This window comes from Pinus tabuliformis, chromosome 2_2 (assembly GCF_031772625.1).
Source record: "Pinus tabuliformis cultivar Carrire ecotype Pingquan chromosome 2_2, CPIR1, whole genome shotgun sequence".
Lineage (NCBI taxonomy): Eukaryota > Viridiplantae > Streptophyta > Pinopsida > Pinales > Pinaceae > Pinus > Pinus tabuliformis.
In genome coordinates this window covers 1078218446-1078290534 of record NC_142300.1, presented here as the reverse complement: position 1 = coordinate 1078290534, position 72089 = coordinate 1078218446, and the positions used below count along the sequence as shown (strand labels likewise).

Genomic DNA, 72089 nt, shown 5'->3' with positions numbered 1-72089 from the left:
CGTTAGAATCAAATCATCAACATACAGTACAATGATAAGCAACTTACCCTCCACCACAATCTGGTATAGGTTCGGATCCGCCTCGCTCTTGGAGAATCCAAGTCCTGTGAAATAGCTGTCTATCCATGTGTACCAAGCACGTGGTGCTTGCTTCAACCCATACAACGCTCTCTTGAGCCTGCACACATGCGACTCGCTGCTGAAGACTTCAAAGCCTTCGGGTTGCTCAATGTACACCTCCTCCTCAATGACTCCATTGAGGAACGCAGTCTTCACATCCATCTGATGAATGTGCCATCCCATCTGCGCTGAGAGAGCAAGAATCGTCCGTATGGAAGAATACCTTGCGACAGGTGCAAAGGTCTCCTCATAATCGATCGCCTCAATCTGTGAAAAGCCTCGAGCAACAAATCTTGCCTTGTACTTCTCCACACTCCCGTCAGCTGCCTGCTTAACTTTGTAGATCCATCTCGAACCCACCACTGATTTCCCTTCCGGTCTAGGAACAATCTCCCATGCACTGTTTCTGACAATAGAATCATACTCTTCCACCATGGCGTCTACCCATGCGGGATCCTCCACAGCTTCCTCGAAAGAGGATGGCTCAGTCACAACACACTTTCTCATAAGAGCCATGTATCCAGTGTACCGATCAGGTGACTGTCTCTACCTGCGTTGGACTATAGGTGGTCCTACAACTTTCTCTGCATCTTGAGCCAGTCGCTCAGCTTCTGTCAAGCGCTTTCGCCCTCTGATGGTTGGCGCTGCATGAGTGGTCTCTTCCACTCCATGAACCTCGTCCTGTGGCTGATCCACGTCCTGAAGCTCATCCTTAGGAACTAATAGCTCCTCATCTGCATGCACGTGTAGCTCCCTCTCAAGCGAACACTTCATGGCTTTCTCCTCCTGAAATTTTATATCCCATCGCACAACAGTCTTACCACTGTTTGGCAAATACACACGATACTTGTGGGGCGTATCAGTGTACCCCACAAATATCCCAACCTCTGCGGTCGGCTGCAACTTCTTCCTGGCATCCTTCATCACATGCATGTAAACGTTAGCACCAAAAATCCTCAAATGAGAAAGATCAGGCTTCTTACCAGAATAAGCCTCCTCGGGTGTACTCATGCCAAGTATCCTATGAGGACAACGGTTCTGCACATAAACTGCTGTATTGCATGCTTCCGCCCACAAGTGAAGGGGTAGGCCCTGATCATGCAACATTGCCCGTGCAGCACCCACAATCGTTCTGTTCTTTCGCTCAGCTACCCCGTTCTGCTGTGGGTTATGGGGAGATATGAGCTCTCTACGAATCCCTTTTGTCTTGCAGAAATCCTTGAACTCGTCCGAGATGTATTCACCACCATTATCACTCCTAAGAGCCTTCACCTTCTTCCCCGACTCCTTCTCGACCAGTGCTTTGAATTCACAGTACTTTGAATATGTCTCACTCTTCTTCTGCATGAATAAGATCCAGCACTTACGAGAGAAATCATCAACAAAAATCACATAATACCTGTGTTTTGCTGTCGAAGCAACTGAGAAAGGTCCACACACGTCTGTGTGAATTCTCTCAAGGATTGTCGTGGCACGACTATCCTTCTCGTGAAAGGTGGCTTTCACAAACTTCCCGAAAGTACACCCCTTGCACTGATCTGACTATGCAAGTGTGCCTTTAGGAAGCCCTGTAGTGATCTGCTGCAGTATCTTCAAGGCTCCATGGTGAAGGTGACCCAATCTCCTGTGCCACAACTCACCATCATCCCGGCTCACCAATCCTTCTGCCTTGCCTGCCATTGCTGCGCATCCATCTACATGCAACTGATAAAGGTTCCTCACTCGAATCCCTATCTTCCGGGTCTCACCAGTTGTCTTGCTGCGCAGGAAGGCCTTTCCCTCGCTGAAAACAACATCATACCCCTTGTCTTCTAACATCGCCACTGAGATGAGATTCTTCTTCAATCCTGGAACATGCATGACTTCCTTCAATACAGAGGGTTTACCAGACTCCCTCTCAAAGGAAATGGTACCGATACCGGTCGCACTGTATCTACCATCATCGCCCATCTCGATGTGCACTCCAAGATCCTTGTCCTCCAGATCAGAGAACAAATCTCTATCTCCCATCATGTGAAAAGACGCACCACTGTCCAAGAACCACACTGATCCCATCACACTTGAAACCAAGCATGCGATCAATGAAAAATCAAGCTCAAACTGAGAAGCTAAGGCCTCTCCCCCTGCAGATCCAGCAGCTTGCTTGTTCTTCTTCTTCTGCGGACAATTTGTGGCATAGTGTCCGTGCTGGTGACAGTGAAAACACTTCACCTTAGACATATCCTGCTTCTTGCCTTTCGCACCAGACTGAGAAGCTTTCTTGTTCTTCCCCTTCTTTGCTTTGGCAGCCAAAGCGCAATTCTCTTCATCAGATACCTTTGATGAAGATCCATTCTCACCTTTATTGTTTTTAAGTTTATCCTTGAGTGCCAGGTCACTCTTGCTTTGGAATAACATTTGCAATCCGTTGAAAGACATTTCAACAACACTGCTGCAAATTCGATTTCCACCAGCTCAAACTCAACTGCTTCCGATCTAAGATTCGTGAGAACACAATATTTCTCGTACAAAGATTGGCTGTATGGGCATTCACCGGATATCTCACCTTCCAAAGGAAGGATGAATCCAGAGGTTACCTGGCCTGATTACAGACTCTGCCTGAAGAAATAGAATGTAAACACTTCCTGAATAGTAGATCTGATGATCAATCCTCGCTTGATATCCTGTAAAAATCTCTTCTACAAATCAAGCTGCTCCGATACCATGTAGAAATTTTGAATAATTTAACACATATTCAATGGATATTATCCTCATCATGTACTATTGTGGAAAACATACACAATACATAAGCTCCTCTACGTTGATCAACAATATAGCAGCATCAATAACAATAAAACATCAAGAGCATTCACACATTAACACAGTATGTATCCCGGGGAAAGCATCTCGCTAAAAACCCCACACTATCTGTATATTAATGATTGAGTCATGTAACATTACACAACATAATACTTCTCACAAGTATCTCCACCTCTGTTACACACAATACAGCTCAGATCTGATCTCCAAATCTCTTCCACTGCTTGCCTGCCTCCACTGCTCAATACCTGCTCAAGAACTGATGAGAATGGCTTACCAAACTCGTTTTTTCACCTGCAAAATAGTCACTCACTCTTTGTTGGACGTGAGCACAAGCTATAATGTGGGCAAATACATGGGCAAACTCATTGGCATACTCAATCCCTTGATTGTGCAAGATCTGGTGCACAACTATAGTCACAACTGATAGCAATCTGATTCTCTACCACCTGTCCCTGTTGAACTGAACATGCACTGACATGCAACTGAGTTAACTGATGTATTCATTAGTTGTATTATGAGTTAATAACTTGTGAATTAATTAATAACTAATTCACCCAACTCATCTCTAGTCTATTTTCCAGTTAGACTAAATACAACTAGTTTAACAAAGCTAAACTGAACATAACTCCATCAACTCCACAATCAACTCCACCAAACTCAACTGATTGAGTTCTAACTGAAGTCATGCATGCAACAACTCAAATGACTCACAAGAAAAGCATATTTCCTTCTGACAGCTGCATGGGCCACCTCTGTAGCTCAAACTGAAGTGCTCCAAGAGAATAAGATTAAGTTTATAGTCCAAATATTATTGTGAGATAATAATATTTGACTTTTCTATTTTTGACTTTGATCACTCACACTGTGATCACTCACACTTTCATCAAAAATAGAAGTCCATCTATTTTTTCCCAACTTGATTAATCATCCATAAACAGCAACCTGCAATCCATAGACATGATCCATATGTCTAAAAATAGACATAGTCTAAAAATAGACTTGCGCCAAAAATAGCCTGCGGGCCCACTTAGTGAAGGCGACTCTTTTCACTAAGCTCCATCATCTTGTTGCAATCTCAACATTGGGGGCATGCAAACCTTCTGGCATGCAAGCGAAGGGCGACTATTTATTTTTTAAATTGTAGGTCCTCTAACCCTTTAAACTCGTAGGATTGGTCGTTTCCTAACTTGTATAAAGAAAGGATGTGGGGCGAAACTCTAAAAATTGTCGTTTTCATATATGAGACATTCTTATTATACGACTGGATTAATCGAGCAGTTTTAGCGCATAGTTCAAGCTCGTTAAAAAATAAACATAAGCCATGAGCAAATGTTTCCCCCTGCGTTTAAGCTCATTAAAAAATGAACTATTTCCCGGTAAATAACCATTGTGAATGTAGTGCTTCAGCCTTTAAAAGCGTTGGTCGTGTTCTCATCATCACCTCCACTCTGTATTGGCCGATCATTCACCTCCATTTGATTGTTTACCCCTTTTGAGGAACAACTGCGAAGAGTGATCTCACTAGCCATCCTTGTAACACTGCCGTGATTGGAAAATTCCAAACCTTACCTGGAATCAGCTGCTACCCAATTTTATCACTCGTTCCTCAAAAGACGAGTCTCCTTTAAGCTCTTTTCAACTGACTCGTAAAATATGAAAAGATTGCCGAGCCATTGGCCTCTCCAACTCGTTAAAGGGACCGGAAGTGCTATCCCTCCTCTAAATTTTAATCTTTTTGGACCGGAGGGATTATTACACAAAAAGATCGAGCGCTTGTTTTGTTCGGCTCATTAAAAGTATCGAAAATTCATCCCTTCTGTATTGTTTTACACTTTTTCGGACTTAAGGGATTAGATGACAAAAAAGGAATTTTGGAGTTTCCTTTACGTTCCTTTTCAGACTCTCTAAAATTGAAAAGGACCGAGTTATATTTGTCGTTAAACTCGTTAAAACTTAATAGCGACAAACTTGTCCATAGCAGACAAGAACGAGTTTCACTATCGCTAGGCTTGTTAAAACATAGCGATGGGTTTGCCCGAAGGGCAAATTATAGAGAAAGCATATGTTATCCTCCTCAAGCTTGACAAAAATAAAAAGGTACTGGTCAGCAATGACTGGGGAAAATTGGGAAGAAAACTTGAAGAAACTTTGTTGGTAGCAAGTCGCTCTTGAACATGACACTTTCACTCCGCATCCAAGTCGGGTTGGATTGTTTCATTCACCGGTCACATCCCCATGGTCCCATCACACCATCCACATTTGGGGTTAATGCTACCAATCCATCACGTCAGTGTCACCGATATGTTCAAGAGAAGTCATTTAGAGAATTCACTTGTGTCTTACCCACTACAATACATTTACACTCCATTCTTTCATGACCGCCACCCTGAACCTTATGTCATCAGATATTTTTCACCTCCATTAAAATCATTTGCTCCGTTCCGTGTCATTGATGTGGGATTCATTAAGGCCCTCCTGTGACAGATCTCTTCTTGTCGACATCAGCTCATTATCCAAGAAGTTGATCTAGGAACACCCCCTTCAGTATTTTGAAGCTTGCATGCCTCAATGGCAAGTTTCTCACTTCCGGTGACAGGTTTACATCAATGACCTTCGACCGAGAGATTTTGCGTGGTGTTCGACACCAAGTCCTTTATTCACACCACGTGAATTGTACTGCAGTACCTTGAGGGTCATTATCATTATCGGTGATTCCTCTCGCGCCTGTTAACAACTTACATCATTGGCTGGTAATCAGGCGATATCTTTCCATGTTCGACTCCAGAACATTTCTCACATGGATAGACTTGTACTTCGAGTGAAGATCGAACGAGATTGAAGACCCTGGATCTAGTTTCATCCATCCCGGCTGCGATATATGTTCAGGGAAATAAAGACATCAAATGTACATCATTGCTGCACAGATAATCATCCAATCAAAGTGATGATGGCTCTACCAGAATCATCAGTCTACACTCAGACGATTGTCTGTCCTATGTACATGAAAATGAATTTATAAAGCTGAGCATGGGAATGCCCGCCTCAGCTAGATCATGAAAATATTATGAAGATAATGTATTGTATTGTATCTTATTACATGTCTCCTACCAGCTTGAAAGAACTTCAGATCCTCATAATAAAGCATTTCACCCGACATCAAAAGATTAACGACCTCATGCTTTAGGGGGCAACTGTTATAGACATTTTTGGTAACTTCAACCCCAAGCATGAAATTTCCATAAACCAAGGGCTCCTAAGTCCCTAAAAGTGTTGTTCTAACCCCTAAAGGAACAAGGTCAACTGATTACAGCTTCTCCCAGAAGTTCTCCATGAAAAACTGCTCAGAACTGGTCAAAACTGGATCATTTTAGCTGCTCCATAGGCAAAGTGCATTGCATCTCACCTAAATACATTGTGTGGGGGCGTTGCATTTCGAAAAGCCCTTCTATGGGGTGCGATGGGCGAGAAGTGACAAATGGCAGTGTCATTCCGCGAGGTGGAGAAGCATGGAATCTTCCAGAAACTTCTCCTGTGACACTTGCCTCTCTGAATTCAACCAAGGATGAGTAAGAGATCATCAATCTCCAAGTGGAAGCAAGAACTATCAGAGGGAAGACACTAATCAAATCACAAGCTGACTCATCTCCCTTACAGATATCTATATATGGATCCCTCATCCCAGAGATCCAAAGGCTGGAATTTTGCATATCGTAAGGAATTGCTGTTGGTTTCGTGAGACAACATCAGATTGTTGGGTGATCTAAGCTTTGTATGAGGTGAAGAGGGGCTTCCTTGCTGAGAGGATGATGTTGGGTCAGAACAACTGGTTGTAACTCCCTTGGCTCTTTCTTGTTTATCAATAAAAGCTATTCAAGTTTTCCTCCATACTCTTGTGTCATTTATGTTTTCTGCATTTGTATGGTCAATTTACATCTGATCCTAGATTGTTTATGATTATAGATCCATGTTCTTGTATAGTGCTATGGTACTGTGATCTTACAGGTACTCTGTGAAGCTGGGTGTGCAAGGGAACAAGTAGCGAAAGACTATCAAGAGAGAGAGGAATCGAACTAGGAGATTAGCGCAAGATAGAGGTTGGTCTTCTTTGTTCTTCTCTCATCTATATTTCACAAAGGAAAAACGAAAGTAGCTTTAATTTGTTTGTTTCTAAGGTAGCTATCACACCTTAGTGGGATAAGCAGTTCTATGTAGACACTTTTCCATGTAACAGGGGCATGCAAACCTTTTTGCATACAAGTAAAAAACGACCTTTTATTTTCTTAATTTGTAGGCTTTCAACCCTTTAACTTCGTAGGTTGGTCGTTCCTAGCTTGCATACGAAAGGCTCCGGAGCAAAGTTTCAAATGGGGCAAGCTCTCTAAAAAATGAACCTATCGATGAAAGACATCCTTATTATACGAATGGCACGAGCAGTTTTACACAAAGTTAAAGCTCATTAAAAAATAAACCTAGCAATGAGCACAAGTTCCCCCAGAGTTCAAGCTCATTAAAAAATGAACCCACCTTCGGTAAATAACCATTGCGATCACATAATTATCAACTTTTGAACCTTGGTTATGTTCTTACCATCACCTCCACATTTTTTAGCTGATCATACGCCTCCATTTGATTGTTTACCCCTTCTGAGGAACAACTACATCGAGTGATTCTATTAGCCACCTTCTTTACACTGTCATGATTGAAAAAATTCCAAACCTTACCTAGAACCAGCTGCTACCTGAAAACATCACTTGTTCCTCAAAAAATGAGTCTCCTTTAAACTCTTTTCATCTGACTCATAAAATATGAAAAGGTTACCGAGCAATTTGCCTCTCCAGCTCATTAAAGCGATCAGAAGTGCCATCCTCCTCTAGATTTTAATGTTTTTGGACCCGAGGGATCATTACACAAAAAGATCAAGCACTTGTCTTGCTCAGCTCCTTAAAACTATTGAAAAGTCATCCCTTTCATATTATTTTATACTTTTTCAGACTTAAGGGATTATATTATGAAAAAGGACTACTGGAGTTGAATTTCCATCTCTTTTTAGACTCTCTAAAATTGAAAAGGACCGAGTTATCTTTGTCGTTAAACTCATTAAAACAATAGCGACAAACTTGTCCATGCAGACAAGAGCCAATTTCACTGTCGATGGGCTCATTAAAAGATAGCAAAAAGCTTGCCCGAAGGACAAATTATACAAAAAGCATATTTTATCCTCCTCAAGCTTGAGAAAAATAAAGAGGTACTGGTCAACAATGACTGGGGAAAAAGGGAAAAAAACTTGAATAACTTCATTGGTAGTAGGTCGCTCTTGAACATGACGTTTTCACTCCATCACCATGATTGAGTTGGGTTGGGTATTTCGTTCACCGGTCATATCACCATTGGTCCTCCGCACCATCCATCTTGGGGTTAACGCTACCAATCCATTTCAGTGTCGCCGATATGTTCAAGAGAAGTCGCTCAGAGAACTCACCAACCTAGCTAACGCCTCATCTGCTGCAATACCTTAACGCTCCATTCTTTCATGACTGCCACCCTGAACCTTGTATCATCAGATCGTTTTCACCTCGACAAAATCATTTGCTCCGTTCCGTGTCATAGATGTGGGAATCATTAAGGCCCTCCTACGACAGGTCAATTCTTGTCGACATTAGCTCATTATCCAAGAAGTTGACTTAGGAACAAACCTTTCAGTACTTTGAAGCTTGCATGCCTCAATGGCAAGTTTCTCTCTTCTGGCGATAGGTTTACATCAATGGCCTTCGACCGAAGGATTTTGTGTGGTGTTTGACATCAACTCATGTATTCGCACCACGTGAATTGTACTGTAGTACCTTGAGGGTCATTATCATTATCGGTGATTCCTCTCATGCCAGTTGACAACTTACATTATTGGCTAGTAATCAGGCGATGTCTTTCCATGTTTGACATGAGAACATATTTTCACATGGATCGACTTGTACTTCGGGCGAAGATTGAACGAGTTTGAAGACCCCGAATCTAGTTTCATCAATCCGGGCTGTGATATATTTAGGGAAATAAAGACATCAAATGTACATCATTGTTTCACAGATAATCATCCAAGCTAAAAGATGATGGCTCTACCAGAATCATCAGTTTTCCACACAGACGATTGTCTGTCCTATGTACATGAAAATGAATTTATAAAGCTGAGCATGGGAATGCCCGCCTTAGCTAGATCATGAAAATATTATGAAGATAATGTATTGTATTTTATCTTATTACAGGTCACCTTCCAGTTAGAAAAACCTCAGATCCTCATGATAAAGCATTTCACTTGACATTAGAAGATTTACGACCTCATGCTTTAGGGGGCAACTGTTATAGACATATTTGGGCATTGCAACCCCAATCACATATGTCCATAAACCAAGGGATTTTAAACCCCTAAAAGTGTTGTTTCATACCCTAAAGGAACAAGGTCAGTTGATTACATCATTTCCCAGCAGTTCTCCCTAAAAAACTGCTCAGAACTGGTCAAAACTGGACCATACAGACTGCTCCATGCTAAGGGTGTGATGCATCTCACTTGTTACACACGGGGGTGCAATGCATACTGAAAATACCCTCTGTAGGGTGCGATGAGTGAGAACTGACAAATGACAGAAGCAGTTTGCTAGGTGGAAACTCAAAGAATCTTCTAGAAACTACTCATATGACACTTGCCTCTCTGAATTCGCCCAGGGATGAGTAAGAGATCATGAAATCTCCAAGTAGAACTAAGAACTATCAGTGAAATGACACTAATCAAAATCCCAGAAGCTGACTCACTCTCCTGCAAACATCTATATATGGATCCCTCATCCTAGAGATGCAGAGGCTAGAATTTTGTAATTTGTAAGGAAGTGTTGTTGGTTTCTCTTTGAGACATTGTATTGTTGGGTGATCTTGGTTTTTATGAGGTGAAGAGCGCTTTCATGCTGTGAGGATGATGCTGGATCAGACAGCTTGGTTGTAATCCTCTCTTGGGTGATCTAAGCTTTTCATGAGGTGAAGAGGGTTTTCATGCTGGGAGGATGGCATTGCTTCAGACCAATGGGTTGTAATCCTCTCTTCTACTACTTCTATCAATAAATCTATTTGATTTTTCCTCCATATGTTATATCTCTGAATATTGTATTTGTATATGCATTGATATGGTTAATATACATCTAATCCTATATTGTTTATGGTTATAGATCTCTATGCTTTGGTGGTATTTTGCTGCTTTGACTCTACAGGTGTTCTTTGAAGTAGGACAAGTGAGAAACCAGTGGCGAAAGCTCTATCAAAGGAGAGAGGAAACAAGCAAGGAGACTAATGAAAGACTGAGTTTGGTACTCTTTTCTTCTCTCTCATCTATCTCTCATAAAGGAAAACACAAGTAACTTTGGTGTGTTTGTTTCTAAGATAGCTACCCATCTTAGTGGGACTAGCAGCTCTGAATGGACACTAGTTTTCTGGATAACAGTCATGCCAAGCGAGGAGATTTCTAGGAAATCCATCTCATCCTACATGTAATTCTGTAGGTAGCCGCGGTATTTGAGTACCAAATTCAGATCAGAATCCTTGATACCCAACTTTGAGTGAAGGGTATGACAAATATTGGTAAACTCTGGGACGTCTTGGTCCCTTCCCTGTCGCGGCGTGGTCCACTTTATGAATTTATCATAGCTTCTGACAAGGTAGTACTACTCCTTGATGGCATTCTAGAATGAATTCCAAGTGGATGCAGCTGAAAAGAGTGAGACTGTACTTTCATCCTTCTGCTCGCAGTAGGTTTCCCACTAGTCCTTGATGTGTGGGGTGGATTTGAGAAGAGTGAAAGTAATCTTTTCCCGACTGGAAAAATCATGAACATAAAAATACCCTTCTAGAAAATTTAACCATTTATCTATAGTGTCTGCATCTATCTAACCCTAAAATATGGGAATGTCAAAGTTAACTCATACCTTAAAGGGTGTGGCGCTTCCAGAGTAGCTTCTATAGGTAGATGTGTTGCCGCTAGGTAGCTGCTGAACGACCTGGGCCAAATTGTCCATCATCGCGTTCCTTTTGCTCGAGGGATTCTTCGAGCAATATTTTGATAGGATCTCCTACCCCCTCATATTTTTTTTCATCCGCCATGGGAGGTCGTCGAGATTTGCGAGGCTGGTCTTGCAAAGGTTCGACCAATTCAAGCCCTAACTCCTTATGTCTCGACCACGTTGGGGACATGCAAAGAAAAACAGAGAAAGAGAAGATCGCTCTGATACCACTGATCTAGATTTAAACAAGAATGCAACGAATTATAGAGATAACCATAAATACAGAGATGCAACAGAAATAATACTTCATTTCATTAATGTAAAATATTGCAATATGCTTACAAACAGAAATGGAAATAAACTAGCTCGGGTGATGGTACATTATCTTTGAGGAGATATGTGGTGGCTACATGCTTATGAACTATCTTACAATGAGGCTCGAAGGCTTATTTATTATTGAGAAACAATGGAAAACCTTAAACATGCAAAAACCTAACCCTAGGAGATGAAATGCCAAACTATGGGCCCCGTTTTGGGTAAATTGGTACAACTCCCCAGGGTCATAACTTTCACATATGATCTCCATTTGATGCACACAATACATTTTTAGAAATATATATCTGAGGAATACAACTTTGCGATGAGAAACATCAAACTATGGACCCATGTTGCTCCTAGCTTTCCCAAAAAATGTCGTTTAGGGCCTCAAAACGACTCCGGAAGTTCAGGACCCAAAAAACTACTAAAAATAGTAAACTGTGCTATAATTAAGGAAACTGAAAAGCTGAAAGAAACAATGGTGGGGTTTCAAGTGGAATTGGTGGGTGGTCACCAATATCCACCTGGATCAAGGATTGATGCAACTGAGAAAGGGCTCAGTCACTCTGTATGACACTAGAGCTAGTTTTAATCTCTGCAAATCGGCACGAGGAGGAAATTGGCCAGTAGCACCAGTCTTGTAAACTAGGGTAAAAGGAAGATTCTTTGGAAATGATGCAAAGGGGAATTATTATGCTCATGAAGAGGGACATACTGGGAGTTTCTTCATGATGGGAAAGCATGTAGGGTTCACTGTAGTGGTCCTCCAGGATCATGGAATAGAGAGTACAGGGACAGTGATAAAATGTTGTGTAACAATCATACAATATGCTTTTAGGCAAGGATTGGTTCTACATTCAGAATACTAAAGTGGATTGTTATGATAAGACTATTTAGTATCTAGATGATGATGGAGAAATAAGAGTCTTGTAAGGAAAGAAGAAACCTACATCAGTGAGAATTGTTACAACGATGCAGGAAATGCACAGTTGTCGGAAGTGATGTGTATTGTTTGCAGTCCATATTTCGAGTGAAAAAGGGAAGGATGTTGAGGATAATGAAGCCCTAAAGAAGTATCTTGTTTTGGAACAATTTCAAAATGTGTTTCATGTAGATATTTTAGAGTTTCTTCATCATAGAGAGGTGGAATTTCTTATTGATTTGATTTCGGGAGAAGCACCAACATCTAAGGCACCTTACAAGATGAGCACTCCAAAGTTGGGTGCACCAGTATTGTTTGTAATGAAGAATGATGGTATTCTCAAGTTGTGTATTGATTACAAATAGTTGAATAAAGTGACTATCAAGAACATGTATCCTTTGTTATGGATTGATGACTTATTTTATTAGTTGAAGGGTGCAACATTATTTTCAAAGATTGATTTGAAATATCATGATATCATCAGGTGAGGATCAAAGAAGAAGATATCTAGAAGATTGCATTTCGTATGAGGTATGGAAATTAGGAGTTTTTTGTGGTTCCTTTTGTTCCTACCAACACTCCAACCAATTTCATGTGTTTCATGAACAATGTTGTGACCTTACCTAGACAAGTTTAGGATAATGTTTATTGATAATATACTCCAAAAATGAGAAAGAGCATGTAGAGCAACTGGAAGCAGTATTGAGATTGCTGAGAGAGCATCATTTGTATTCCAAGCTTAGCAAGTGAATTTTATTTCAGTTTCAAATTCAGTACTTGGGACATGTTTTTTCAAAGGAAGGGATATCAGTGGACCCAAAAAATATTAAAGCTATCATGGAGAGGCCAACTCCTAGGAATTTGGATGAGGTCAAATCATTCATGGGACTAGCATGTTATTACAAGTGGTTCATCAACAAATTCTCACGAATTGGCTATCCTATAACATCTTTGCAAAGGAAAGGGAAGAATTTTGAATGAATTGATGAGTGTGAAGCTAGTTTTGAGTAGTTGAAGCATTTGCTTACAAATCCTCTCATTTTGAAGATTACAATTCTTGATAAGGATTTTGTGGTTTTGATAGATGCTTGAAAGGAAGGACTTGGTGGAGTCCTGACGCGGGAAGGAAAAGTTGTTTTCTATCATTCAAGGAATATGAATGAGCATGAGTAGAACTATGTGACTCATTATCTTCGGTTGGTAGCTAGTCATGCATTTAATATGTGGAGACATTATCTTCTTGGCAGGAGGTTCCTCTTGATGAGTGATCAAAGTGGGCTAAGGTATTTGTTTGATCAATCCAATATGAATGTTAGGAAATCTAGAAGGTTAGATACCCTTAGTGAGTTTGAATTTTAGATCAGACACATCAATAAAAAGGAGAACAGGGTTTCAAATACTCTGAGTAGGACAGTGTAGGTGAATGACATTTAAGATGTGAGCTCTTATAGGACATATTTACAAGAGAGTATCTTGTAGGGAGGGCAACATGATGACATGTATCAACAATTGAAGTAGAGATTGCAATAAAAAAAAAAGGTGATAGGGATGAGGAGTACCACCTCATGACAGATGACTTGGTCATATTCAAGAACATGATTTATGTGCTAGATAGTAGTGAGCTCAAGAAGCTTATCTTGAGGGTGTTTCATTTCAAGCCATATTCAGGCCACCTAGGACACCAAAAGGCTTTGAAAAATGTTAAAAATTTCTATGATTGGCCAAGTTTTAAGAAAGAGGTGGTTTTGTTTGTTGCTAGATGCTTGGACTGTCAGTAGGTGAAATTAGAATGTATGTATCTAGCTGGTTTGTTGTAGCCTATTATGATTCTAGAATGGAAATAGGAGGTCATTTCCATGGAATTCATTACAGGTTTGCAAAGGACATGGAGAAAACATGATTCCATCATGGTTGTGTTTAATAGGTTGAGAAAGGTATATCACTTCATTGTAGTGAATTCTACAAATTTAGCCAATGAGGTAGCTCAAATATTCATCAGGGAGGTGGTGAGGTTGCATGGATTTCCTAAGAATAATATATTATATAGAGATGCCAAGTTCACTTCCATGTTTTGGAAGGAGTTTTTTGCAAACTTGGGGATAGAGTTAGCCTTTATTACAAATTATCAGCCTCAGATAGATGGATAGATAGAGAGGGTTAATAGGATTCTTGAGGAAATGTTGAGGATGTATGTCATGCATCAACAATAGAAATGGGAGGAGTAGCTTCTAATGGTAGAGTTTGCATATAACAATGGGTATCAGGAGTCCTTGAGTATGATTCCATTTGAGGCTACTTACGAGCAAAGTTGTAATAGTCCTATCAGCTAGAGTGATCCATTGAATAGGGTGTTGATTGGACGAGATATTTTGGCTGAGATGAAGCAACAAATGTAAGTTATCAAAAAGAATTTGAAGGAAACATGGGACATGAATAAGAGCTATACAGGTCAACATAGAGCACTCAAAGAGTTTCAAGTTGGAGAGCATGTGTACCTGTGCATCAAGCCCAAGAGGAGCTCCTTGAGGATTGGGTCATCTGCCAAGCTGGTACCTTGGTATTGCGGGCATTTTGAGATCCTTGAGAGGATTGGACTAATGGACTACATACTCGCACTACTTCAAATAGTGAAATTCCATGATTTTTTCCATGTTTCATTGCTTAATAGATATGTAAAGGATGTTGATCATGTGATTTATTGTTATGTATTGCAGGTAGAACCAGAGGGAGAGTTCCAGCAAGAAACTTAGTTCATTTTGCAGTGAAAATAGCTCATGCTACGGATGTAAGAAATTGAGCAAGTTAATGTGCAGTGGAAGCACTTTGGGCTTGATGAAGCTACATGGGATATGGTTGATAAAATGCAGGATTTGTATTCTTATTTGTTGGTTGAGCAGATGTGCTTGGTTTATGTGTTTTGGGTTACATTTATATATGCATATGTGTATTGTAAATGCTATAATGAGTTGTGTTATAAAGATTCAATGAAAAGTATGTTGTAAATACTGCACTGAGTTTCGTTATAAAGCTTCAATAAGAAATATTTGTGTTCATGGTTTGAGTAGGTTAGTATGATGTAAATGTTGCATTGAGAAGTGTTATAAAGCTCCATGGGAAGCATGTTTTGTTGGTTATAAGCATCATAGAACACCAAGGATAGTGTTCCCCTAAGGGGGGGAGGGGTTTGTAACAACCCCTAGTTTATTTTCCATCTAAATAAAATAAAATGAAGTTCATGTGACACGTATTCCAAGCTGAAGCGTGGGAAAAACACTATAGTGGGCATCACTTATAGTTAATAATGGCTAGGGAAATTGGAAAAGGCATTGGAAAAGGAAAGGAGGCAATAATTTACATTTAATTAAAGAAAAAGAGAAAAATAGGAGAAAAGGAAGGTTAAGAGACACAAATTTGAATGTAAGGGAAATTAGAGGAAAAATAAAGGAAAATGAAAGAAAAAGAGACCTCAATAATAAAAAGGCATCAGAGAATCAGTTCCTAAATTTTGGTTGTTACAACTTTTGTAAGTTTAATTTTGGCTCTGTCATTTCATTCTCTCATTATCTCATACTCTTGCACACTTATATAATTCTTGGAGCATCCTTGGAGCACTCTAGAATTCACTTGGATTAGAGAAAGAAAGCAAAGGAAATCAAGGAAGCGCAATGAGATAGTTGGATCAGCAGCTACAAAAGAATTACTTTGCAGGTAATAGGTTTCATGTGTGCTCCTTGCTATGTTTTGGATGTATAGTATTTGAATGTGGTCCCTTGGTTACGTTTTGTCATCGGCATGGATATTTTCTTGACCGTTTCCTAGATAACAATGGTGTAGTGGGTTCCCCATTTGGTATTCTGATTGGTTCTCTAGTTTCCTATGGATGTGGGTTGGAAAAAAATTCTCTAGAGCCCTAAAATAGCTTGGGTTCTATAGAGGATGTGGGTTGAGTTACTAGTCCCTCGAGCCTATGGGTTGCAAAAAACAATATGAAGCCCTGGAACAACTCAGATTCCCTGGAGCTTGCAGGTTGATTTACTAGTTCTTGGAGCCCTTTGACAGCTTGGTTAAAGACCTATTGGGTTAATGTTAGTGATTTATGCATCATATAGGTGAGATCACTGTGGTTGAGGGTTGAGGTGGTTTGACCTCTCGAAACCTTTCTTGGTTTATTTTGGTTTAACACTTATGATCGCATTCATCCTTGGAATATGGAATAAGGGTGATTGTTTGAAATAGAGATTTTGTTAAGCTTAATCTATGGTTGGGTTGTACGTGGAAGTCCCTTACTTGGTTGGATTTTTCATATGTTAATATGAGTTATTTTCCTATTGTGATCTACGAGCACTTGTATTTACTATTATGTTGATCTTATGGCTAATTCGTCATAGTTTCTATTTTGGTTATATGTTGGTTATATGCATGGTTTTATGATGTGCTCTAGAAATGGCTCTCATTCATTGTTTGATAAGTTAGTGAATAGTTGATGAATACATCGGCTAAAATGTATTATTTTAGCTAGCTTGAGAGGCCATCGAGCCTTCTTAGTGATTTTTAGATGAATTTCAGAAGTTTATGATCATATATGCATTCATGGCCTATAGGTTATATGTTTGCCATGTGTTTGACAAAATGCCTATCTTGCATTAGGCCTGTATTGGTAAAGATATGGCTTGTTCTACTTTTTCAGCATTGTTATCATTATTGTCATGATTCCAGAAAGTTATAGGTAGTTCTTGACAATGGTATGGAGGTCTTCCTAAAAAGATGGCATAGATCTCATGACTACATGCACTGAACTGAGGAATTTTGGTCATAACCGCTGGAAGTCAAGCTTATGTGTGTGGTTATAGACTCCCAACCACATGGATTTAGTGTTATGGTTATGGTTGGGGAGTTTCTATTATGAAAAAGAGTTCTAGCTTAGGGATGGATCACCTGGGGTGGTTTGCAGACTCCTGAGTGGTCTGTAGTCCCTAAGGGATGATTGTGAGTTGTCGGTTAGTCAGCCCCACTTCCATAACTGGAACTTGGAAGTCGAGTCATGTCATAGTGATAGTCAGCTCATGTTTACCTTGGAGAGCTTATAAAAATGGTTAAATTTGGGAAGAGGCATTAGAGGTGCAAAGGGAAAAACAATTTTAAACTATTTTCCATTTAAAACTTTTACTGATTTGGTTGTGAGAAATGATGTGTGTAAGCCAAGATATATATGAGAGAGCGAAGGTGCAGATGGAAATTTATAACTTTAATTTGTAATGTAATGATATTTCATGTTTGTTTATTACATATATACAAATTTTCTCAATATACATATTAATTGAGGTAGGGATCTTTCAATTTGCGTTTTCTACAATGATAGTTTCGATTCTTCTTTCATACTCTGCACAATTAAAATAGGCAACTCTTTATTTGTAGCGAAATTTCACTCTGTGAAAAACTTTCATTCTTCGAAGATTTCTACAAACTCAGCTTAATGTTTAGTAAATTAATTAGCAATATTTAGAATTAAAATATTACCAATAATAATAATAATAATAATAATAATGTCAAAGAACAATGTGGAGAGAAAATGGATACAAAAGTGTAGAACATTGTGGCACACTTGTATCAGTGCAAATATCTTTTCTCCCTCACTATACTAGCCATTAACAAATTCTTGTGTAGAGACCTTTGTGCAGAAAGTTTTCATTGTGTGGATAGATTTGTCTAGAGAGAGATAATTATGAGAGAAAAACCTTGAATCAATTAATTAGCAAAGTCTTTAGCGCAAAAGAAGTTGATTATGCAAGAGTGTTGAAAAATCACTATTCTCTGCACTTCCACGCTTCTTACTAAAACCAAATAATAACATAGTGGTGGGGACCAGTATTGTTTATAGGTGTCAATATGAACAAAAATATTTTCGTAAATTTTGTGATTAAAAAATTTGTTTATGAGTGTGAGTGTGTATGAATTGTGCAGAAGGTTTGTCATTGTGCAAAGTGCAGAGGCCCACACAATGAAAGCTTGAAATATTCCTTCACATAATGGACTTCCTTTGCAGACCTATAGATATGCCTATTTACACAAAGATAACCATAAATAAAGCTTTCATTGTGCGAAGAGCTTTACAAATTCTTTAGTGTAGAAGAAGTTGATTATGTCAGAGTGGTAGAAACTCACTATTATTTGCACTTCTGCACTCAATCTCCAAGAGGTGTTCGCCAACATTTGTGCTTATGCAGAGGGTTTTGTGCGGAGAGATTTCGTTGTGTGGAGAGCTTTCATTGTACAAAGTTTTGTTTGTACTCCGCATAATTGTTGCTCAATTGACTATAGCCATTTGGACTATAGCCATTTGGAATATAGAGATATCGATTATTTAGTATAAAAATATTACTAATAATATCGTATGGGTCCGTTGTTTCCCTAGTTGTTATTGTAAATAGCGGTATTTGCAATACGAAGATACAGATTATTTAATATTAAAATATTAGCAATAATATGTATGCGCAAGTGCAAAGCTCATGACATACTTGTATGGAGAGCTTTCACTATCAAGATCATGACATACAAAGCATCATGACATACTTGTATGGAGAGCTTTCACTATGTAGAGAGATTTGTGCCAAGAGCTTTTATTATGAGAGCACAACCTTTTATCAATTAATTAGCGGCAGAGGTAGGGTCTATGCTTATAGCAACTATTCCTTTTGTCAATATTTGATCTTTGGTTTTCGTTTTTATTATATAAATATAATTTTTATTCTACCTATAATTAATTCAATATATTTTTTCATTATTAGAATTATAATTAAGATGATTTCAAACCATTTATAACAATTTTCATAATACATTAATATATTTTGTTAAATAAATGATTTTAAAATTTATAATTAATAACTAAATGTTTTTATTTTTAACTATAATATTATTATTTTTTTTATAAATATTATTGAAATTTAAATTAATTTTAAATAATTTTTTATTTAATAATTATTTGATATTTATAATAAAATTGTTTATAGATGTAATGATAATTTTTTTTTAAGGTACTTTGCAATGGAATGGTTGTTTATTTGAAAATGTAAATACAAATCTAACAATAAATACAAATTGGTATATTTGTTGTTGTTGTAAATTAATTTTATATAATTTTAAATAATAAAACATATATATATATCATATTTTAAAAATAATTTTAAAATGTATGAATTTTTTTTTTTTTTTTTGGGAAATATGGAGATACAAGTTCAAGCAAGTTTGTGATTTTTTATTATTTAAAATAAATTTTTGAATGTATAAATAAATTCAATATCGTAAAAAAATTATAGAGCACTCTAATTTTAAATTCTATATATATTAAATGGCAAGTTTTTAAAAAATTTTGTGAAATTCTATATATTAAATGGCAAGTTTTTTAAAATTTTTGTGAAATTTTAATTAAAATTAACCCAAAAAAACATATCCTAAAATATCTATGTCACACTGAATATATATATGCATATCCCTACGAATGATACACCTAAATTCTAAATGGCAGGAATCTATATTACATCAAGACGGGCCGTTTTTTTCAAAAAGAAAAAGGGCACTAGCTTTCACTAATAAAAGAAGTTACATTTTCGTGCATTATGGGCTGACATTTCCCATTTTGTGTTCTATCACTTTTCACTTCTCTTCTTCCTCGGTATGACCTTTTGTATAAATCAAACTTCCTCCAACGAAAAACAATACTCGGTCTGACCTTTTGTCCAAATTAAACTTACTCAAACAAAAAACAATACTCTGTTATTTTATGAGTCTCCTATCTCTACACTGAGATTCTACAGAACATTGTTATCTTAACAAAATACAAAACAACACTAATATCGCTAAAACAATTATATCCTTCTTATTTTAATGTAACATGTGCGATGGAAGGAGCCATTTTCAAAAACTAAATGTTTTATCATTCCCGGATCGATGTTGCATCCCTCTTTCCACCAAATATTGATACTACCCCTATCGGCTTGTACTAGAGGATTAAAAATGTGAGGGTTCTACGTCCAAAATTGATTTTCCTAAAAATATACGCTGAGACAATCTATCTTCTTCTGTTATGGATTCACTCGCTTCATTACTTAATAAAACTAATAGAAAGGGAGGATCATACGCAACACAAACATGACATGGTATTACGTTCCCTCACAATCCCACAATGGTACTACGTTCCATCGTTCCATACTCCAGGCCCAAAATTTTGACCCATCCATAAATTAATCTGAATCATTTATTTATAAAAAAGAAATGCAAAACTCTAATTTATAAAAAGAAAAATGTAAAACTCTAATTTATAAATTAATTAAAAAAAATTAAAACTCTAATTTATAAAAAGAATCGACATCCACATGTCTTTTCATAAATACTGGAAAATTAGGCATGTTCTGGGAGAAACATTTATAGCGTGTGTAATGAAGTGAAAGATAAAACATTTATAGCGTGTGTAATGAAGTGAAAGATAAAACCTATTTATGCATCAAGTGAGTTGGAAAGAGAATCCTCTGCAGTTGTCACCCATCCTTAATGTCTTCCGTCATCAGAGTGTTTTGCTCGGGAGAGTTTAAGTTTAAATTGGTATAATATTCAGAATGAATTTTAAATTAGGATAACATTTTATTTTGGATAATTTAGTTTTGTTTGTCAAGTTGTCTTAGTTTGAATTCAGGCTTAATTTATGGCCTAAAAAATTTTCATCCAAGGTGTCACAAACCCGAGTCGGCATCACGTCCATTGGGTGAGTCAGGTGCGCAACCGGGTGAACATGACACTTAGGCAAGTTGCGGGTACAGGTTCACCGGTGATGTACATGCAAACGTAGTGGCGGTGCCATCCCGACTCTTGTTCGGTTAAAGGTGTATGGATGGAGAGCATGCTTAATGGATGGTCGGTTAAAAGCAACACGCAAAGGCGAAGAGAGATTATAGGCGATATATTAGTTTCAGTTAAATGCGACGACGGAGCGCATGACCAGGGGTGCACACCCAGGCAGGGCGCCCACACCCGAGTGTGGGTCGAACGAACGAGTGCAATGACACACATTTGGATCGTAGTGGGCATGTTGAGTGCAGACGAGCAAAAATATGCCATTGGCCGACTCATATGGTGGATGGGCAGAAGTATTGCGACAGGCTGACTCATGCACATAACAAACAAGCTTGTTAACATTGGTGGGCAGGTTCGCTTGGAGGGGCTGACGCCCCAAGAGACACGATGATTCATGAACATAAGTGGAGCACGCATATAAGTACATGGTGGGAGTTACTTGGAGGAACAAGACACGAACCGCAGTCGATAACACACAACTAGCACAGGCGGGTCACAGTGCGAGGGTGACGGGTCATGTGTTAGTCACACGACGAGCAATGTTTACAGTTCGTGTGGTACATAGGCAACATGAGTTAGATAGGTAGATGGGTATGTGCCCACCCTTCCGGAAGTCATAACGCATTGTAATTAAAGTGGACTATAGAAAGCGGTTCAGGTAGAGTCTTATGCCCTGGTAGGGGCAACCTCCCCATTGTAACATATTGTATAAAATTTGAAAATGATAATGAAAGTTTAATTTGATGAAATATTGTTGTTGGTATCTTGATTAGTATTCTTTCATTGTATCGTTATGTTTTCCGCACATAACGATATAATAATAAAAAGAGAAAGACTCTAATAATAATAAGGAAGTTGGTAGGTGTACTCTCGAAGAAGAAAAAAAAAGTGTTGGCTACACAATTTAGGGTTTCTTGACTTGGAGATTCATGGGAGAACTATCCAAGCTTTGGTGGACATAGGTGCCACTAACAATTTTGTGATGGCAGGGTTAGCGAAGGAAGTTGGGTTGCAACTTACTCCCAAGGAAGTGGAAGTCAAGGCAATGAACTCAAGGGCTAAAGTGAATTCCAGATTGACAGACTTTGACATCACACGGGGGCATGATTTTTTGAAGGGCAACTCGGAAATTTTGTGTCATGTTATGATGAGATTATGTTGATTGGAGACACATAGATGTAGACTTTTCGTACTCACGAGCAGTGTAGGGAGGTGAAGGTCCAACATGTGTCTTCACTAAGTATGACTAGGGCAATGCAAGATTTGGATGTTGAGACATATGCGACAATTATCAGGGAGGTTAAGGATGATGATGAAGTGGGGACACCTATTATAGCCAAGATTTCCGATGCATTGGCCAAGTATGTAGATATGATGCCTAATGAGTTTCCGAAAGTACTACCACCAAGACGTGCACTGTTGAGCTAGAGTTGGGGAAACAACTATAGAGCCTCCAAAATGTATTCAAAATATCATCCATTTTCACCTTTATCTCCATCATTTCACTCACATGTCGGAACTCCATGACCATATAACCTTTCATTAGCCTCCATTTTCATAATTATATGGGTTCTATTTGTGTTTTCCAAAAGCTAATGATTTCTAATATTTTAAGTGAATTTATGGTTAAAACTTAGAAAAATGACATATACTTGATAATACTTAAAAGTGGTTTGAGTTTCATGACATCTATAGGTCATTTGGAAGCTTCCAAGGCACCCTTATGTGGCCTCCAGTACTCAAATTCGAATTCCCTTCAAGATATGAAAAGAGATTTGGATAAAGGTAAAAGAGGACATGTGTCTTATCATTACCTATTGAGTTGTAACTCTATGAGATTGTGTGTTTCATCATTACCTATTTGAATTGTAACTCTATGATATTTTTTAGATATCTAAGGAGAGAATAGTGGACCTCCATTAAAGATGTAGCTTCTTATGTTTTTTTATAAATAGAAGAGCCTCCTCCTTTCAAAGGCATGTGTAAAGTTGGAGATACTGAAGTGGAAATTTAAGATTACTCATGTTTTGAATGGAATTCAGATTTAGAACCATGCTCATGAGTGATGTTTACCTTGATTGGTAATGCTTGCATTAGGAGCCTCTCAAATTGCCATCTCTCATGATTTTGGATTGGCCACCTATAATGTGTGAGATTTATTGCTTTCATAGATTAAGATTTATTTCTTTTATATCTTTTCCTGTGTGAAAGGTTAAGATTGATTGTTTTTATTTGCTTTCATATTTTTTCGTGTGTGAGAGGTTAAGAATGATTATTTTTTCTTTCATTTCATTTCATGTGGTTTTGATTATACATTTCATAGGATCTTGATTTGATAATGCACACATGATCCCTTAGAGTAGATCTCATATCATGAAATTTCATTTTTGAAAGAGTGGTGTGTTTTCAATTCCTGTAAGTGTGGTAGATTAAGATTTCAATTCCTACAAGTGCGGTAGATTAAGATTTCAATTCCTACAAGTGCGGTAGATTAAGATTTCAATTTCGTGCATTGTACAATAATTTCTTTTGAATTGATTGTTGAATTAGAATAGGTGAATTTGGTTTGCTGTTATTTGCTTTCGTAGTTATATTGATCTAAATTGGAAGTTAATTTCTAGCATATATAGTGCACGCACACTTCACAAGTTTTACGAAACCCCGGATTGACAATTAAATGATAGGTATTCTTTTTTCCAAAAAAATTGGCAATTTAGGTTCTCGTGCGACCTGTAAATTTTTTTTAATGCATTAGCTTAGAATAGAAATTCAAAATTCAGCATATAAAAAACAATCTTGCTTTGAATTTGATCTAATTTGCTGCAATTATCTTCGAAACATGGGCAACACTATAAGAAATCAGCATAACATCACAACTATTTACCTCTTGAAATCAAAGGATTTGTTGAGCAATCAAAAGCTTTTTCTCACGATCTGATTACAACAATAATCCTTTCATACATTCAATGATTCTCATTGATTTGGAGCACTAACGATTCACGTCAGGCTGCCATCATCTAATGATTAACGGAATTCACTTGGTTATAAGATCCATATTTTTGGGAACGAATTTGAGCAGATTGTGTTGGAGATTTGTTGCACTTAAATGATCTATCTTCCTACTCTGTCCAATAATTATCTTCTCCCTCTGAGTTCTTCAACTATGGATTCACTTGAAATTGTAGTGGTAACTCCTTTGAAACCTCCAATTTTATCATGAAATCTATTTCACCCTCTCCATGTTTTGGAATATCTACCTTGGGGAAGCCCAATAGAGGCTTAGTTAATGGGAATATTTATTGCGACTGTCCAAGCAATACTTCAAAGAACCTTTCCCGCTGAACAATCAATCGAACAAACTAGAACAACACGATATACTCATTTTGGTGTTGGCCCAATGTCCAAGAACCTTGTTGTGGCTGAGCTCTATGCTATGGTTCATTTATTTATTTATTTACAGATTCTTTTTTCCCTTTATATCTCTAAATCTCCAAATCTAGTAGTCATTCTAGAAGAAATTGATTTTGTCCCCAAAAGAGAGGCCAAATATGTAACAATTTTGACTAGTCATTTTAAAATGCATTTTATGACCAATTGGTAGCGAATTTCAAAACACAAAAACATGGGTTTTCTTTAGATTAGGATTAGTTGTATTACCCCTGAGAAATTTTCTCAAATTTGTAACCATTTGAGATATTTTGAGGGTTCTTTTGAGCCTTATTTTTTAGATTGTGTAAAATAAACGGTTTTTCAATTTAATGCACATATAGATCACTGCTTTAGTTGCGGCCATGAAAGGATTAGATTGGTTTACTTGATCTACAAGAGGTGGATCCACTAAGATAACACTCGAAGGCTTGAACGTGAAGTTTTTGTTGGCCATAGAGTTGAATCCCAACAATAATGGTAAAAGAATATAAGCTAAAAACAAATCTGGTTGTTGTGATTTGTGGCAGTTTCAACTACCTACAAATCCTCACACATTTACACTCAACGTTTCCTAGTTATAGCAACCCTAGCGATGTCGACATTTAGTTTGGAGTTTTGATGAGTGTAGGGCAATGTTGAGGTCATATATTGAGATTGGTTATACCCACATCTAAGTTTTAGTGGCGTTTTAGATTAGGCGTGTGATCAGTTAGGTGGGTGGTTGAGGTGCGCCAATAGAGAAAGTAGGGATATCATTCTCGTTATCGCAGCTCGAATACAATTTGCTTTTTGGGTGCATTCATTTTGCACGAAGTAGTTTGTTGCATATGGGGATTCTAAATGTGGAATGTCAGATGAAGTGGCTACCCAATCATGTAACGAACACAGTCATGGGCATAAAAATGTTTTTTTAAAGAAGAAAAGGCTGCATCTTTGGGCCACACAGTTGGTTTATTCAATTTGGGCAATACATGCTATATGAATTCAATTGTACAGTGCTTACATTTGGTTCCAGAGTTGAAGTTAGTGTTACAGAAGTACACATATTCTGGGAGGAGCAATGATTTAGATCCTTCATCACATTTTTTAGCTGTGGCTACTAGGGATTTATTTGGTGAGCTGGATAGAAGCACTCGAGTTGTCACTCCTATGCAATTTTGGATGATGTCGAGAAAGAAGTATCCTAAATTGGCCTAGCAACATAATGGTTTATTTATGCAAGAGGATGCAGAGGAATGTTGGACCCAACTTATCTATACACTATCACAATCTCTCAAGTCCCCAGATTCGAGTGAATCTATAAAGTCTTTATCTGGGATCGAGCTTACAAGCAAGATTCGATGTGTTGAAAGTGGCGAGGAAAGTTTGGAGACAAAGTTGGTGTACTCGTTAAGATGTCACATTTCTCATGAGGTCAACCATTTGCATGAAGGACTGAAACATGGTCTGAAGTCTAAACTGGAGAAGGTATCTCCTGCATTAGGTCATAGTGCAATGTGTTTGAAGGAATCACACATTAACACCTTGCCAAATTATTTAACCATATAGTTTGTACAATTCTTTTGGAAAAGAGAATCAAACCAGAAGGTAGTAAATTATCCTTTGTTAGGTCCCTATAATACTAGTGATTACCCCATTACTATTGTATTTGTATCCCTTATTAATATTTTTGTGCCCCTGTTGTCCCAATATTGTTATTATTGTGCCCCATAGAATCACTCTATTGTTATTTTTGTGCCTTTATATTGCTATTGTTAGGTCAGCTGGGTTATAATGTGACTCCTTAGACTCCTATATATAGAAAGGAGGTTTTGTCATTTGAATCATCAAGGAATCGCTCATTTTTGTAATGTAAAGGAGGTTGCCTCCTCGAAGAGGCTGAATTCTAAGGCGTTGATCTATCTTTTCTATCTTTTTGTGAGCTGGTTTCATAACATTTGGTATCAGAGCTTTTGGATTCTACGGTTTCACTGCTCCAAATTGGTCATCGTGGCATTTTCTCTATAACTTTTTTTCTGCGACGTTTCAGAATCGAAAAAAAAAACCATTTGAGATGACATCGCACTGAACCTTGGGTCAGAATTTTAGAGTTTTTCACGCTATATATGTGGAGATATGATCTAAGGAAGTTGGTCTTTTTGCAGACTCCTGAATTACCTTCCAAACAGGTGACCGGGGGAAATTGTCATAACTTTCTCTCTGAGCATCGGATTGAAATTTCATAAGAAGGTACAGAAAGAGGACGGACTATAGTTTCTTGTATATATTTTTTAGAGCCAAAGGTTGAAACAGGGACACGTGGCACATTGTACAAGTTCGCTCTACTAAACTAGTCTATAATCAGGTCACTGTGGGAGATTTGGCATAATTCTTCCTTGGAGAATCCAATTTGGATCAGACTGTTGGCATTAGAAAGAGGACACAGAGGGCTACTGCAGGTCTCAATTTCAAAACTGGATGGTTCGAAATTATAGAGATACATCAAAGGCAATATCGAGCTCCTATAAAGTGAAAAAAGGTGTGTAGATTTTTTTAAATTCTTGCTTAAGCTTGGTTTGAAAAATTATTTTGAAGGAATTCAAAGGGCATAGTAGAGCATTATTATCAGTAACTGATGCCCCAAGAAAAGAAAATGAAAACACCTAGTAAGCAACCTGAAAGCTCTAGCATGACTCATGAAGAAGAGGAAGAAATTCTACATGATATATCAAAATTACAAGACCAAGTGCAACAAATGTCACTCTCACAAAAGCTAACAAAAGCTAAGATAAATGGTGTGGAAGCTAAGATGAATGGCATGGAAGCTAAGATGGACAATTTGAAGATATATTTGAACACAAATTTGAAGACAGGCATGGCAAATTTGAAGACAAATTTGACAAATTTTCTACAAGAAATACTTACTGATGGTGAAAGGGTAGTAAAGGAAACTCATGATGCGAACGAAAGAAATGTTAATCATGATTTCATAGAATCCAATGTTGGATTGAAGACCCACCATATTCCAAAAATCGATATGAGGAAGTTTGATGGCAAGGATCCCGCAACATGGCTATTATAGATGGAGCAATTTTTCGATCTCAATAATGTGCAAAACACACAAAAGGTACGTATTGCAAATTTATATTTGGAACCAAATCAGTTTGTATGGTATCAATGGCTTTGCTCTCGTAAACTAATTATCACTTGGGTAATTTTTACGGAAGAATTGACAGCACATTATGATGATACAAAAAGAAACACCTTTTTTAGCCAATTGATAAGTCTCAAACAAAAGGGTTCAATAATGGAGCACATGAGGAGTTCCAAAAATTGAACATAAGGGTAAAAAATATTCCAGAGGAGCATAGGATTGATGTGTTCATAGGGACTTTAAAGGATAATATCCAACATGATGTTTGCCTTTGGGAACTTGATTCATTAGAGAAGCCATTCAAGTTAGCAAGAAAAATGGAAAGAAAAATGATGACAACCAAGAAGCATACCACTCACAACTATAAAGATGGAAGTGTTGTTGCCCCTAGTCTTCCACAACCTATAAGGTTGACACCACAACAATTGGAAGAAAAAAGAGCAAAATGGATTTGTTATAGTTGTGATAGAAAATACACTAAAGGTCATAAGTGTGCTAAGAAGAAATTATTCTACATAGATTGTGAAGAGGAAGAAGAAAAGGAGCAAGAAAGGTAAAAAAGAAGAGGATATACTCCAGGAACAAAGCCTAGATAAAGAAGAAATGAATCCAACAATATCTTGTAATGCATTGGCTGGAATTACCACTCCTCAAACCATCAAGATAGAAGGACAAATCAAGAAGAAAAAGGTAATAGTGTTGATTGATTCAGGAAGTACCCACAATTTTATTCATTGTATGGTAGCAAAAGAATTGAATTGCTTCCTATATCGAGCACCAGAGTGTCAAGTGATGGTTGCAAATGGAGGAACAATAAATTTCTCTGGAAAGTGCCATAATATCAAGCTATCCATGGGAGAATATGTATTGACTAGCCCAATGCTTTCCATTCTAATGGGAGGTGTTGATGTTGTACTGGGAGTCCAATGGCTACAATCCTTGGGTACAATAGCTTCTAATTTTCAAGAACTTTTCATGAAATTTTCTGCTGAAGGAAAGGAAGTTGAATTAAGGGGTATTGCAGGGAAACTGGGAAAGATAATCAGCTCTAATGGTAGGACAAAGCTTCTGAAAAAGGAACAAAGAGGTGTAATTGCACAATTATGTTCGCTAGATGTTTCCACATCGAAATCATCTATTTCTGCATATCTCCAAAAAGTCTTGGACAATCATTCCAAGGTATTTGAGACTCCCAAATGTCCCCAACCTATTCGTGATCATGATCATGCTATTCATCTAATTCCAGGAAGTGTTCCTCCAAACATCAGGCCGTACAGATATCCCTATGCCCAAAAGAGTGAAATTGAACATATGGTTGCAGAAATGCTAGAGACTGGTATAATTAAACCTAGTCAAAGTTCTTTCTCTGCTCCAGTAGTATTGCTGCACAAGAAGGATGGATCATGGTGCATGTGTCTGGATTATAGGGAGCTCAACAAACTCACTATTAAAGATAAGTTTCCCATTCCTGTCATTGATGAATTACTGAATGAATTGCATGGATCAATTTACTTCACCAAGTTGGATCTTTGTTCAGGATATCATCAAATCAGAATGAAGACTGAAGACATTCCGAAAACAACATTTAGAACTCATGAGGGTCATTATGAATTTTTGGTCATGCCTTTTGGCCTTACCAATGCACCTTCTACATTTCAAGGTTTGATGAATTCCATTTTCAAACCCTTCCCTAGAAAATTTGTGTTAGTATTTTTTGATGATATACTAATCTACAACAAGTCTTGGAAGGATCATGTTGAACATGTTGACAGGGTGCTACAACTATTGGAGGAGAAACAATTATATTCAAAAAGATCCAAATGTTTCTTTGGAGTACAACAGGTGGAATATCTGGGTCATATTGTATCTCATGAAGGAGTTAAGGTAGACCCTTGAAAAATTAAAGCCATTATGGAATGGAAAATCCCCACATCCATAAAGCATCTGCGAGGATTTCTCGGGTTGACAAGGTATTATCGCAAGTTTCTTAAGAATTATGGGAGAATAGCAGCACCTCTAACAACATTATTGAAGAAAGATGCATTTTCATGGACTCCAGAAGCAACAAAGGCCTTCGAACATCTTAAAGAGGCAATGTGCCAAGCACTGGTCTTAGCTACACCGGACTTCACAAAAATCTTTATTGTGGAATGTGATGCTTCAGGAAATGGAATTGATGTTGTTTTAATGCAAGATGAAAGACCCATTACTTTTGAAACTCATCCAATCAAGGGAATTTTTTTACACAAAGCTATTTATGAGAAGGAAATGTTAGCAATACTACATGCACTTAAGAAATGGTGACCCTACCTAATGGGAAGACACTTCAAGGTAAAAACGGATCATAATAGCCTTAAATACTTTTTAGAACAAATATTATCCTCTGAAGAGCAACAAAAGTGGGTCATAAAGATGTTGGGTTATGACTTTGAAATCATCTACAAAAAAGGGAAGCAAAATGTGGTGGCAGATGCACTCTCAAGAAAGGATGAGGATGTGGAAGCATTGTTGTGTGCCAGTTCTATTATCCAAACAGATTGGATAATCAAAGAAAGGGAGGAATGGAAGAATGATGAAGAGGTGTGGGCACTTATTCGAAAATTACAATACGATTCTAGTACATCTGATACATTTAGCTGGAAAAATGATTCGTTATGGTACAAAGATCGCTTATACCTCTGTAAGAATTCCCAACTCAAGCAAAAGATTCTTATGGAATTGCACACTTCTCCCTTAGGAGGGCACTCAGGATTTTTAAAAACTTACCACAGGGTTAAGAAGGAATTTTTTTTGGATGGTCTTAAATCGGATATTCAAAAGTTTGTGGCAGAATGTTTGGTTTGCCAACAAAATAAAGTTGAAACAATTAAGATTCTGGGTTTATTACAACCTTTATCCATTCCAAGCCAATGTTGGGAGGAGGTTTCAATGGATTTTATCACAGGTTTACCCAAGTCTGAGAGAAAGAGTGTCATCATGGTGGTAGTTGACAGACTTACCAAGTATACACATTTTTGTGCATTATGACATCCATTTAAAGCCAGTACAGTTTCTACTGCATTTATGGAAACAATTCAAAAGCTACATGGAAACCCAAAGATTATTGTAAGTGACAGAGATCCCATTTTCACTGGAAATTTTTGGACAAAATTATTTTCTTGTCTCGGTACTCAGTTAGCTCATAGCTCATCTTATCATCCTCAATCTGATGGGAAAACTAAGATAGTAAACAAATGTTTGGAAGGATATCTTCGTTGCTTTGTATCTGATAAATAGATATAATGGGTCAAATGGTTGCCTCTCGCTGAATGGTGGTATAACACTTCCTTCCATACATCAACAAAAATGACCCCATTAATGGCACTTTATGGATATTAGCCACCATCCATCACATCATATTTAAGAGAAAATTCTAAGGTTCAAGCAGTGGAACATCACATCGAGCATCGACAACAAGTCCTCCAACTCTTAAAGGATAACCTCGTGTTGGCGCATAATATAATGAAACAACAAGCACATCAACATCACAACGAAAGAAGTTTCGATGTAGATGATTGGGTATTCCTACAGCTACAACCATATAAACAAGTGTCCCTCAAGAAAGCTAATAAGGATAATAAATTATCACCAAAGTATTATGGTCCGTACAAGGTGTTGCAAAAGATTGGTACTATGGCATACAAATTGGAGCTTCCTGCAGCTTCTTGAGTGCACCCAGTTTTCCATGTTTCATGTTTAAAGAAGGTTATAGGCAACAAGCTTCCAGTTCAAACAATATTGCCAGAACTTGAAGAGGAAGGAAAAATTATATTAGAACCAGAAGCAGTCACAAAAACAAGAACTCGATAGCTATGAAATCGATCAATTTCAAAGTATCTCATCAAGTGGAAGAACTTATCCACTGGAGATTCCACATGGGAGGATGAGAATTTTATACAGAAGCATCCAGAACTACTCAAGCGTTGAGGACAATACTTTTTTGAAGGAGAGGGGCATGTTAGGTCCCCTTAATACTAGTTATTACCCCATTACTATTGTAGTTGTATACCTTATTAATATTGTTGTGCCCCTATTGTCCCCATATTGTTATTACTGTGCCCCATAGAATCACTCTATTGTTATTTTTGTGCCTTTATATTGTTATTGTTAGGTCGGCTGGGTTATATTGTGACTCCTTAGACTCTTATATATAGAAAGGAGGTTTTGTCATTTGAATCATCAAGGAATCACTCATTTGTGTAATGTAAAGGAGGTTGCCCCCTTGAAGAGGCTAAATTCTAAGGCGTTGATCTATCTTTTCTATCTTTTTGTGAATTGGTTTCATAACATCCTTTAGAGTTGGATGTTCTAGATTTATGTTCTAATGGGCTACGTAAGTGTTGTGGGGAAAAATGCCTATGCAGGACGATCCTATCCACCTAAGGTGTGACAGTGCCTTAGCAACAAACAGAGACAGCTATTCTAGTATTCTTCCTTTATGAATTAAGAATGAAGAGAGGTGGATGGACTAACCGGTGTCTTCCGTTTGTCCCTCGGTCCGGTTTCTCTTCTCTTTGGGAGTTCCCAGCTACTTGTCTTCTCGCTCGCCCAGCTTCAACAGGTCTCTGCAAGATCACAAGAGAAGAACACTACACAAAGACATAGATTCATAATCATAACTAGTTCAGGATTAGAAGTAAACTAAACATACTAATGCAATCATACATCAAAGATACATCAGTATATAGGAGAAACCAAGATAGCTTTATTGATGAATAACAAGGTTCAGTAAGAGATACAACCCAGAGGGCTCCAATCCAGCATCTCCTTCCCAGCAAAATGGAATTCCTATCTTCACCTCCCTTCAAAGCATTAAGCACCCAATGATTCCAATCTCAAACCAACAGCAATTCTTTGCAATAACAAAATTCCACCCTCTAGATCTCATGGAGGAGAGATCTATATATAGATGTTTGGAGAGAGGATGAGTCAGCTTGAGATCTGACTAGTGTCCTCTCCCTCTGTCAGTTCTTGATTCCACTTGGAGGTTCTTGCTTCCACTTGGAGATTTGGAACCTCTTACTCATCATAGTCGAATTCCCTGAGGCAAGTGTCATTGAGGAAGATTTTGGAAGCTTCCTGGGTTTTGACACCTTGTGGAATGAACTTGCCACATGTCAACTCTCGCTCAGCGCAGGTAGCCAGTGTTGGCTTTGACATTCAACGCAGGTAGCCAGTGTTGGCTTTGACATTCAGCGCAGACAGCTAGTGGAGCCACTGAATTGATCCTGAATTGACTTGTTTTTGAGCAGTTTCTGGTGGAGAACTTCTGTGAATTGCTGTGGTTTGTTAGCCTTGTTCCTCTAGGGGTAGGAACATGTTTAGGGACTTTGGATCCCTTAGATTATGGAAATTTCATGCTCAATGCTGTAAGGCACAAAAATGTCTATAACAGTTGCCCCCTAAAGTATGAGGCCGTTTATCGGGTGAAATGCTTTATCCAGGAGGGTCCGAAGTTCATCCAATGCTGGGAGGAGACCTGTAATAAGATACAATACAATACATTATTTTTCATACTGCTTTCATGATCTAGCTGAGGCGGGCATTCCCATGCTCAGCTTTATAAATTTATTTCTCTGTACATAGAACAGACAATCGTCTGATGGTAGACTGATAATTTTGATGAAATTATCATCCTTTGAGTAGGATGATTATCTGCTGCAATGATGTACATGTCAATGTCTTTATTTTTCCTGAATATATATCGCAGCCCGGATGGATGAAACTAGATCCGGGGTCTTCAAACTCGTTCGATCTTCACTCTAAGTACAAGTCGATCCATGTGAGAAATGTTCTGAAGTCGAACATGGAAAGACATCGCTTGACTACCGGTCAATGAGGTAAACCGTTAACAAGCGCGAGAGGAATCACCGATAATGATAATGACCCTCAAGGTACTGCAGTACAATTCACGTGGTGTGAATAAAGGACTTGGCGTCGAACACCACGCAAAATCTTCTGGTCGAAGGTCATTGATGTATACCTGTCGCCGGAAGTGAGAAACTTGCCATTGAGGCATGCAAGCTTCAAAGTACTGAAGGGGTTGTTCCTAGATCAACTTCTTGGATAATGAGCTGATGTCGACAAGAAGCGATCCATCAAAGGAGGGCCTTAATGTATCCCACATCAGTGACACAGAACGAAGCTAATGATTTTGATGGAGGTGAAAACGATCTGTGACATATGATTCAGGGTGGCGGTCATGAAAGGATGAAGGATAATGTATGGCAGTGGATGGGACACGGTTGACTTTTCTGAACGACTTCTCTTGAACATATGGCGACACTGATGCGATGGATTGGTAGCATTACCCCAAATATGGATGGTATGGCGAGACCATGGTGATGTGACCGGTGAATGAAACAACCCAACCCGATTGTGGCACGGAGGAAAAGTGTCATGTTCAAGAGCGACTTGCTACCATCAAAGTTTTCTTTAGTTTCTCCCAATTTTTCCCCAGTCATTGCTGACCAGTACCTCTTTATTTTTGTCAAGCTTGAGGAGGATAACATATGCTTGTTCTATAACCTGCCCTTCGGGCAAGCCCATCGCTATGTTTTAACGAGCCTAGCGATAGTGAAACTCGTTCTCGTCTAAAGACAAGTTTGTCGCTATTTAATGATTTTAACGAGTCTAACGACAAAGATAACTCGGTCCTTTTCATTTTTAGAGATTCTGAAAAGGTACATAAAGTTAACTCCAAAAGTCCTTTTTCGTCATCTAATCCCTTTAGTCCGAAAAAGTATAAAACAATACAGAAGGGATGATTTTTCGATAGTTTTAACGAGCCAAACAAAACAAGCACTCGATCTTTTTGTGCAATAATCCCTCAGGTCCAAAAAGATTAAAATCTAGAGGAGGGATAGCACTTCTGGTCGCTTTAATGAGCTGGAAGGCCAAAACTCGGCAATCTTTTCATATTTTACAAGTCAGTTGAAAAGAGCTTAAAGAAGACTCGTCTTTTTAGGAACGAGTGATAAACAGGGTTAGCAGCTGATTCCAGGTACAGGTTGGAATTTTCCAATCACGGCAGTGTCACAAGGATGGCTAGGTGAAATCACTCTTTGGAGGTGAACGATCGGCCAAATGAAAAGTGGAGGTGACGGTGCAAACACGACCAAGGCTTTAATGGCTGATAAGGTTTCATTCACAGTGGTTATTTACCGGGTAGTGGTTCATTTTTTATTTTAAAATGAGCTTAAATGATGGTGGAAACACTTGCTCATTGCTTATTTATTTTTTAACGAGCATGAAGTCCGCGTTAAAACTGCTCGGATCTTGCGTTTATTTTTTAACGAGCATGAACTGTGTGCTAAAAATGCTCGAATATATGGTCAAATTTTGATTTTTTACCATAACTAGCTTTGCCCTTTCAAAGATAGTACTGTATCCTCAATTGCTACATCAAACTAGTTAGAAATGAATAACATTTGCTTGAAAATGAGATTAAAACCCTAATATTTCGCTTTGAACAACATAAAAAGCAATTAAAAAGTGTTTTTACCTCTCATTTTACCATTTCATTTGAACTTGGTTTGTTGGAGCTTTGGAGGTGCCTCCTCCCCCTTGATTTTCACCAGCTGATTTCGGGAGATTCTGTGGACGATTCTCGGCGCCGTCTAGACCAGGTAGGAGCTGAACCCTAGCTCTTTCTTTTCATGGTTTCATTTTTCCATTCTGTGCCTGTTTTCCTATCTCCCTGAGCACCTGGGGTTTTGTTAGGGCGCTCTGCCATCAGCGCAGCTGGTTCACTCGAAACCTGCGCTGAATGTCAAGCTGCCTGAAGGTAGTTTGACCTTCAACGTAGGTGGAACACTGGCTAGTTGCGCTGGGCACAGAAATTTGGTTTTGTTGCACAGTTTTTGATGAAAATTTTGCCAGTTTCTCATCAAATCCAGGATCTTACTCTTTCTCTTGTTTGTTTTGCAGGGACCTTTGAGCAAAATGACCCTTACATGGCGAGAATGAGAACATGAAGAAGAGGACATGATTGCCCTCCATGACCTTGTCACGGTGAACGCGCTGCGGAACTGTGGCCTGTTGAAGTTCTTCCGTATCTCTAGTATGAGAGCACAGATCTCCTTACTGCAGTATATGCTTGATGCTTGGGATCCTATCAACTAAGTATTTCAGATTAGGGGCAAATCTATCCCCCTGACCATAGTAGACATTTACTTCTTGACTGGCTTGTCGAGGCGGGGTGCTCCCATTTCTTTGTCAGGTTCGGCCCGAGGGAATGACTCCGTGAGAGATTATGTCTGCCAGTATTGCAGGGAAGGATCTCAGCCGAGCAGAGATGGCAAGGTCGTTATCCGTGAGATTACTGACAGGTCTCTCAGGTCCATTCTGTATACTATTGGTAGGATGGCCGGTAGCGCATCTCTTCATGTTGCCAACAGATCCTATGTGCAGCATGCCTTGGAGTGTCTCCAACCGAAAGTATTCAACTGGTGTGATGCAGTACTTCTTCAGATGAAAAGTCAGTTGACCAAGGTAAAGGATGGGAAGTTGAAGAACTTTGGATTTGGTTCTATTTTGACTGCCTTTGACTTGGAGAAGATACCACTGATGCAGCCTCAGTATATTGCACTCGACTTGCCTTCTCCTACTGAGCCACGCATGCAAAGATGGGTTGATCACATGTCTAGGCATGCTGGTCAATCTCAGATTTCTTTCACAGATATCTTCTTCAGGTGGTTCGAGCGTCAGGAGATGGTCTATTCCGAGTATCCATATGTTGGCATGGATTTCCGATGCGATCCGGATTTGGTACTGCCAGATGGCGAACAGTGGGGCGCTATTGGTAAAATCTTCGACCATATCACTGTTTACTGTTTCTATTTATAATTTCCTTGTGCTTTATTCTATCAAGACTTTAATCAAACTCATGTGTGCATGCAGATGTTGGTCCTGTTCGTCCAGCAGTTCGCCCGAGAGCGCCAGTCGCTGCCCCAGTAGGGGAGACTGCTAGGAGGGTTATTCTTCGCGACCTTGACGTGGCCGAGACCCTTACAGCTGTGCAGGAGTAGGTTGAGAGCCTTACTCTTGGCATTCCAGATGTACGGATCGACGAGTTACCTTTACAGTTGCAGCGGCATACTACTGGTGTGCCTAGACGATGGACTCGTCTCTTGCGCATGATTGCACAGGCCGTGACGTGCTATCATGAGCATCACTAGGCTAGGGTGCCCCCTAGCATTTTTGAGTTTTCGGGTCATGCGACCAATTTTTGTCTTGGTTACAGAACATTATGTGTAAACGATAAACAGCTTTTATATATATATTTTGATTTTCGGGGTTTATTCCGGTTGAGTTATATGATCCACTTGTACAACATTGATGATGCATTTCTTTTTATAAATGTCGCAAATGTCTATCTAACACATAGTTTGCTAATGAGTCGGTTAATGTGTTTAAGTTTCTGGAAATATGTTGGTATTGAATTAAATCAAACTATCTTTCCAAAATCTTAACCCTTAGAAACATACGATAAATAGCTGGATTGCGGATGGAATATATACCATTGAGTTGTAGTATCACGAGTTGTGAGTCTAGCCTGACGATTAGTCGGCGTATACCATGGGTGATGGCATCAAAGAGTAGTTCTATCAACGCGCTATACTCAGCGATATTATTCGTTGATTGCCCAATACACACACCTCTGAAACTTACTAACTCGCCGCTTGGATAAAAAATGGCCCAAGCCGCGGAGGACAGGTTCCACTAACTACGACTCGCTCCGTCAGCATATCCCACACATGTCTCAGAAAGGTTTGACATCTACAATAAATGTAAAAAGGTGGATTACTCGACCAAAACAAACTCTTTAGCGAAAACAAAATACAACAAAAGCATACACGTTACTATTTAAGCATAGTAACGCTTAAGGTACAACCCATTGCGAGATTGCGCCAGTGGAATTCTGTCATAATCCATTAACTCGTAGGCTCCTTTTGCTAACAATCGTTTAACAATATAGGGGCCCATCCATAAAGAATTAAATTTACCTGCTCCCAATTTGTCAGATTCTTGGTCGTAAAGCAAGACCAAGTCACCTTCTGAGAAGACACGGGGTTTGACATTTTTGTCGAACTGCGCCTTGACTCTTTTCTTATGGGCTTTGTTAGCCAAAGCGGCATCATGACAGGTTTCATCCAATTGGATTAATTCCAAGAAACGGGTCTCTTCTTCTGAAGTTCCGGGGAGGAGATCAATTGCGAGTTTAAGAGACGAAATTTCGCACTGGACTGGTAAGACTGCTTCCAGGCCATACACCAGTTGGAAAGGTGTGAACCCGGTCGCATTTCTTACTGATGTTTGGTAAGCCCACAAGGCTGAGTACAGGATTAGGTGCCACCTTCTTTTGTGAACCCCGATCATCCTTTGCAACATACGCTTCAGGACCTTGTTGATCGCTTCAACTTGTCCGTTCGCTTGCGGATAATATGGGGTAGAGCTGTCGTGAGATAGCCCTAGCTTGGCAGCTAATTCAACCATCATGTGATTGTGAAAATGCGATCCATGATCTGTAACTATAGCCTGTGGTACGCCGAACCTGGCGACTACATGATTGAAAAAGAAAAGGGCAGCTGTTTCACTAGTGTTATCTAATGTAGGCATCGCCTCGGCCCATTTGGTAAAATAGTCAACGGCGACTATGATATACCCATGCCCCCCGGTCGAGGTGGGGTTACATTTCATGAAATCGATGCCCCATTTGGCGAAAGGCCCAACAGCAACTATTGGCTGTAAAGGTGCGGGTGGTTTTCTGCTCGTAAGATTTTTTGTGCTGTTGCATATGCAGATTGATGCCCCCCACACGCGCCCGAATGACACTCATTCAGGGCTTTTTCGGCCTCCTCATGGGTGAGGCACCTCCTCAGAACTGTATCGATACCACGACGGTAAAGCGTATCACCGACGATCATGTAGTCTTTTGCTTGGTATCGTATACTTTTCTGTTCAGAGTGCGAGGTGTTAGGCCTGAAATTTTGGGTTTGGAGATAAATTATGATATCTCCATACCACTCATTGCTTGTGGATATCAGAAACAAATTCTCGTCCACGATTGATTCTTCGGATGTTTCATCGTTGGACGACGATGGGAGATCGCACAATAATTCTGCGAAAACTAGAGCTTTCTTTGATTTGGATTTTACAAATTCCAGATCAAACTCTTGAAGGATTGCTATCCATTTTGAATATTTGCCCCCCAGCAACTGGCGCGACAGTATATAAGTCATGGGGTTGCAATATGATAAAATGGTAGTTTTCCGAAAGAGGACATAATGTCGAAATCTTTGAATCGCTTGAACAGCTGCAAGCGCTAGTTTTTCAACATAAGAGTATTTGCTTTCTGTATCATTCAAGTTTTTACTTAAATAATATATAGGGTGTTCAATTCTGTCGACTTCTTGAACTAAAACCATCGCAATGGTCGTATCCGCTGCAGCCAGATACAGGTTAAAATCTCTTTGATAGTCTGGGGCATACATTAATGATGCTTTTACTAGAGAATCTTTCAGAGCATCAAAGGAGGCTTGCGCCACCTGATCCCAGACAAAATGTACATCCTTTTTCAAAAGAAGAGTATAACCTTTAGCAAGTTCTGCGTAATTTGGAATGAACCTCCTCAGAAAGTTTGCTTTCCCTTGGAGTTTCTGAATCTGAAGCAAATTTGAAGGTGGAGGCAAATTAATGATTGCCTGAACCTTGCAAGGGTCGAGACGAATCCCATCCTTAGAGACTACAAAGCCAAGTAAACGACCAGAACCGACGCAAAATACACATTTGTGTGGATTGAGTCTTATCTTGTAGTGTCGGCAACGTAGAAATATCACTCTTAAATGCTGCGGATGATCAGTCCGCTTTCGTGAATGAGCCGGAAGGTCGTCGAGATATGGTTGAACGATGTTCTTGATGTCATGGAAGGCATAATTCATTGCCCTCTGAAACGCCGCCCCTGCGTTCTTTAAACCAAAGGGTAATTTTCGATAAGCGAATGTGCCCCACAGACAAATGAATGCAGTCTTTGACTGGTCCTGTGGGCGGATATTTATTTGATTATACCCAGAAAATCCATCCATGAATGAAAAGATTTCACATCCGGCGCATTCATCAATTATCTGGTCGATGAAGGGTGTAGGGTAGTTGTCTTTTGGACAAGCTTGGTTTACATCCCTATAATCGACAGACACTCTAATTGTCCCTTGTTTCTTCATAACAGGGACAATATTCGATACCCAATCGGTTAGAGGAACCGGGTAGATGAAACCAGCATGGAGAAGCTTTTCAATTTCTGCTTTAATGGCAGCGGCTTTCTTGGGGTGCACCTGCCGAAGCCGTTGTCTTACTGGTTTGACATCAGGATACATCTTAATTTCATGTTCAACGATGCTCGAGTCAATGCCTGGCATTTTATCATATGACCAAGCAAAGACATCTCTGAACTCGCGAAAAAGAGCGTTATATATTTCCAGTTCTGAAGGAGAACAACCTTTGCCGACATAAATATTCTCTACAACATTTGTTTTAGTCGAGATATTTATGGCTATAGTCTCTTCAATATTGGATAAGTTTCGCTCGAAATCCACCGTATTTACAGTATTTGATAGGAATTCAAAAACTGAAGGGTGATAAAGGTCATGTTGAGTATCTTCTTCATAATCTGGAAGAAGGGAACGATGGTGGCAATCATTCCACGGTGCCCCCTCAATCAACATTGATTGCAGGATTCCTTCGTCAGTCCTATGCACTTTCGACCAAGGATCTAATGGGGTACCATATTCTATAGACCTATCTACCCAAACGCTTGACGAGCGTTGACTTGGGTTCGCCTCCCATGCCAGAAACATTGATTGCTACAATATTTCTATTGGGCTTGGGGGCAAAACCATTGCATGATCCATGTTGATATCGTCTTCTGAGATCTTCGTTGAAGATATCATGTTGCAGGATACTACCAATGCTATTTCTCCTATATAGATTGGAGGCGGAAGTGCGAAAGTTCCCATTAATGTGGGGTCTTTCAGTAGGCCTACTCCAATATCTTGAAGCGAATGGTTGCTTCCATGGATCATGGGAATGCTTCCTGTAACTTGTGAACCATTAGGGAGGAAGTTTTGTTGGTCGACGATCGTAATCCCTCCTTGAAAAGGGAATGTGATCTTCCTAAAATATGTCGACACTACAGCTACCATGGCATATATCCATGGTCTTCCCAGTAGGATGTTGTAGTCAAGATTCCCATCGATGACTTCAACATCTATTTCTATTGTTTTTCCCCCTAGTTCAACCTTCAAGTTATTTAGGATACTGTACAGGGTATATGTCCTACCGTCGAATGCTTTCAATGTCGTCGAAGATCGCGACAAGGTCGGAGATCCTAAAGTTTTCCAGCAACTCATCGACATAATACATGTAGATGCCCCCTCACCAATAATTGTTTGGTGAACAGTTTTGTTGAGGGCTTTCACTTGAATAAGGAAAGCTAGTTGAGCTGGTAACTGAGGATTGTATCCTTTGTGGTCGCAGGATACAAGATTGGAATCCTTAGGATCAACCCCACCAATGGCTGATAACAAAGCCTGCCTTTGGGATGGACAATTTTGTAGTACTTCAAGAGTCGACATAGTGGATGGCGATTGGGCCAAATCTTCCACTATGTTATAATGCTGCGGCTCTGGCGCGAGGATTAAATGTCGACTTGTGTACTACTCCCTTTGGCAGTTTTATTGTTAATTCAAGAATGATGGGCAGTACAACTTCTGTCGAAGTTGTTGTCGAACTACTAGGTTGATCTTTACCTTTGTCGTTCGACAGCTGCGGATTCCCGTAATCCTTGTTCCTTGTCGAAATCAAAGCATCATCCTGTTGTTTGGAGATCGACAACATTAGCATTTGCGACGGGGAAGCATTTCCACTATCAACCAGATTTTGACCTGGATTGGGAAACGGATCAGTTAACAGAGCTGAGGTTTGCGAACTTTTGAAGAACCTCTTAAGCTCAGCTCTGTATGGATAATCGGCTGTCCAATGATCTTCGTCACATATTATACATGGACTTTTTGGTTTCCCTTTCCGAGGAGGGTTTGAAGAATTTTTTCCGGGAGATGACTCACCTTGTTTCTTCTTCTTTCCTTTGTTTTTCTTCTTCTTGCTTCCTGGTTGATTGGTTTCTTTGCCTTTATCTGCTGATACGACATTTACTTCCGAAGCAAGAATTTCATCTTTTGCATTTTGATCTGAAGTCTTACGGACTTTCTTAGACGAAGCCTTTGTCGATTTCGCGTTTGCCATGCCAATCACACCATCGCCGGCATGAGAGTCACTATTTGATTTAGGAGGAGGAGGAATTGAGAATTCCGGTCTAGGGGCGTCAGGTATTTTGTCGTAGAGCGTGCCAGACTGAGTGTAGACTAAGTCTAGATATTGTGCACGAGCAATAACTTGCTCCTCCATTACGACTCCCCCCTTGGCCACATCTTCCCTTATGGCAGGAATTAACGACTTGATAAACCATTCAGCTAATAGCTGATCGGGAACGTACGTTTTCACCATCCTACGACGACGATGCCACTCATGTATATGATCGGATATATGAGTGGCTGTTGTCTGTTTGAAGTTGTATAAGATTTCTGTTCCCGTTTCATACCTTATCGGTAATTGAAAGTGGTTTAAGAAAGTCGTGGCTAGGGAGCTGAAATTGTCGAACGAGGCTCTAGGTAATTCAATATACCATTTAGCCACTGGACCCGTTAACGTCCTCTAAAAAAGGCGAAGCCTTATCGAATCATCGTTCAGGGTGTTTGATGAACACCACAGATGAAATGTCATCACGTGATTCGATGGATCTTCACTTGGATTTCCATTAAATTTAGGAATGTCTGATGGAAGTTTGTGAGGAATCGCTGGCCACCAAGGGGCGTAAGCAATTGGATCGTTTGTTAACCGGTGTAAATCGGGTAACTCTAAAGTTGCCACAAATGGTAACTGTTGATTCAGGTTAGGTGAAGCGTACCCAGGATACGATGGAATTGCCTGAGCAGTGGGCCTTTGCATACCAGCATAATGTAATTGATGTTGTTATGATTGATACGGCTGGTGGACTTGACCACTGTAAAGTGGTTGGTTTTGACCGTTTTGAATGTACGGTTGTCCACTATTCGCAAATATCTACTGCTCAGAACCTTGGTACACTTGCTGGAATTGTGGTTGTTGGTATTGCACCAGCCATGGTTGTGAAGCCATGTTCTGCTGCGCTATACTAACCGGCGGACCAAGATGTGGGGTAATTGTACCCGTTTGGACCTGTGTCGTCCCACCAGTTGGCGATTGTGGTTGTGTCACAGGGTCAAGGGGCTGTTGCATTACAACCTGAGAAATCTGAGGCTGACATACAACAGTCATCGTTTGAACTTGTGACACTGTTACAATAGCTGGTGTTGTCGGGATGTTTGACATAGGTACACATTGTTGCATAGAATACACAACTCTTGGTTGTTGGGGTAGCATAGGTACCCAACCACTTGTCGTAATTCCTGTATAACCTGAATACTGTTGTGAACTCCCGTATGGATACCCTCCCGGAGGGGGTAACGAAAGGGCATACTGCCCCCCATACGGTGGCAATCCGGAACTCAAGGGGATTGTTTGCCCTTAGGGACTGGATGGCCCAAATTGACCTCCATAGGGATCAATTTGACGAGTCTCAACATAAGAGTTGCCGGATATTATTCCGGAGGAACAAATTGGAACAGACCACACTGTCGAAATAGTCCCTGGGTGGACTCCTTCTAGCGGTTGCGAAATAGTTGGGACAGATGGTACGCCGGCAAACATTGTCGGAGTGATGGCAGGGAGTTCTGCTGTCGCTGTATCATTCGACATAGTCCTAGATGTTGACGGTTGTTCAGACATTTTGAGTCTATCCAATATATTGCCTAGCGATTCTACAGGAACTTCCACTGGGGATAGACTAACTTTTGATGTAGAAGGAAATAGAGTGACCCCTACTCCAAAATGCGTTGGAGTACTTGCTTGCGGATCTTCTACAATTTCCTCTATCGCAATCAAACCAGGTGGAAGAGGAAGACCGTCAGGTCCGTAAAATATTTCTAGTGCCGAAGAAGGGGTTGATTCGACAGCGACAGTTGTTTGAGGAGCAAGACTCTCTGAACCGGTCACAGATGGAACTGGTTCAGTAACGCAAGTATTTGCTCTCAGACTAGGATCAGTGTCACTGTCCCTCTGTGACTGTTGAAATTCTTCAATAGAGACAGGGTTTCCAGAAATGTTTGGAGTAACCGGAATCTCAGATGTTGTTGGAACACTTGTTCTAACTTTGATAGGAGATTTCGAACCGGTTAAATGAGTTCACTTTTTCCGTACTGTTTTCGATTCCGGAGACAAAGACGGTTGACTCGTAAGCCTCCACGAACGATGGGGTTTCAATTGAATTTCTTCCACGATTGCGGATTACTCGATCAACCAAAATACTAAAAGGGGAAAGTGTGTTTCCGAATTGAATGAATTTTCAGACACTTTAGACACAACTTGCTTTTTCACTTTTAAAGAGTCGAGAAAAAGCTAAAGATGACTCTAGTCTCCTTCGATGTTTTAACGAGCCCGAAGTGACAAATGCTCGGATGGACTTTTTATGTTATAGAGTCTGAAAAAGGCCAAAAGAAACTGCTCCGGAGTTCTAGGCAGAGGGTGTGCCAAACTTTTCGCAAAACCGCAAAATACTTTTTAAGGTACGGGCGGTTGATCTTCCTAAATTCTATGTTCAGTGCATTGCGATCAGTAGGGCGGCCGACACGGCTTCCTAAGGATAAAGGTTTTATGCCTATAGGGGTCTCCCAATATATACGCGACGGTACGTGGGAGCACAATCCGTACTGGCGCTATCGTCCCTCAGGAGGAATCACCCACCTTCAACGAGATCGACAGTCACCAGGCTTTACAACGCCGGAACACGTCTCTAGCCTAGACCTCTATGTTGTGCGTTATGTTGCAAAGCGTTGTTAAGTTCATTCAATTTATTTTAAGTTGATCTTTTTAGAAGTTTGCCTTTCTGGATCACCATGAGATGTATGATACAATTCCTAAATGCAGTCTAAAGATGATAAACAAGCTTTATATCTTTTCAACTTTGAAAATCCTAGCTACTAAGGGAAAAGAAAGACACCATCTTTTCTCAAAGAGCAATCAGCACACTCTAATGCACTTTTCCTAAATCAAACATGCAAACTATCAAAATGCAAATGCACAATGCAGGTGTTTGTTTTCCTCTTTCTTAGTATTGATGCCTACAGAGAAAGCTTTTTGTACAACTTTGAATTTGCTTTTAAATGACAAGTACAAACAAGTTTATTTTTTCGAAATCAGAAAGGGTAGAAGAGATTACAACACTTTACGACTTTCGAAATGAACACTTGTTTCGACACTTAAAAAGACAAAATCAAACCAATAAGCAAAAGCAAATGTATAATCAACTGTAAACAGCCAATGAACTCTCTCCTAAGATCACAATCAACAGATCTGAATCAAGGGCTACAGGATGATTATTTCACTTATGCAAAGGAAAACTGTAAATGACGCCACAAACACATAAAAACACTCACAATTCTTTTTGTACAAAAGAAGGCGGAATTTAAGCAGAGAAAAGGAGTTATCAGACTGGTACCTATGCTGGTTACAGGCTGCAAAAATCAGAGATCAAAACAGGGCAAAACAGAGCAGAGAACCCCAGCTGCACAAGGCCAAACTGGATCAGCGCAACCTCAACACTGGGGTTTTGACATTCAGCGTAGGTAGCCTTCACGGGACCTGCGTTGAAATGCAGAACCTCTTCACAGGGGTCACGCTGAAGAAGAAACGACAGTTTCTCACTGGGTTCTGGGTCACAGATTGCTAATTAATCTACTGTTTCAGGCCAAATAAAAGCAACAAGCAAGGTACAATCATAGGGATGCTTTGAGGGAGTACTAAGATCTATCACAAAGGATCATCAAATCATTTGTGAGTCCATCATTCAGATCATAGACAAATCCAGTGATTGGATCAAAGCAGCAACTGTCTACTTTGCATATGAGAATAGCAGATGTAGTTCGATTGTTGCTGTTGAGTCTATGAAACAAACAATGATAGAGACACAAATAAAATGACTAAACAAGTCTCCCCAGCGGAGTCACCAATTTGTTGTGGGGAAAAATGCCTATGCAGGACGATCCTATCCACCTAAGGTGTGACAGTGCCTTAGCAACAAACAGAGACAGCTATTCTAGTATTCTTCCTTTATGAATTAAGAATGAAGAGAGGTGGATGGACTAACCGGTGTCTTCCGTTTGTCCCTCGGTCCGGTTTCTCTTCTCTTTGGGAGTTCCCAGCTACTTGTCTTCTCGCTCGCCCAGCTTCAACAGGTCTCTACAAGATCACAAGAGAAGAACACTACACAAAGACATAGATTCATAATCATAACTAGTTCAGGATTAGAAGTAAACTAAACATACTAATGCAATCATACATCAAAGATACATCAGTATATAGGAGAAACCAAGATAGCTTTATTGATGAATAACAAGGTTCAGTAAGAGATACAACCCAGAGGGCTCCAATCCAGCATCTCCTTCCCAGCAAAATGGAATTCCTATCTTCACCTCCCTTCAAAGCATTAAGCACCCAATGATTCCAATCTCAAACCAACAGCAATTCTTTGCAATAACAAAATTCCACCCTCTAGATCTCATGGAGGAGAGATCTATATATAGATGTTTGGAGAGAGGATGAGTCAGCTTGAGATCTGACTAGTGTCCTCTCCCTCTGTCAGTTCTTGATTCCACTTGGAGGTTCTTGCTTCCACTTGGAGATTTGGAACCTCTTACTCATCATAGTCGAATTCCCTGAGGCAAGTGTCATTGAGGAAGATTTTGGAAGCTTCCTGGGTTTTGACACCTTGTGGAATGAACTTGCCACATGTCAACTCTCGCTCAGCGCAGGTAGCCAGTGTTGGCTTTGACATTCAACGCAGGTAGCCAGTGTTGGCTTTGACATTCAGCGCAGACAGCTAGTGGAGCCACTGAATTGATCCTGAATTGACTTGTTTTGGACTCTAGTTCGTAATGGGGCAGTGACGCCACCCGTAAAATATTTGCTGCAAGGGGGGTCCAGGGGGGTAGTGCCCCTAAAGCTAAAAATAGATGTAAAATTTCCTTGTAAAATGTTGTAATTTTGTAGTCAATCTGGGCCATTCATTAGGTGGAGATCTGAAAGTAGAATTTATGTTTAATTTAGGGATTTTTGCCCTAGAAGGCAACCCCTCGCTATAGATGAGGGAATTGTATTGCGTCTAAGTAGATCGATATTCTCAGTGAGGAAGAGAGAGGATTTTGAGAGCGAAGATGGAATTACAACAAATTTTTTGTAGGTTGTATCTCTTTAGTTTTCTAAATAATATAAAAAGAAGGATTGGGTGAACCACTTATATCCGTGTATCTCTTGTTTTATGCCTTCTCTGTGTTTATATTTATGCAATATTTTATGTGTTCCATTGCTCCATAATATGCAATTTTCTAACAATTGATATCAGAGCCGAAGGCCTATTTGGCTAATAAACTCATAGGAGAGAAGGGTTCCTGGTTCGAGTGGGAGCAAGGGCGGAAGATGGTAGGTTTAGGGTCAAAAAATTTAACGGCCAAAACTACCAGCCGTGGAAGATGCAAATGGAAGATTATTTGTATCAGAGAGATCTGTACCAACCATTGAGCGGAAAGGCAAAGAAGCCGACGAGTATGACATACACAGAATGGGATATTCTTGACAGAAAGGCAGTTGGAATAATATGGTTGTGCCTAGCAGTGTTGGTAGCGTTTAATATTTCAAAGGAAACGACAACAGAGGGTTTAATGTCAACATTGTCCAAACTATATGAAAAACCCTCAGCCTCAAATAAGCTATTTCCTATGAAGTGTTTATTTAATATGAAAATGTTAGAAGGTGGATCTATTGCTGATCATTTAAATGAATTTAATACAATTACCAATCAGTTAAGTTCTGTAGGGGTAAATTTTGATGAAGTTGGGGCTCTGTTATTTTTGTGCTCATTGCCAAAAAGTTGGAATGGTTTAGTTATGCCTATTAGTAACTCTGTCTCTAGATCTAGTACTTTAAAGTTTGATGATGTTGTTGATGCAATCCTTAGTGAGGAAATGCGATGGAAAATCTTTGGTGAGACATCAGGTAATGCTTTGACTGCAGAGACTAGGGGAAGAAAAATGGAAAGAGGAAAGAGCCCGAGACATCGCAGTAAGTCAAGAAAAGGTAGATCCAAGTCCATATCAGGGATAGTGTGTTGGAAATGTGGGAAGAAATGACCCCTGAAGAAAGACTGCAAGTCTCGGAAGGGAAAAGAAGGAGACACGGAACAAGAAAACAATCATGAAGCGAATGTAACAGGTGATGTGTTGCAAGATGCTTTGATTCTTTCTTTATAAAATATTATTGATTCTTGGGTGGTAGATTTAGGAGCCTCATTCCATGCCACACCTGATAGGAAACATTTTCATGATTATGTTCAAGGAGATTTTGGACAGATTCGATTGGGTGATGATAAACCCTATAAAATCATTGGAATGGGTACATTTTTCATAAAACAACAAAATGGAAATCAATGGCTATTGAAGGAGGTAAGACATGTTATAGATCTGAAGAAAAATATTATTTCAATAGGGCAGTTGGGAGGTGAAGGTTGCGTGACTACTTTTACAGGTAAAACTTGGAAGGTCACTAAAGGATCCTTGGTAATAGAAAAAGGATAAAAGGTTGGTACATTGTATTTATGCAATGGTATTTCTAATTTTACTAATGCTTTAACCTCTACATGAGAAGATACGGCATTGTGGCATCATAGGCCTGGGTACATGAGTGAGAAGGGCATGCAGATTCTTCACTCAAGAAATTTGTTGCCAGGTTTGAAGCATGTTGATTTAAAATTTTGTGAGAATTGTGTTTATGGAAAATAGAAGAGAGTCAGATTCCTCAGAGTTGGGAATGAAAAGGAGTGAAAAATTAGAGCTGGTGCATACAGATGTATGGGGACCTGCTCAGGTATCATCTCTTGGTGGCTCTTGTTATTATGTTACTTTTATTGATGATGCAACTAGAAAAACCTGGATTTATTGTATTCGAAATAAATCTGATGTATTTGATACTTTCAAGAAATGGAAAGCTTTTGTTGAAAATGAGACAGGAAAAAGGTTGAAGTGTCTCAGATCAGACAATGGAGGTGAATATTGTAGCAAATAGTTTGATAGGTATTGTTCAGAGAATGGAATTCACAGAGAGAAGACAATTCCAGGAAAACCACAAGAAAATGGTGTGTCAGAAAGGATGAACAGGATAATCATGGAGCGTGCAAGGTGCATGAGATTGCATGCAGGATTGCCTTTAAAGTTTTGAGTAGATGTTGTATAGACTATTGTTTATCTAATAAACAGAGGGCCTTCAAGTTCCTTGGATGGTGGTATTCCAGAGGAGGCATGGACAGGTAAAAAGGTAAACTACTCATTTTTAAAGACTTTTGGTTGTGAAGCCTTTGTCCACATTAATAAAGAAAATAGAACAAAGCTTGAGGCAAAATAAAAAAAATGTACTTTTATTGGATATGGCGTTAATGATTTTGGTTATCGCTTTTATGATTATGAAAAACACAAAATCATTAGGAGCAGAGATGTCATATTCAATGAAAAGGTTTTGTATAAGGATTAGCTACAGAAAACAGAGAATACACAGTGCTTGAAGATATCATAGAAAAAGTGATGGTGCCTGAAAACATAATGATCAACATCCAGAAAAACAACCACAACAGCAACAAGCACCTCAAACACCTAAAAGTGGTGTTAGAAGATCTACAAGAATAAGTAGACCCCCTGAACAATACTCTCCTTCATTATATTATGTATTGTTGACTGATTATGGTGAACGAGAATGTTATGAAGAAGGAGTACAGGCAGAAATCAGGAAGAAGTTGGAGCAAGCCATGAAAGAAGAGATGAACTCCTTAGCACATAACCAGACTTAGGACTTGGTCAAGTTGCCTGCAAGTAAAACAACGTTGCAGAATAAATGGGTTTACAAGTTGAAGGAAGAAGATGGAGATAGAAAAAGCTATAAAGTTAGACTTGTGGTGAAAGGGTTTGCATAGAAAAAGGGTATAGACTTTGATGAAATATTTTCTCCTGTTGTGAAAATGACTTCAATCAGAACTATTTTAAGTTTAGTAGCAGCTGAAGATCTGCATGTTGAGTAGTTAGATGTAAAGACAACCTTTCTCCATGGGGATTTGGAGGAAGAGATATATATGCAGCAGCCACAAGGAAATGAGGTTAAGGGAAGGATAAACTAGTGTGCAGGTTGAAGAAGATCTTGTATGGCTTAAAACAGGCTCCAAGGCAGTGATATCTAAAATTTGACAGGTTTATGTCTGAACAAGGTTATACTAGATGTCACTTTGATCATTGGTTTATCTCAAAAGGAAAAATGATGGAAGCTATATTATATTGTTATTGTATTTAGATGACATGTTTGTTGCGGGTTCTAGCATGTAGGAAATAAATGTGCTCAAAAGAAAATTGGTGGACTAATTTGCAATGAATAATTTGGGTGCCACAAAACAAATCCTTGGTATGAGATTAACTAGAGATAGGAAGAATCGCAAATTAACATTGTCTCAAAGTGAGTACATAGAAAAGGTGTTGAAAAGGTTTAATATGCAGAATGTAAAACTAGTTAGTATACCTTTGGCTAGCCATTTCAAATTAAGTAAGGAGGAGTGTTCCCAGACTCAGGAAGAAATGGTTCATATTTCTAAAGTTCCATATGCATCAGTAGTTGGAAGCTTAATGTATGCAATGGTCTGCACAAGGCCTAATATTGCACATGCAATGGGAGTTGTAAGCAGGTACATGAACAATCCAGGAAAAGAACATTGGATGGCAGTGAAGTGGATTCTCAGGTATTTGAGAGGTACCAAAAATCAAGCATTATGCTTTGGTGGTTCAAACATTACTCTACAGTGATATGGTGATGCAGATATGGCGGGTGATAGAGATAACAAGAGGAGCACAATAGCGTATGTCTTTACTGTAGGTGTAAAAACTTTCAGTTGGGTCTCAAAACTGCAAAGTGTTGTTGCACTCTTAACAACAGAAATAGAGTATGTTGCTGCTACAAAGGCTAGTAAAGAAATGATTTGGTTACAAAGGTTTCTGGATGAATTGGGTAAGAAGCAGGAGTTGGGCAGGTTATACAGTGACAGCCAGAGTGCCATACATCTTGCAAATAAGTCTACATTTCATTCCAAGACTAAACACATATAGCTCAAGGACCATTTCATATGGTTAGCGTTGGAAGATGGATAGTTGAAGCTGGAAAAGATACACACTAACCAGAATCCTGCAGAAATGTTAACAAAAGTTGTAACTAGGGAGAAACTGAGAATCTACTCAGTTTAAATTGGTCTTCAAGTATGATGAAGAAGATGAGAAACAACTAGGTCTAAAGTGGATTCTTTGTTTAGCAAATGAAGCATCGGTCGAGTTGCTATAATCAGTATCCAAGTGGGAGATTGTTGGGTGTGGAGCCTGATTGTCTTCTATATTCAAAGGTATTGAGATCGAAGAGGGAATTACAACGGATCTGATGTAGGTTGTATCTCTTTAGTTTGCTGGATAAGATAAAAGGAAGGATTGGTTGTTTCTTTGTTGATGTAGCCCAAACTGGGTGAACCACGTATATCTGTGTCTCTCTTATTTTATGCGTTTTCCGTGTTTATATTTCTGCAATATTTTATGTGTTCCATTTCTTTGTAATATATAATTTTCTAACAGTAATTAGGTACCTTGGCACTCGTTGACATTAATGGTGAGTTTTCCTCACATTGGTTAACAACTTTTATTAATGACCGGTAATCCAATGACTTCTCTTCATGCTCGACAACACATTTATTTTCATGACTAGAATTGTACCATCGGGTTTTGTAGCAGGTGAGGACTAGTATATCATTTCATCATTTTGTAGCAGATACAATATATTTAGAAACAGAAATAAAGAATCCACTTTCACCACCTCATCCACCATTTATGCAACCAAGAAGCAGATGGAACTATACATTCTATTCCATGATCTAACAGCAACTACAACTTCTCTACATATGTAGAGTTTGTCCACTTCCTAGGTAAGTAAAGGTATGTTCTTTTCTAGCTTTTAATCATAGAATTCCTTAAATACTGAAATTATAATTTTTTGAAAATACTTCACCATATTTTCTTTCTCATATAAAATAAAACACTGTAAACACCTTTAGTTGGGGGGGAAGGGACATCCATTTATGATCACTTTTCATATCACTTCATTCCATTTCACTTCATTTCATCCTAACATACTTGTCATAATTGCTATGATTGCATTATGGTTCAAAATTTATGTGATTTGCAAATAAATACTAAATGATGAGCATATTATATGGATGATTCAAAGATGCATTGTTAAATATGTTCAAAGAATCTTGTTGCAACAAAAAAAAACAAGGTATTGAAACACAAGAACCAATGCCACTTAAAATTTGGTTGTCCCACAAGAACCAACCAAACATGTTGCAATTCAATGTATGACAATGATTACTTTGCAAAAAGAAATGAAATTGTCAAATGAAAAGTCTAAGGACAATTGATATAAGCGGAGATCATTCAAAAGAAAATCATGATTAAGCAATGCAGTAGATTTCGTACAAACATGTAATAACGTCAGTTGGGGGGTATGTAGAGCCTCCAAATGTATTCAAAATATCATCCACTTTCACCTTTATCACCACCATTTCACTCACATGTCACAACTCCATCACCATATAACCTTTCATTAGCCTTAATTTTCATAATCACATGGGTTCCATTTGTGTTTTCTAAAAGCTAATGATTTCTAGTATTTTAAGTGAATTTATGGTTAAGTCTTAGAAAAATGACATATACTTGCTAATACTTAAAAGTGGCTTGAGTTTCATGATATGTGTAGGTCATTTGGAAGCTTCCAAGGCACCCTTATGTGGCCTCCAATGCTCAAATTCTAGTTCCCTTCAAGATATGGAAGGAGATTTGGATAAACGTCAAAGAGGATATGTGTCTCATCATTACCTATTTGAATTGTAACTCTATGAGATTTTCTAGGGATCTAATGAGAGAATAGTGGATATCCATTAATGAGGTAGCTTCTTATGTTTTTGTATAAATAGGAAAGCCTCCTCCTTTCAAAGGCATGTGTAAAGTTGGAGATATTCAGGTGGAAAGTTAAGATTACTCATGTTTTGAATGGAATTCAGATTTAGCACCATTCTCATGAGTGATGTTCACCTTGATTGGTAATGCTTGCAATGGGAGCCTCTCAACTTTCCATCTCTCATGATTTTGGATTGGCCACCTATAATGTGTGAGATTTATCGTTTTTCATAGATTCAAATTTATTGCTTTCCTAGATTAAGATTTATTTCTTTCATATATTTTCCTGTGTGAGAGGTTAAGAGTGATTGTTTTTATTTTCTTTCATATCTTTTCCTGTGTGAGAGGTTAAGAATGATTGTTTTTTATTTCATTTCATTTCATGTGGTTTTGATTATTCATTTCATAGGATCCTGATTCGATAATGCACACATGATCCCTTAGAGTAGATCTCATTTCATGCAATTTCATTTCTGAAAGAGTGGTGCGCTTTTCAATTCCTGTAAGTGTGGTAGATTAAAATTTCAATTCTGTGTACTGTACTATAATTTATTTTGAATTGATTGTTGCATTAGAATAGGCGAATTTTATTTGTCGTTATTTGGTTTCATAGTTAGATTGATCTAAATTGGAAGTTAATTTCCAGCATATACAGTGCTCGCATGCTTCGCAAGTTTTACGAAACCCCCAGGTTAACAATTAAATGATAGGTAATCAGTTTGCCTCAACATTTTGGCATTGTTGCCAGCTATTGTAGTGGCTACAACCACCCTCCAAAATTCTACCTTAGCCTGGTTTGGAGCCTCCCTACCAACCTTACACAACACCTTGTCTTGCTTCTTCAAGTACTCAAGCTTCAGTGTCTTTCTTACACAAAAGCAGCTTGTCGATCACAGTTTGATCCTTTCCCCTCATAGGCTACTCACCCAGACTTGGTCCAACTACAGGTTGAGTAGTTTCCCCTTGAAAATTGCAGATATCTAGAGGGCAACCAGCCTTCCTTCCAAAAATTTTGCAATCCTCTGTGGCATCCTACTGGGCTCCAGGATTGCGCAATCCTGCCAGTTAATACTCCTAGCTGGATTTGCGTAAATTTCCTCAGTAGGGCTACTTAGCCCAGAATTTGTGCAAATCTGGGTAGAATTCAGCTGCTCTGCCGAGAAATTGCACAAAACTCCTAGGCAGTCAACCCAGCTTCCAGCTAGAAATGTGCATTTTTCCCAAGCAGTTGAGAAACTGCATGCATGAGTAGTCTGGTTGACCAGTTCCAAGCGGGACTAAGGAAACTTAAATTGCATGCATGCATGAATTTTTCTTCCTAAAATAGCAAGAGGAAACATGCAAAAGGCATCCCATGATTCAGAGAACTATTTTAGTAGTGGGAGGTTACATGCAAAGTTGTTTCAGAAACTTCCCTCTAAGTGTCGATTTTTCCTAGATTTTTAGCATGCGAGTCATGAGACAAAACTTATTTATTCGACACATCAGAGCTCATTCATTCACATCAATCTTGGAGCTCTAACATCCCACAGCACATCTAGGACTCTTCGACACATGCGGCTCAACATTTCACAGGCAAGTGGCCTCAACGTGTCCTTTTCAACATTTCTATCACTTTTTGTGTATTCTCTTGTGTGAGTGTTGTTTTCTTGATTTCCTTGAACACTTGCATGCATTTACATGTATTCTAAATTGTCATAGCTCTATTTCATTTTTTGTTTCTATCTCACTACTATCGCATGCATGAAACTATTTTGCACGAACGTTCGTCGAATTGGCGAACCGCCTCACCCACATGCATGTTGATCTATTTGTTGAATATTTCATTCATGTTTTGCATGCACTATCAATCACTTCTTCTATCACTTAGTGTCACCATGCAGTCACTGTCTTATTTCCTTTCAGTTTCCCTTCAGCGAGCCAGGCCAACCTTGGCCTGGACTCTAGCTTCACCAAGGATGCATTGCACAATCTAGGGAAGGACATCTCTGCCTTCTTCTCCAGAAATGCACAGTTATTCCTAGAACTGGTCTACAGGACTATTTTGCAGATTTCTGGAGGACAGTGACTGCTTGGCCCAAGAAATTGCACAAATCAATCCCTGGGCCCGTAGTCCTTCCCAACTAGAATTGCACATTGTGTAGTCCCATTAGCCAGCAACTAGACTGGATTGTGCATTTCGCAGATCCAACAGCCAGTTTTGCCTCCCAGGTAGTCCAGACTACCTTTTACATAGTTGCGGTAGCCATTCACCCAGCCTCCAAGAAAAAATTGTTCAATCTTGCTCATCATTTTCCCAGGTATGTGTTGTGTCGTTCCTCAGATTTGCTTTGTTTTCCCTGATATATTTCTTGTCATGCATGTTTCTTCTTTCCAAATATTTCAGGTGTTCATCTATCTCAATGGCTTCCAAGAGAACAGAATATCAGGACACTAATGGAGTTCCAACTAGAGCAGCAGTTGAGTAGGTGTCCTCTAGTCTGTCGATCTATGAAGATACAAAGTTGTATCTAGACAAGGACATCAAATTAAAATGGAAAGTGGTTAATGAAAAATTCACAGGCACTTTTGGGGAAGATCTCGAAGACCTTCAGGTGTACATGAACATTCACAAGTCTAGCTTGTACCAGATTGCGTACAGATACCCCGCATTCCCATGCGTGGACATGATACACTGAATCGTCTTTCACACTTGCCTCGAGACAATGACCTTTAGCAGTGTTAGTGGGACGAAGCTTCCGACCTTTTGGGCACAGGATTATGATGATCTGTATTAGATGGCAGAGCCCATGACTATCATGAGACCTCCATTTAGCTTGCCCAATAGTAGAGATAACTCTAGAGACATTCTAAAGGATTGTGTAAGGGAGCCAGCTTGTTTTAGGATGACACTCAACCAGATCTACAAGATGAATATACTGAGGAAGGCATACCAATACTTGTTCATATTCGCATGTCGTCTATGTGGCCAAGCAAGCACTAAAACATTTCCTCAAATTTGGGTGATCGCATTGGACCAACTGGCTAGACAAGGAAAACCATGCAATTGGTCCTGCATATTGGCTCAACAACTGAAGGAACAAGTCACGAAGGCTTGACAATCACCCAAAGGTATGCATGTAGAGGTTTGCATGTGTGCCTACATCCTAGATGTAGTCTATACCCGACATGAGTTCCCGGGCTTGGAGTGAACATGGTCATCGACAGAGACTGTTGTGAACACATATTTCAAGTTGTTGTCTGAATGCAGCTTCAAAGGATAATCATATGGCTATCCGACCATTTTGTCACCCCAGTGTACGGGATGATATTCGAACACGATCCACCCTACATGTTAAAGGAAGCAATGGAGGCATTATTAGACATTGCAGATTAGTATGCCTCACCGTTCGACACTTTCATCTTAATGTTTAGTGTGGAGAAGCCTCTGCATATTCTGCTAGAGTTTGCCTTGGACGTACTTGTCATGCAGGAATTAGCATATCACATCTTGACAGGATTGACAACTAGATTGTAGTAGAAGAAGAAGGCACTTGTTGGGTACCAAATCGGGTCATCTTTCTGTCCATTTCTACTATCCTTTTTTACCTTTTTGTACTCATTTACCTATGTTGTTATGTTAAATCTACAAGGTAAACACCCCTGATTTGTCCAATTGGAATATTTTAATTAATGAAGTAATTTTAGGGAGTCCTATCTATTCGTGGTACTAAAACACTTGTTTGAATGCAACTTGGAGAACAGGACCCCTCATTGCAGCACTTCACAATAGATCTGGTAATGGCCAGCCATCAGGAGGTCGCGAAGCTAGAGTCACGATTCCCCTAGAACTATTCTTGGACCTATTTTCCATCTCGGACATCTTGTTATGGTGCCGTTCCAACTGATGTGCATTTTGAAGAAACAGTTACCATGTTTCAGGGAGCTATGTTAATCTCCCTCGTTGTGTATAAAATGCAGATTGTTCCTGTGAATGGGTTTCTCCCATTGCTATTGTAATCATTTGCTACAGATTAATAAAGTACCATCTATTTTGCTGCTCCAATATTTTTTGTGACTAATGTAGACCTGATCAGAGAGCTGGGCCTGCTCTTCTGATCAGGTGTTGTGTCTCTGTGTGTGTGTTATTTAGTAGTTAAGCTTGTTGTTATAGTTATTTTCTGTTTATGAATATTCCTGGAGTTTCGTAATTAGTTTAATCTTATAGCCATGTTTTGAATCTTAACCCATGAACCCTTGGCCATAATAGATTACACGTTTGCCCCTGCATATACCTTGTGTGTTGCCTTGAAAGGATACACACCCGAATTGATAATTTAATGTTGGAATAGGGTGAATAGATCGTTCATACCTAGACACCAACATTTTGGCGCCGTTTCCGGGGAGGCTAACAAGGTGTAAACAACGATCCGGACCAACCAGAGGGTCAATCTCTCGTCTTGGGGAGAGAACGAGTTTTCTCACTCTGCTTCAGGTCCTAAGTGTAGGTATTCTTTCTGCTTGTTTATTTTTTCTTTTCTGTTTGATTTTGGGCCATTCTCTTGTCCTAGGGAGGGAGGAGTCTTTTGATGCCCTGCTCCAGGCCCTGAGCAAGATTTGTTTCTTTTTAACCCTTGTGTGTTTCTTTTTTGGGAAAAACCCTAGCTTTTACCCTGGGGAGGGAGGAGTCTTTTGACGCCCTGCTTCAGATCTGGAAGTATTAGGGCTCCCGTAGCATGTGTCTGTTTTTGGTTCTTGTTCCGGGGAGGGAGGAGTCCTCTGACACCCTGCTCTGGGCCTGAAACCCTAGATCCTTGTTTTGTTAGCTGCCTTTCTTGTTGTGAGTTCTTTCATCTTGGGGAAGGAATGGTCCTCTGACACCTTACTCCAGGATTGAAGCATTATAGGTTCATACTAAGACCCTCCATCATATCAACTTTTGTATGAACAAAGAATCAAATAAGAGGGGTAGAGGGAGAGCCCCAAAGAGGGGAGGACCAGATCTGGGAAGAAAAACCTATATCCAAAAGATCATAGCAAAGGTTGAATCAGAAGCATCCTCTCATGCAGCTACGAGACCAAGGGCAAGGAGAGTGAAGTCTGAGGGACAGACAATAGAGCAGCCAGTGCTGGCTATGGAATTCTCTGGTGATTCGACACAACCGATTCCTCTAGTGGTGGAAGAAGTATCTAGTAGTAGACCTCATTCGGAGAATCTTGTGTTGGTAATAGTAGAGGAAGAAATTGCAAGTAGGACATCGACAGGGTCAGACTGCTCCAGTAAGGGAAAGGAAGTTGTAGCTAAAGGGTCAAGCCATTAGGCCTCAGGAGAAGGAAACAAGGAAAGGTTTGCATCACCAAGAGACCGGGGAAGTGCTACTAAAGCAACTCGAGTTCCAGTAGTAAAGAATCCTCAGCCATCCTCCACAGAGCCTATTGAAATCCCCAACAAGTATTGGAAGATATTTATGGCTCCCACAACCTCCACCATCAATTTTCTGATCGAGGATCTGGGTGCTGGCGTGCCTACAAAGCCTATTCCATTGGCAGCCTTACCAAACTTTCATGGGCTCGTTTCAGAAGATCCCAACAAATTTCTATTCGAGTTTGACATAGTGTGTTGGGGGTACGACTACACAACATATGCCCAGAAGTTAAAGATTTTCCTGTCTGCACTAAAAGGGGCGGATCTTCAATGGTTCATGGGCCTGGGAGGAAAATCCATTTCCACATGGGACGATATGCAGATAACTTTTCTGGAGAAATACCAGGATTACTATAAATCCCGAAACATCAAGGAGGAACTCTTCAAGTTCACACAGAAAGAAGATGAAAGTCTGGAGGACTGTGTGGAGAGGTTCAATTACACCTTACAAAGGTCAGGTCATTCTAACCTGGATAAGGAAATTTTAAAGATTATCCTCCTTCGATCTTTTCGAGAGGACTCGATGGAACTATTGAACATTGTGGGAAAGGGAGACATCTCCAAGGAGACATTCGAAAATATCTGCAATTTATGTATTCAGTGTTCGAGGGGGCTTGCAAGGAATAAGCTTGGGATCTGATCAGTGAAAGGATCTGGCGGGGGTGTTACAAAAGCAGAAATCGGAAACCTACTAGACAATTTAAGGACGGATATCCTCAGCACCCTGTCAGCACAAATGGACACTCTGCAAGTAAAACAGAAGCAGCTGGAACAGGACAGGACCATGGCAATATTTTGTCCGAAGTGCAGGAAGAAGCACCCGGAAAGGGAATGTCCACTAAATTCCATAGAGGAATGTGTGATTTGTGAGCTCAGTCATGTGACAAGCTCATGCCCCTCCTTGCCAAGCCTGAAAGTAGTATTTCAAGGAATGGGGGAGGACACGGAGCAACTGTACCTCATGGGATCCAGGAAGCCATGGCAGCCTCGACCACCAATGGGAAATCAAGGTATGTACTCGGATCCATCTCAGTATTTCAATAATTACAATATGAATCCTCAGACCATGCCTTATCCCCCCATGTGGCCACAATACCAGTATCCACCTTGGCAGCAGTGGAACCCTCAAGCTAGTACGAGCTCTTCATGGGCTCCAACTTGGCGAGGATCCCCTCCTGGTCAGTTTCCTCAACAGATACAGCAGCAACAACTCCAATTACCCTCCAATTTGCCTCCTGGTAACCAGCCTGCTTGTCCTCAGCTTCCAATGCAACCTAACCCCAATCCTAACAATAATGGAGATCATCAAGCTGATGTTCTTAACCTGCCTTCATATAGTATCTCCACTGCAGAGTTGTATGAAATGAATCTGAGATCAGGTCGGACAGTTAATGTCCAACCTCCTCCAGTCATCATTGAACAACTTGATAGTGAAGGTAAGGAGGCAGAACTGATTAGTAAAGAGCTAAAACAAACTGATCGAAACCAAGCCCCTTCTGTTAAACAACAGCAATCTAAACCACCTTACCCAGAGAAACTAATTATGAGTAAACCAAGTCCTCAAGCTAAATTTGATTTATTAGGAGAATTGCAGAACTTATTTGTTAAAATTCCCTTGTTACAAGCTATGAAGGATGTGCCAATATATGCAAGGACTCTTAGGGAATATTGTTCAAAGAAACCTACCAAGAAAACTAAAGATCCCCTCACTATACATGTTATGGGAAAATTATTGGACTTTATGATGGGAAAATCAATGCTGGTGAAATATGGAGATCCGGGGAACCCAATTTTGACAGTACAGATTAATGGGGTAGAGATTCCAAATGTGTTGGTAGACCTGGGTGCTACCATCAACGTCATAACCACTAAGACAATGCATGCATTAGGTCATCGCAATTTGAAGCATACACCTACAGTATTGGAACTAGTGAATCGATCTACAGTCAAACCTATAGGGAAGTTGGAAGATGTGACAATTTTAGTGGATTCATGGCATTACCCCATAGATTTCCTGGTATTACATACACAGTCTTCAGTGGGCGATCATCCCTTGATTTTGGGTAGACCATGGCTGGCCACTGCAGATGCTTACATTGGGTGTCGCTCAGGAAATATGGTTATTTCTAATGGACATAACACTAAGAATTTAGTGCTATATCCACCAATAGAACCAAATCTATCCATGAAACTAGCAGGAAGAAAGAAAGTTGTATCTGCGGTAGAGGCTGAAACGGAAGATGAAGAAGTGAGACCAGTCCTCACTATTGGACAGGCCCTTCAGTTGAAAATGGAATCAGAAGATGATGTAATCACTTCCTTCATGGATGATCCTTGTTCTATTTCAGAACCAAACCAGCAAATCCTAGAATCTATCCTAAGCTGCGAGACTCAAGAAACTATGGAAACAACAGAAGGATTAGAGGAGCCACCTACTAATACACCCCATGAAAGTGTTCAAGTGGAATTGGAACTGGGGAAAGCTTTGAATATTAATCCAAATCTGTCAGAATCCCAGAGGAAGCAACTTGTAGATGTTCTGCGGAAACATAAGGAGGCCTTCGGCTGGGATTATGCAGATATGAAGGGGATCCCTGCCAAATTATGCACCCATCACATATATATGAAGGAAGATTGTCATCCTATAAGGCAACCTGAGAGGAGAATGAACCCTGCACTGAAAAATGTTGTGAAAGAAGAGCTTTAGAAGTTACTGGATGTAGGTTTTATCTATCCTATCTTAGATAGCCAATGGGTCTCACCGTTAGTAATGGTCCCCAAGAAGAATGGAAAATGGCGAATCTACGTAGATTATCAGGAGTTAAATAAGGCGACGCAGAAAGACCATTTTCCCTTGCCATTTATTGATCAAGTTTTAGACACATTGGCTGGCAAGAAATTTTTCTCTTTCCTGGATGGGTTTAGTGGATATAACCAGATCCAGATTGCTCCTGAGGACCAGGACAAGACCACTTTCACATGCCCTTAGGGAACGTTTGCATACCGAGTCCTTCCTTTTGGCCTGTGTAATGCTCCTACGACATTCCAGAGGGAAATTCTGGGAATATTCTTCGATTTGATAGATGACAGTGTTGAAATCTATATGGATGATTTTACTCCATGTGGGGACTCGTTTTTGGAGGGGTTGAAAAAATTAGAAAAAGTTCTCGCAAGCTGTTGTTGTTGGGAAAAGTATCCAATTCAGAATGCCCCTATCCCACTCTAAGAGGTGATAGTGCCTTAGCAACAAACAAGGAAAAACTATCTGAGTATTCTTCTTTATGAGATGTAAATAGAGAAAGAAGGATGTAACTAACCGGTGTCTTCCGCTAGTTTGTCGATCCAATCACTCTCTCTTTTGTTCGCTTCCCGCTGCCTGCTCTTTCATTGGTCCAGCTTCACCCAGTTCCTGCAAGATCACAAGAGAGGAAAACTACACAAAAGACATAGATTCACATTCATAACTAGTTTAGGATTAGATATAAACTAAATATGCAAATACAACAAAACATCATTGAAATACAAGCATATAGGAGAAACTCAAATAGCTTTATTGATATGATAACAAGGTTCAAGAGGAGATACAACCAAGTGAGTCCCGATCTAGCATCTACCTCCCAGCAAAGGCATCCCTTCCTCTCCTCCAACAAAGCATAAATCACCCAATGTACTAATCTCAATCTCAAACCAACAGCAATTCTCTGCAAAGTACAAAATTCCAGCCTCCTTGAACCTCTGGGTGAGAGATCCATATATAGATGTAAGCAGAGAGGATGAGTCAGCTTATGTTTTGACTTGTGGCTTCTCTCTGTCAGTTCTTGCTTCCACTTGGAGGTTAAGAACCTCTTACTCATCACTTGGTCGAATTCATTGAGGCAAGTGTCATTGGAGAAGATTCTGGAAGCTTCCAGGGTCTTTCCACCTCGTTGAATGATCTTGCCATTTGTCACTTCCCGCTCAGCGCACCCTGGTAGTGCTTCCACCTGCATTGCAGTGCACTTAGCCAGTGTAGCTTCTGCATTTCAATGCAGGCAGCTAGTGGAGCCACTGAATTGATCCTGATTTGACCATTTCTGAGTTGTTTTTGGTGGAGAACTTTTGGGAGAAGCTGTTTTTGGTTGACCTTGTTCCTTTAGGGGTAGGAACAACTCTTTTAGGGACTTTGGATCCCTTGGATTATGGACATTTCATGCTCAATGCTGTAAGGCACAAAAATGTCTATAACAGTTGCCCCCTAAAGTATGAGGCCGTTTATCGGGTGAAATGCTTTATTAGGAGGATCCGAAGTTCTTCCAATGCTGGGAGGAGACCTGTAATAAGATACAATACAATACATTATTTTTCATACTGCTTTCATGATCTAGCTGAGGCGGGCATTCCCATGCTCAGCTTTATAAATTCATTTTTCTGTACATAGAACAGACAATCGTCTGATGGTAGACTGATGATTTTGATGAAATCATCATCCTTTTGGTAGGATGATTATCTGCTGCAATGCTGTACATGTCAATGTCTTTATTTTTCCTGAATATATATCGCAGCCCGGATGGATGAAACTAGATCCGGGGTCTTCAATCTCGTTCGATCTTCACTCTAAGTACAAGTCGATCCATGTGAGAAATGTTCTGAAGTCGAACATGGAAAGACATCGCTTGATTACCAGTCAATGATGTAAACTGTTAACAAGCGCGAGAGGAATCACCGATAATGATAATGACCCTCAAGGTACTGCAGTACAATTCACGTGGTGTGAATAAAGGACTTGGCGTCGAACACCACGCAAAATCTTTCGGTCGAAGGTCATTGATGTATACCTGTCGCCGGAAGTGAGAAACTTGCCATTGAGGCATGCAAGCTTCAAAGTACTGAAGGGGGTGTTCCTAGATCAACTTCTTGGATAATGAGCTGATGTCGACAAGAAGCGATCCGTCAAAGGAGGGCCTTAATGTATCCCACATCAGTGACACGGAACGGAGCAAATGATTTTGATGGAGGTGAAAACGATCTGATGATATATGGTTCAGGGTGGCGGTCATGAAAGGATGAAGGATAATGTATGGTAGTGGATGGGACACGGTTGACTTCTCTGGATGACTTCTCTTGAACATATCGGCGACACTTGTGTGATGGATTGGTAGCATTTACCCCAAAGGTGGATGGTATGGCGAGACCATGGTGATGTGACCGGTGAATGAAACAACCCAACCCGACTCAGGCACGGAGTGGAAGTGTCATGTTCAAGAGCGACTTGCTACCAATAAAAGTTCTTTGAGTTTCTTCCCAATTTTTCCCCAGTCATTTCTGACCAGTACCTCTTTATTTTTGTCAAGCTTGAGGAGGATAACATATGCTTGTTCTATAATTTTCCCTTCGGGCAAACCCATCGCTATGTTTTAACGAGCCTAGCGATAGTGAAACTCGTTCTCGTCTAAAGACAAGTTTGTCGCTATTAATGTTTTTTAACGAGTCTAACGACAAAGATAACTCGGTCCTTTTCATTTTTAGAGAGTCTGAAAAGGTACGTAAAGATAACTCCAAAGTTCCTTTTTCGTCATCTAATCCCTTAAGTCCGAAAAAGTATAAAACAATACAGAAGGGATGATTTTCGATAGTTTTAACGAGCCGAACAAAACAAGCGCTCGATCTTTTTGTGCAATAATCCCTCAGGTCCAAAAAGATTAAAATCTAGAGGAGGGATAGCACTTCCGGTCGCTTTAACGAGCTGGAAGGCCAAAACTCGGCAATCTTTTCATATTTTACGAGTCAGATGAAAAGAGCTTAAAGAAGACTCGTCTTTTGAGGAACGAGTGATAAAACGGGTAGCAGCTGATTCCAGGTAAGGTTGGAATTTTCCAATCACGGCAGTGTCACAAGGATGGCTAGTGAAATCACTCTTCGCAGCTGTTCCTCAAAATGGGTAAACAATCAAATGGAGGTGAATGATCGGCCAATGGAAAAGTGGAGGTGACGGTGCAAACACGACCAAGGCTTTAATGGCTGATAATGTTACATTCACGGTGGTTATTTACCGGGTAGTTCATTTTTTAACGAGCTTAAACGCGGATTGAAACACTTGCTCGATCTTATGTTTATTTTTTAACGAGCATGAACTATGTGCTAAAACTGCTCGATCTTATGTTTATTTTTTAACGAGCATGAACTATGTGCTAAAACTGCTCGATAACATGGTCTAATTTTGATTTTTTACCATAACTAGCTTTGCCCTTTTCAAAGATAGTACTGTACCCTCAATTGCTGCATCAAACTAGTTAGAAATGAATAACATTTGCTTGAAAATGAGATTAAAACCCTAATATTTCGCTTTGAACTACGTAAAAAGCAATTAAAAAGTGTTTTTACCTCTCATTTTACCATTTCATTTGAACTTGGTTTGTTGGAGCTTTGGAGGTGCCTCTTCCCCCTTGATTTTCATCAGCTGATTCCGGGAGATTCTGTGGACGATTCTCGGCGCCGTCTGGACCAGGTAGGAGCTAAACTTGAGCTCTTTCATTTCATGGTTTCCTTTCTGCATTCTGTGCTTGATTTCCTGTTTTTCTGAGCCCCTGGGGTTTGATGGGGTCGCTCTGCCATCAGCGCACCTAGTGCACTCGAAACCTGCGCTGAATGTCAAGCAGCATGAAGGCAGTTTGACCTTCAACGCAGGTGGAACACTGGGCAGGTGCGCTGGGCGCAGAAAAGAGTTTTGTTGCACAGTTTTTGATGAAAATTTTGCCAGTTTCTCATCAAATCCAGGATCTAACTCCTCTCATGTTTGTTTTTCAGAGATATTGGAGCAAAATGACCCTTACATGGCGAGAACGAGAACATGAAGAAGAGGACATGATTGCCCTACATGATCCTGTCACGGTGAACGCGCTGCGGAACTGTGGCCTGCTGAAGTTCTTCCGCATCTCTAGCATGAGACAGCAGATCAACCTACTGCAGTATTTGCTCGATGCTTGGGATCCTATCAACCAAGTATTCCAGATTAGGGGCAAATCTATCCCCTTGACCGCAGTAGACATTTACTTCTTGACTGGCTTGTCAAGGCGGGGTGCCCCCATTTCTTTGTCAGGTTCGGCCCGAGGGAGTGACTCTGTGAGAGATTATGTCCGCCAGTATTGCAGGGAAGGATCTCAGCCGAGTAAAGACGGCAAGATCGTTATCCGTGAGGTTGCTGACAGGTCCCTCAGGTCTATCCTGTATACTATTGGTAGGATGGCCGGTAGTGCGTCTCTTCATGTAGCCAACAGATCCTATGTGCAGCATGCCTTGGAGTGCCTCCAACCGAAAATATTCAACTGGTGTGATGCAGTACTTCTTCAGATGAAAAGTCAGTTGACCAAGGTAAAGGACGGGAAGTTGAAGAACTTTGGGTTTGGTTCTATTTTGACCGCCTTTGCTTTGGAGAAGATACCACTGATGCAGCCACAGTACATTGCACTCGACTTGCCTTCTCCTACTGAACCACGCATGCAGAGATGGGTTGATCACATGTCTAGGCATGCTGGTCAATCTCAGATTTCTTTCTCTGATACCTTCTTCAGGTGGTTCGAGCGTCAGGAGATGGTCTATTCCGAGTATCCATATGTTGGCATGGACTTCCGGGGTGATCCGGATTTGGTACTGCCGGATGGCGAGCAGTGGGGCGCTATTGGTAAAATCTTCGACCATATCACTGTTTACTGTTTTTATTCATAATGTCCTTGTGCTTTATTCTATCAAGACTTTAATCAAACTCATGTGTGCATGCAGATGTTGGTCCTGTTCGTCCAGCAGTTCGCCCGAGAGCGCCAGCCGCTGCCCCAGCAGGAGAGGCTGCCGGGAGGGTTATTCTTCGTGACCTTGATGTGGCCGAGACCCTCACAGCTGTGCAGGAGCAGGTTGAGAGCCTTACTCTCGGCATTCCAGATGTGAGGATCGACGAGTTACCTTTACAGTTGCAGCGGCATACTACTGGTGTGCCTAGACGATGGACTCGTCTCTTACGCATGATTGCACAGGCCGTGACGTGCTATCATGAGCATCACTAGACTAGGGTGCCCCCTAGCATTTTGAGTTTTTGGGTCATGCGACCGATTTTGTCTTGGTTACAGAACATTATATGTAAACCATAAACAGCTTATATATATATTTTGATTTTCGGGGTTTTATTCTGGTTGAGTTATATGATCCATATGTACAACATTGATGATGTGTTTCTTTTTATAAATGTCGCAAATGTCTATCTAACACATAGTTTGCTAATGAGTCGGTTAATGTGTTTAAGTTTCTGGAAATATGTTGGTATTGAATTAAATCAAATTGTCTTTCCAAAATCTTAACCCTTAGGAACATGCGATAAATAGCTGGGTTGCGGACGGAATATATACCATTGAGTTGTAGTATTACGAGTTGTGAGTCTAGCCTGACGATTAGTCGGCGTATACCATGGGTGATGGCATCAGAGAGCAGTTCTATCAACGCGCTATACTCAGCGATGTTATTCGTTGATTGACCAATACATACACCTCTGAAACTTACTAACTCGCCGCTTGGATCAAAAATGGCCCAGGCTGCGGAGGACAGGTTCCGCGAACTACGACTCGCTCCGTCGGCATATCCCACACATGTCTCCAAAAGGTTTGACATCTGCAATAAATGTAAAAAGGTGGATTACTCGACCAAAACAACCACTTTAGCGAAAACAAAATACAACAAAAGCATATTGGTTACTATTTAAGCATAGTAACGCTTGAGGTACAACCCATTACGAGGTTGCGCCAGTGGAATTCCGTCATAATCCATTAACTCGTAGGCTCCTTTTGCTAACACTCGTTTAACAATATAGGGGCCCATCCATAAAGAATTAAATTTACCTGCTCCCAATTTATCGGATTCTTGGTCGTAAAGCAAGACCAAGTCACCTTCTGAGAAGACACGGGGTTTGACATTTTTGTCGAACTGCGCCTTGACTCGTTTCTTATGGGCTTCGTTAGCCAAAGCGGCATCACGACGGGTTTCATCCAATTGGATTAATTCCAAGAAACGGGCCTCTTCTTCTGAAGTTCCGGGGAGGAGATCGATTGCGAGTTTAAGAGACGAGATTTCGCACTGGACTGGTAAGACTGCTTCCAGGCCATATACCAGTTGGAAAGGTGTGAACCCGGTCGCATTCCTTACCGATGTTCGGTAAGCCCACAAGGCTGAGTACAGGATTAGGTGCCACCTTCTTTTGTGAACTCCGATCATCCTTTGCAACATACGCTTCAGGACCTTGTTGATCGCTTCAACTTGTCCGTTGGCTTGCGGATAATACGGGGTAGAGCTGTCGTGAGATAGCCCTAGCTTGGCAGCTAATTCAACCATCATGTGATTGCGAAAATGCGATCCATGATCTGTAACTATAGCCTGTGGTACGCCGAATCTGGCGACTACATGATTGAAAAAGAAAAGGGCAGCTGTTTCACCAGTGTTATCTAATGTAGGCATCGCCTCGGCCCATTTGGTAAAATAGTCAACGGCGACTATAATATACCCATGCCCCCCGGTCGAGGTGGGGTTACATGTCATGAAATCGATGCCCCATTTGGCGAAAGGCCCAACAGCAACTATTGGCTGTAAAGGTGCGGGTGGTCTTCTGGTTTTGCTATCAAAAATTTGACAAGCATGGCAACTTCTGACTGCGGTTATGCAATCTTTGAACATGGTTGGCCAGAAGTATCCTGCTCGTAAGATTTTTTGTGCTGTAGCATATCCAGATTGATGCCCCCCACACGCGCCTGAATGACACTCATTCAGGGCTTTTTCGGCCTCCTCATGGGTGAGGCACCTTCTCAGAACTGTATCGATACCACGACGGTAAAGCGTATCACCGACGATCATGTAGTCTTTTGCTTGGTATCGTATACGTTTTTGTTCAGAGTGAGAGGTGTTAGGCCTGAACTTTTGGGTTTGGAGATAAATTATTATATCTCCATACCACTCATTGCTTGTAGATATCAGAAACAAATTCTCGTCCACGATTGATTCTTCGGATGTTTCATCGTTGGACGACGATGGGAGATCGCACAATAATTCTGCGAAAACTAGAGCTTTCTTTGATTTGGATTTTACAAATTCCAGATCAAACTCTTGAAGGATTGCTATCCATTTTGAATATTTGCCCCCCAGCAACTGTCGCGACAATATATAAGTCATGGGGTTGCAATCTGACAGAATGGTAGTTTTCCGAAAGAGGACATAATGTCGAAACCTTTGTATCGCTTGAACAGCTGCAAGCGCTAGTTTTTCAACATAAGAATATTTGCTTTCTGTATCATTTAAGTTTCTACTTAAATAATATATAGGGTGTTCAATTCCATCGACTTCTTGAACTAAAACCATTGCGATGGTTGTATCTGCTGCAGCCAGATACAGGTTAAAATCTCTTTGATAATCGGGGGCGTACATTAATGATGCTTTTATTAAGGAATCCTTTAAAGCATCAAAGGAAGCTTGCGCAACCTGATCCCAGACGAAGGGTACCTCCTTTTTCAAAAGACGTGTATAACCTTTAGCAAGTTCTGCGTAATTTGGAATGAACCTCCTCAGAAAGTTTGCTTTCCCTTGGAGTTTCTGAATCTGAAGCAAATTTGAAGGTGGAGGCAAATTGATGATTGCCTGGACCTTGCAAGGGTCGAGACGAATCCCATCCTTGGAGACTACAAAGCCAAGTAAACGACCAGAACTGACGCAAAATACACATTTGTGCGGATTGAGTCTTATCTTGTAGTGTCGGCAACGTAGAAATATCGCTCTTAAATGCTGCGGATGATCAGTCCGCTTTCGCGAATGAGCCGGAAGGTCGTCGAGGTATGGTTGAACGATGTTCTTGATGTCATGGAAGGCATAATTCATTGCCCTCTGAAACGTCGCCCCTGCGTTCTTTAAACCAAAGGGTAATTTTCGATATGCGAATGTGCCCCACGGACAAATGAATGCAGTCTTTGACTGGTCCTGTGGGCGGATATTTATTTGATTATACCCGGAAAATCCATCCATGAATGAAAAGATTTCACATCCGGCGCATTCATCAATTATCTGGTCGATGAAGGGTGTAGGGTAGTTGTCTTTTGGACAAGCTTGGTTTACATCCCTATAATCGACACACACTCTAATTGTCCCTTGTTTCTTCATAACAGGGACAATATTCGATACCCAATCGGTTAGAGGAACCGGGTAGATGAAACCAGCATGGAGAAGTTTTTCAACTTCTGCCTTAATGGCAGCGGCTTTCTTGGGGTGCACCTGCCTGAGCCGTTGTCTTACCGGTTTGACATCTGGATACATCTTAATTTCGTGTTCAACGATACTCGAGTCAATGCCTGGCATTTCATCATATGACCAAGCAAAGACATCTCTGAACTCGCGAAAAAGAGCGTTATATATTTCCAGTTCTGAAGGAGAACAACCTTTGCCGACATAAATATTCTCTACAACATTTGTTTTAGTCGAGATATTTATGGCTATAGTCTCTTCAATATTGGATAAGTTTCGCTCGGAATCCACCGTATTTACAGTATTTGATAGGAATTCAAAAACTGAAGGGTGATAAAGGTCATCTTGAGTATCTTCTTCATAATCTGGAAGAAGGGAACGATGGTGGCAATCATTCCATGGTGCCCCCTCAATCAACATTGATTGTAGAATTCCTTCGTCGGTTCCATGCACTCTCGACCAAGGATCTAAAGGGGTACCATATTCTCTAGACCTATCTACCCAAACGCTTGATGAGCGTTGATTTGGGTTCGCCTCCCATGCTAGAAACATTGATTGCTACAATATTTCTATTGGGCTTGGGGGCAAAACCATTGCATGATCCATGTTGATATCGTCTTCTGAGATCTTCGTGGAAGATATCATATTGCAGGTACCTATCGACGCTACTTCCGCCAAATCAATTGGAGGTGGAAGAGCGAAAGTTCCCATTAATATAGGATCTTTCAGTAGGCCTACTCCGATATTCTGAAGCGAATGGGGGCTTCCATGGATCATGGGAATGCTTCCTGTAACTTGTGAACCATTAGGGAGGAAGTTTTGTTGGTCGACGATCGTAATCCCCCCTTGAAAGGGAATGCGATCTTTCTAAAATAGGTCGACACAACAGCTGCCATGGCATATATCCACGGTCTTCCTAGTAGGATGTTGTAATCAAGATTCCCATCGATGACTTCAACATCTATTTCTACTGTTTTTCCCCCTAGTTCAACCTTCAAGTTATTTAGGATACCATATGGGGTATATGTCCTTCCGTCGAATGCTTTTAATGTCGTCGAAGATCGCGACAAGGTTGGAGATCCTAAAGTTTTCCAGCAACTCATCGACATAATACATGTAGATGCCCCCTCATCAATAATTGTTCGGTGAACAGTTTTGTTGAGGGCTTTCACTTGAATAAGGAAAGCTAGTTGAGCTGGTAACTGAGGATCGTATCCTTTGTGGTCGAAGGATACAAGATTGGAATCCTTAGGATCAACCCCACCAATGGCTGATAACAAAGCCTGCCTTTGGGATGGACAATTTTGTAGTACTTCAAGAGTCGACATAGCGGATGGCGATTGGGCCAAATCTTCCACTATGTTATAATGCTGCGCTGCTCTGGCGCGAGGATTAAATGTCGACTTGTGTACTACTCCCTTTGGCGGTTTTATTGTTAATTCAGGAATGATGGGTGGTACAACTTCTGTCGAAGTTGTTGTCGAACTACTTGGTTGATCTTTACCTTTGTCGTTCGACAGCTGCGGATTCCCGTAATCTTTGTTCCTTGTCGAAATCAAAGCATCATTTTGTTGCTTGGAAATCGACAACATTAGCACTTGCGACGGGGAAGCATTTCCACTATCAACCAGATTTGTGCCTGGATTTGGAAACGGATCAGTTAACACAGCTGAGGTTTGCGAACTCTTAAAGAATCTTTTAAGCTCAGCTTTGTATGGACATTCTTTCGTCCAATGATCCTCATCACATATCTGACACCCGAGGGGTTTCCTATTTCCAGGAGGGTTTGAAGAAGTTTTTTCAGGAGATGACTCACCCTGTTTCTTCTTCTTCCCTTTGCTTTGTTTCTTCTTGCTTCCTGGTTGTTTGGTTTCTTTGCCTTTATCTGCTGATACGGCATTTACTTCCGAAGCAAGAATTTCGTCTTTTGCATTTTGATCTGAAATCTTACGGGCTTTCTTGGACGAAGCCTTTGTCGATTTCGCGTTTGTCGTGCCAATCACGCCATCGCCGGCATGAGAGTCATTATTTGATTTAGGAGGAGGAGGAATTGAGAATTCCGGTCTAGGGGCGTCAGGTATTTTGTCGTAGAGCGTGCCAGACTGAGTATAGACCAAGTCTAGATATTGCGCACGAGCGATAACTTGCTCTTCCGTTACGACTCCCCCCTTCGCCACATCTTCCGTTATGGCAGGAAGTAACGACTTGATAAACCATTCAGCTAATAGCTGATCGGGAACGTACGTTTTTACCATCCTACGACGACGTCGCCACTCATGTATATGATCAGATATGTGAGTGGCCGTTGTCTGTTTGAAGTTGGTTAAGATTTCCGTTCCCGTTTCATACCTTATCGGTAATTGAAAATGGGTTAAGAAAGTCGTGGCTAAGGTGCTGAAATTGTCGAACGAAGCTCTAGGCAATTCAATATACCATTTTGCCGCTGGACCCGTTAACGTCCTCTGAAAAAGGCGAAGCCTTATCGAATCATCGTTTAGGGTGTTTGATGAACACCACAGATGAAATGTCATCACGTGATTCG

General features: G+C 40.0%; 1 pseudogene; it reads left to right on the top strand.

The window, feature by feature from the left end:
- The first annotated feature begins 22281 nt into the window (after positions 1 to 22281).
- On the top strand, positions 22282 to 58205 carry LOC149197126 (ubiquitin carboxyl-terminal hydrolase 6-like; annotated as a pseudogene).
- The last annotated feature ends 13884 nt before the right edge of the window (positions 58206 to 72089 follow it).